The sequence below is a fragment of the Acomys minous genome (assembly GCF_964271855.1).
Source record: "Acomys minous genome assembly, chromosome: 5".
Taxonomy (NCBI): domain Eukaryota; kingdom Metazoa; phylum Chordata; class Mammalia; order Rodentia; family Muridae; genus Acomys; species Acomys minous.
The window spans coordinates 41,481,492-41,553,580 of NC_140494.1; the positions used below are offsets into that span (position 1 = coordinate 41,481,492).

Below are 72,089 nucleotides of genomic sequence, written 5' to 3' on the forward strand. Positions count from 1 at the left end.
TTTGCTGCTTTACTGGTCTGCTGGAATCCTGAGGACAAAGAGTAGAATCTCCCAAGGAACTGAGCTTAAAATGGTCTATTTCTCTTGTCCCTATTAACCTCTCCAATCTAGGTTAGATGGGTTGGAAGGGGGCTGTAGAGATTAAAGAATACCAAATAAAGTAGGATTTAAAGATCTAACTGTACACTTTTATTTTATTCAATTGGTCTACCTGTCTGATTTGTGTTAGCACGAGGCTGACTTTACCACTGGGAGTATGTAGTGAGGTTGGATATTTTAACACCTCCAGCTATCTTCTTATTCCATATTACTCCTTTGGTTATTCATAGCCTTTTGTCATTCCTGATGAATTCTTGGATCACCATTTCTTTCTAAACATGTGAAATGTGACATCAGAATTTTGATTAGTATTGAATTATATCGATATATTAGTTTTGGTACTGCAATCTTTTCTATAATACTAATTCTGTCAGTTTAAGAACATGGAAGGTCCTTATATCTGCTAGTGTCTCTACTGAGTTTCTTTTTCAATGTTGTGATGTTTTTATTGTAAATGTCTTTTTCTTTTTGGTTAGATGCATTCCTAGATGTATATTTATCAGCCTTATTTGTACTTAGAACACTTTATTAGTACATATTAAACCTGTCTTTTATTTTGATTTCAAATAATGTTGCTTTATTGCAAGTATGCATTAGGTATAAAAGTTTCCTAGTAAATTCTTTATGGTCTGTTAAGTTATGCATGTCAATTTAATTTTATATAACCATTGTCATTCTTTAATATATTTGAAAGATAGGCAATACCTTATGTCAGTTTGTTAAGAAATATCTTTATAAGAGAAAACATTCAAATACCAAAACATTATTGGATCTGGTTTTTCTGATAATAACATAGTCATTAAATGTACTTTTCTTAATACTAACCTTTAAAATTGAGCAAATATTTTCATCTAAAAATAAGCACACAGATTAGAAAATAATAAGAAAGCACACAGCAGTATCAAGTGTGTGTTTGGATCTTTGAACTTTGGAGGTTGCTTGGAAATGTCAGCACACAAAAGGTACACCATGCCAAAGGTTCAACTTTTAATTTTGAGCAAAGATGTGACAAATTGCATGAATATCTGTGCCTTAGTCTTCTGGAAGATCATCCATTCTACAACATCAGCAATTTTGACAGTTCGATATTAGCTTTTCTTATGAAATTGGAAATACATTTAAAGTTTTCAAATAAATTTAAGGAAAGTTAGAAAAGGGCTACATCATAAGAAAAATGCTGATTGAAAGATTATGGACCGAAGATGATTATGTTTCACACAAATTATACACGTATGCATACTCTCTAATTAGTAGTTTCAAAATTCTTAATTATCCTAAAGACATACAACTGTAAAATTCAGAGAGTATTATATTTTATTCCATCATTTTAATTGTTTCAATTTGGCATCTATTTGTTTCTCAGTGTAACCAATGATTTGGATGTTCGAATTGTTTCCAAATTTATTTATTTTGTCAGAAATTCCTAAAGAAAAAAATACCAGAAGATTGGAACCTTAAAAAGTTAATATGTTCAGGGTACTGTGCCTTCATAAATGGTTTAGGGCTGTTATCAGAGGAAGAAGTAATTTGTGAAAGGGGGCAAGTGTTGTCCTCCTCTTCCGAAAACACTCCAACACTCATGCAAACAATACACATTACTGGTTTCTCATGTGTAATCGCATGTGTATATTAGACACACTAAGCTTAACTTAAGCAGCGGTACCCTTTTGATCACAACTGTTATTGTGAAAAATGCATTAATTTTCTTCAAAAGGTAGGCTTTACTGTCATATCAGAAAACAATATAAGACAATAAGTTTTCAACACAACAATCTCACTGAGTGGTGAAATACATGAAAGTATTAAGGTACAACTAGATACCAGAAGGTGGAGAGACTTCTTTTGCTCATGGATTGATAGAATTATGTTATATAAATGAGCATCCTACCAAAAACAACCTAAAGATTCAGCACAATCCTGAACATATTCTGCTGGAATTCTCAGAAATAGAAAAAAAAAACCCTAAATTTATATGGAATTACAAAAATCTGCAGAGCTAATGCAGTCTTGATAATAAAAAATAATCCTGACAGACTGCCAGATTTAAAACTATATTATAGATTTATAGTAATAAAACAACATGGCACTAGCACAGGAAACATATATGTAGATCAATGAAACAAAACAGAAGATCTAAACATGAATATGCATAGGCATAATCATCTTGTCTTTGACAAAGGTACAAAACAAAATACACATAGGAGAAAAATTAGCTTCTCTCAGGACTGAAGGCCAACAGTTGACAAATGGGACCTTTTGGAACAAAAAAGCTTCTGTACAGCAAAGGATACCATTGACTGAAAGGGAATTCCACATAATGAGAGAGAATCTTTTCCATATATACACCTGATAAAGAAATAATATTCAGAATATCATAAAGAATTAAAATAACAAAATAATCAAGAAAATAAATGCCCCTCTTAAAGATGGGATACGAATCTGAACAAAGAGCTCTCAAAAGAATAAAAAAAAAATGGCCAGGAAATACTTTCAAACATGTTCAATATCTTCACCAATCAGGGAAACATACATTATGTTGGCAAGGATGGAGGGGAAAGGCATCGCTATTAGTAAGACTGCAAATTGGCCTCGCCCTGTGGAAACAAGGATTATCAAATAAGCAAAAAAGTAGAGCCAATGTATGACCGCCTATGGAAGTCCTTGTCATATGTCCAATGGACTTCATGTCATACTCTGTGTATACCTACTGAGCCATATTCTTCGCTGCTCCATTCACACATGTTAGTAAATGGAAACAGCCCTAATATCTGTGTCCACTGATGCCCTGTGAAATATTATTCAGCTGTGAAGTCTAGTGAGTTTTTCAGGTGAATGGATGAAACTAGAACATATGCTGAGTGTGGAAATCCAGACCCAGAAATACAAATGTCACATATTCCTCACTTATTGTGGATCTAGTTTTAAATCCTTAGATACGAATGTATAATCTGTAATAACCATAGAAACCAAGGAAATAGAAAGGGACACGGCAAGGGGTGAGTTGTGCAGAAGGTGATCTAGAAGGGAATGGCATGACACAGGTATTATGAAGGGAAAATAAAAAGGGGTGGAGTTTTACTGGTGGATAGAGGGATGGAGATACTGAGGTGGAGGGAAAATATACTGAACGATAAATAGCACTAATTATGATTGCAATGCTATTATTTGTATTTAATTAAAATGCAAATATATTATACAAGTGTATATGTGTTATTATATAATTTAAATAGTGTTATGGCTCTAGAGATAGTAATGCCCCCCCCCCAAGATTCATGAGCTGTCTAACAATAACTCCAATGCCAGACAAGAGAAATAACCCATTTAGTCCTTGGTCAGGAGGGTACAAGAGACCCCTGAATAATATTGGTTATTGCTATAGACTTTAGCTGCTTCCCATTACTTAAAGATAAGACTCTGTTGCTGAAGACACCATATACCCTTGACACAGTGAAATTGAACTTGAGAGCTTATTTGGAAGCCTGTTCCTTGAGGACTAGTGCTCATAGTATTAAAATGCTATACAAGTTGCCAAGGAAAAACAGCAATGAAAAATTCCTCCCAGCTACAAAACCTATAAATCACATTAATTACCAGCATGGCAAGATATACACAAAGGTGAAACAGTGGCATTTATGACTTGAGGACAGCAGTCACATAATTGAACTGAAGGTCTCCTCACTAGAGGGGAACTTATTCCTGGTACTGTAAATCTAGTCAACTACCTGTGGCTAGTGAGGGTATGGACCTTAGAGGAGAATCTGACCCCACAATGTCACCAGCCCAGTATAATTCTCAATTGCACTCTAAATACCCATGCTTATATTCACAGGTAAGTGTAGCTGTCAGCCCTCATCAAAGAAGCTTCATTGTTCAGTGAGTGGAGCCCATTCCAGAAATCCAAAGCTGGTGAAAATGCAAAGGACATTGGAGCACGTGATACCTACCTCAGATTATATATACATCTACAGAACAGACACTGCACAGGAAGCTAAGGTGACATCTCTGAAGAGGACCAAGGCATCCCCTGTGATATACTGTCTTTTTATATATGATAAGGAGCGTCACCTATGACTTCTTAAAATACAGTTGTCTAAACAGGACACAAAATGATGGCGTTAGTTTACATGTCAACATGAAAGGGAGGAATGTTAGATGAACCCACAAAGATGAGAAAGGGAAAATCAATTTTATCCAGGGACAAGTACCCTTATAAGTTATCTAACCTCAACTTATGCATATATGAACAACACTAAATGACTCAGCAAACTCTGTGTGTGTGTGTGTGTGTGTGTGTGTGTGTGTGTGTGTGTGTGTGTGTGTTGAAATAATAAGAGGTCTTGAAGTTGAGAGTAGAAAGTGATCTTCAGAAATATACACTCAAACTTTGGGAGGTCATAAATAGAATTTTGAACAGGAGGAGCTCTAAGAGAATTTTACATTTTATTACTTCCCAAATTATCCCTAACATTTAACAATGCACATGATTTTTAAAATTTGTCTTATACACAATTTTATTTTTAAAAACTCTATATTGTAGCAAAATGTGTGATGGCTATTTTTTGTATCATGTTGATATACATGTGAAGAAGGAAATCTCAAGTCAGAAATTGCCATCATCAGATTGGCCTATGAGCATCTCTGTGAGACATTTTATTGGTTGTTGATTGATGTAGGAAGGCCCAGTACACTGCAGGCATAACCATCCTTAGGCAGGAATAAGGAAGTTGACATGAGCATGGGAGAAAGCCCATGAACAACGTTCCTCCATGGTATCTGTTTCACTTCCTGCAGCAAAGCTTCTGCCTTTAATCCTTGCATTGACTGTGTTCAAAGATAGGCAAATTGTCTATAATCCAAACAAACCCTTTTCTACTACGAGTTGATGTTTTTCAGTGTTTCATCACAACAAAAAAGAGGGAAACTAGGGCAGTAGTTATCATATTTGAATAAAATAAGCAAAATAATGACTAGTTTGTTGATATGTGTATAAATTTAGATATATTTCAAGGTCTTAAGACTTTAAAATAAATTTCAAAGATATGCACTAACACTGCATGTTACTGCTTGTGCTTGACTATGTCTAATGAAAATAATAATGACTCCAACCAAAATTGTTGTCTAGAAAATCATAACAAAAGTATATACTGGGAAGAATTATGATTATTAGCATATAATGCAAAGGCATAGCTTCTACTAATACACTCTGTCTTAATCTTCTTTCAAATGGATCTATATTTGTGATTCAAAATAACAGAGGTAGATGACAGTGGAGGAAATGCAGACTCACTACAGTGATAGAAAAGAGATTGATCTCATGACAGCTTTGTCTTCACAAAAGTCTTAAAGTCTACTGAGTATTATGTAGAGTATTTGTGTTCCTCTCAGACCTAACTATTAACACATTAAGCAAGGCAATAGGTAGAAAGATGAACTGTCAAGGTCTTGACAAAGACTTAATTGGCATCTTAAATAAATACAATTTACCAGCACAGTTGGGGATACAAGAATAAATCAGAAATTTAAAACTTGTATATTTGGGTGGAATTTAAAAAAAAAGTCTAGATGGCCACTGAGTTTTATTTTATTAAAGTAGAAGAGTTTGGGGAACTAGTTCTGTGTATATACAGGAATCATTGTACAAGTTAAAGAATAATAAATATTCATGTTAAATGGTTCAAATGGTTGTCTGTTAATAACACATGGACTGCTGCATGTGTTATGATTAGCAGAAGTGAAAAGGGGGAACTTTAAAGTTAAAATTTAAGATTTAGAAAATTCAACATAACCAGTAGCAGTCTTTATATGATAGGAATGAAATAATTTACTGAGATGGTGCTAATATGGGAGAGAGTTATTTTAATGACTATAAAGAGGTATTTAATATGCATAAAATATTGATAAAAGTTGTTTTCCTTTTAGTTAAAAACTTTAATGCCTCAAGATGTAGGAAATGCAGTTTTTAAAAAGCGTTCTTTTACTTTTAAGAATTTTAGACTTCCCATGTATGTGGCATATGAGGGAGACACTACAGCATGGCAAAATGATACATTATGAAAATGAAATCTCACAGAACAAAAGGATAAAAAGTATATGCTGGATAGAGAAAAAATAATAAAATTATTCATAATGATATTCTACTGTACTGATAGGGCGTTGCCTATTCTAATCATCATCAGAGAGGCCTATGCTGGCAGCTGAGGAGAGCAGGTGCAGAGCTCCACAGGCAAATACTAAGCAGAGATAGAGCCTGACTTGTAGATCTCCGTGGCTTCCTTCCCCTTGGAGCTTAGAAAACTCTGCCAAAGAGAGGGAGAAAAGGCTGTGGGAGCCATAGGGTCAGAGATACCAGGAGAACATGGCCACACAATCAACTAGGCAGGGCTCACAGGGGCTCACAAAGACTGAAGTGTCAGTCATGACGCAGCCTGCACAGGTGTACCCTATGCCAGTTGCATGTCTTTCATGGTTGTTTAGCGTGGTGTTCTTTTGGAACCGTACAGAGAATGGGGTGATAGGGGGGTCCCTGATTCTTTTGCCTGCTCTTTCGACTCTTTTCCCCTTACTGGGTTGCCTCATCCATCCCTGATATGAGTGTGTGTGCTGCCTCTTATTTAACCTTGTTAATGCTCCTGTATGCCCAGGATCCTCGGAGGCCTGCTTATTTCTGAAGGGAAACCAAGGAGGGGTGAATCTTGGGAGGGGGGAAGCTAGGAGAAGTAGGGGGAGGGGAAGTTTCTGTCAGAGTGTATTGAAGAGAAGCAAACAGAAAATAAAATAATAAGTTATCATTAGAAACAAGGAAAACAAAACAAACACAACCCACAACAAGCAAACAAAACCCAGGAAAGTTATATTTCCCTTCCACAAGGGTGATGGAGGAAGTGACTTCTGTAGATTCTACTTAGCCTGTAAGATGAGCAGGAGTTTTTAAAGAGGAGAAGGGAAGTGTATTGGTCACATGAATCAGGGACCATAAAAAAATATTTATAGAAACAAAGCCACTCTTTCCACAAGGCTCTCCTCTGGCTTCAAATCAATCCATATCTGCCTTTCTTGCTTCAAATCAAGTTCAGAATGTACAAGATCTCAATTCCCCTGGTGTTGTCAATCGTGCCCTTTCCACAGACTTCACCATTTTTCCCTGTGGCCAACGCTGTGAAGGTTATCTCACATTAGCTGTGGCCAGAGTGTCTGAGCTACATCATGAGGCTCGTTGTATAAGATGGGCAATAAACCAAAACTCATATGTTTAGGAAGTATCAAATATTTCTGAAAATCAAATCATTAAATAGCACTCTATAATTCAGTGTGATTCCATATACATAAATTACCAGATGAAGAAAATATATTTCAATAGAAAGTACATCTGTCATTTCTTTTAAGATTGATTTCTTTTTGCCAGATAAAGAACTGATCACATTTCAAGTTTGAGATCTAGTCCTTAGAATGCCTTGCTTGCCTAAAGTTCTGCAAATAATTATTTAATCTGAATTCTAAATTCTTTCCTTTACTGGAGTCTGAAATTTTTATACAATCGAGGAAGAATATGTGTCTGTGACAAACCCTGCCATGCATCAGGGAGCCTGAGTGCCATGGGTGTGTCACAATTGCTGTTGCAGAAATCAGGCTCATCTTGCGTGACTCCAGTGGTACAAGACCATTAGAAACAAGCAAGTTTCTTCCACACACAGGCAAACGAGTGAAGCTGGGAATAGGAGAGGTGAGAGAGGTGCCTCTTCCCAGCTAAGAGAACACCAATTGCTTGTCCACTGCTAAATGATCAGCCACGAAAGCATATATTCAGGTAATAGTATATAGACTCACAGGCTATATTTAGGAATATGCATGCACATACATTTACATATGTGCATGCAATAACAAGGAAAAAAGAGGCCATGCAGTTTAAGGAGAGCATGGAGGGGTACATGAAAGGGTTTCAAGGAAGAAAGGGAAAGGAGTAATGTTGTATTTAAAATAACAAAGAAGTATAGTTTCTGACTGCATTCCAAATTGTATCTCTCTGTAACTACAGAGAGATGTAGATCTCACCCCTGACTTGCACCATATGGAGACGTCTACAGCAGAATACAACTGTTCAGAATGCAGAGAACAGCTGATTGCAGGGTGCTTAGCTTCACTAGATAAATCAACAACACCATGCCTGTCCATACAGCTCACAACATCTCAGAAGAGGGGCTGAACTATTGTAAGAGCTACAGGAACACAGGACATCTGTGAGATAGCTTCCTCTAGACTGGGAAGATGGAACCATTAAATATCAACAATGTGGCTGCAAAAATATGACCAAAACAGCGGCTACACCACTTGGCATGACAATGTAGGTGAAAAATATCTCCTGAGGTCTCACTCCTAGATGAAGAACTACAGTAAATGATGTCTACTGAGAGAGGGAGAATCAGCCTTCCCCAGGAACAGGCCTTCTGATATGTTATCAGTTCCCAAGTAGTCATCCCTAAACAGCATGTGGTAAATGCTAAGTGAAGCCACTAGTATGTGTGTGTGTGTGTGTGTGTGTGTGTGTGTGTGTGTGTGTGTGTATGTGTATAAAAATAAGAAGATATAATTTGAGAGAAAGTGGAGGGGGTACAAGAATTGTTGAAAGGGGTAGAGAAAAGTAGAAGTGCTGAAAGTATAGTAGTCATGCATAACATTTTCAAAAAATTAAGAAAATAGTTTAAGTTATGCAATGAAGCTATCATGAAAATATTCATCTTACATATTTAAAACAGAGGAGTGAAGTTAACATTAACCTCTTAGAGGAGAAGCAGGACAGTTGAGGTCTACATTTATGCTCAGGATTAAGACTGAGGGGTACAGATGGGATTTGTTAGTGGAGAAAAGTTCATCTCATTGGAATGTAAGGTTTACTGGTATCATCAGAAAAAGATCCTTCTGTGCACAGTTAGAGTTGGTACATCATATGTTATCTACTGTTTAAAGAGAGTTTCATCGAAGAATAAGGGTAATCTTTCATTTTACAACATCACTTGACTCATGTGTTAAGCTTCTTCTCATAAAATCCTGTCCCTCCATATTTGTAATGCCCACTATCTAGTTCATCATTAGCAAAAACCACTAGTGTTTCAGTTAAAAATACCTGCTGGGAAAGTCTAGGGCACAATTTGTATGCAGGATTTAGAATAGAGTCATCTATATGGAAACCAGCTCATCATCTATGGACATTAGAAAGAAGATATACAAACTCAAAGTTGAGGTTATATATCAGACAGAGAGAATAAATCTAAAAGGAAAATAGTCCCTTAGGAAGAACCAGAAGTCCGGCGTGGTGGCGCACGCCTTTAATCCCAGCATTTGGGAGTCAGAGGCAGGCAGATTGCTGTGAGTTCGAGGCCAGCCTGGTCTACAAAGTGAGTCCAGGACAGCCAAGGCTACACAGAGAGACCCTGTCTGGAACCCCCTCCCCTAAAAAAAGGAAGAACCACAAGTCACAAGGGAAGACAGGTTTGATGGTGTCCTGCCAGCTGATGCCTTTAATATGTCATGTCAAAACACCATATTTTTAGTTTCATGAACTTCTGTGATCCCATGATAAAAATTCAATGAAATATTTCAGTTAAGTAAATCATGTACTTTATGAAACCATGCATATCTTGAGCATTTTGAAGCATATATACGTATATATTATTATTACTCGTATTTGTAAAATTCCTAAAAATTTAAACACAGGCAGGTTCTATGGTTTATTATTTACTTGTAACATGAAAGATAAGTTTACACATTTTTTAACCCAGGTGAAAGCTGTAGATTCCCAGGAATTTGCAGTTCAGTGGATTTAATGATCCTGAAGGGAGGAAATGATGTGTAAAATAACCAAAATGTCCCAATTTGGAGCTTACAGAGAACCATGTAATCTATAGTACACAGATATCATGCTTTTCATTCAGCTTCCTAATTCTGTCTGGAAACACGCTGGCATCTGTGTGACACCAGTACTGGCCTCATCTCTGGGGCACAGAAATGCCTGGCACTGAGGAACAAAGCTCTGCCCAGGCTGTGCTCCGCTCTAGCAGTAACTATGCACCAAGAAATGCTTATGGAAGTTAAGCCACCTCAATGATGAGACAAATAATGGATGGTTGTGGTGATAGAATTTTTATATTTATGGCTATTTTACCACCACCTCTAGACAGGCGCAGATTCTCAGCTTTTTAAGCTGACACAGTGACACTTGAAATACACCTCAATATTTGGTCAGAATTGGAGATGCATAAAGAAGCCAGTATGTGTAGGTGGGCAGAGCTCTCTTGTATATTCAATATGGGGACCAGATGGTATTGTCTTCATCACCCACTGAAGGTAGACGTCCTCGAAGAAGTTCATGTACTGGAAAGTTTATAAATCCACAGAACTATAGAAATATTACTTCTTTAATGAGTGGCCCACATAGTTATCAGTCCAGCAGATCTGCCTACAGAGCAGAAGCTCTGTTTGGAATACTTTACATGACGTCAGAGATTATGAATGCACATACTTCTTTTGGGTAAGGAATGATAAGTGTGCTTCTGTGGAAACAAGGTTTTATCAACCCTTTAAACACCAGAAACCTGGGTTGTGGTGTTAATAAATCTATTCATATTCTTTGATCAGATATGGTGACACACTGAACAATCCACAAAGGCATCAGGATAAAACTTGTCAGGAATAAAGAACAAGTAAAGATAATTTTGAATGAATTAAAATTAATGTATTAACACAAGTTGGATGTTTGAACACGTAAAAGGATCAAAGGGGAATTATTCAAGACCCAAAAAGGAAAAAAAGCCTCAGAACAATGAAATAAATTCAGAAACAGCAAGTGATGAGGTTTATATGTGGTTTCCCATTCCATTTCTCTATGAAACATGATACTGCCTAAAGTAAATTGAACAATATCATGGCTTGTTAGTAAGTAAGTAATTAAGGGTATACAAGTAAAGACACATTGTAGCAACATGAGAAGTATAGAAAAAAGTAGTAAGAGAAAAGGACATGCACATTAATTAATAAAGTTTCTGCCATTTGTGTGAAGTAATATAACATCTTTACAAAACTGAGCAGGTTTATCAAGATGTTCAGTTCACTCCTTTAAAGAATGATGCGTTTGAGTTTGTTCTTTTTTCCCAGCAAAATTGATTTAAAAACATTTAATTATTTGAGAATTTACTACAAAGAAACCCTGATGACACTCCTTTCCCATTCCTTCCTTGTGCCCCACTACAAAAACCCCACCAATTCCAAATAGTCATTGGAACATGGGCAAATTCCCATTGGCCAGTCCCTCTAATAAAACTGAGTTTCCTCCCCACCCCTCGCCAAAAGCCATTAACTCTGAAGAGCCACACGTCAGTATATTTATCACAGTTTTTAAGAAGTCTCTTCATTAGCTTCCTGTCTTGACTCTTTTCTTTTGGGGGGAGGCAGTGCTTGTCTCAGAAGACTTCTGTGTTTCTAATTCTCAATTACGGGTCTGGTGTCATGGATACCACTGTAAAAGAAGCTTACTCGCCCATCTCCAGCAGGCTTCCTATCCTTTTGTTGGCTTCTGTGTTAGGCAGTCTTTTTATCTGTTTCTGTATGTTGGAAAAGGTCAATTTAACAATAGCCATCATAAATCTACACACACCAATTGATATGTACCTTGGTAACAATGCTTTCAAAAAACACCAGTGGCAAAACTGATAGGATTAAAGGAGGAAATAAACGATGCATTAGAAGTAAATTGGCATAATATTAGCAAATTGATTCCAGCAATGTGTAAGGAAATTTAATTCAGCACAATCAAGTAAAGAGATTTTTCTCACAGGGTAAGAACTTGATTTAGTATTAGGCACACTACCAACATGACATAATATAATGAAGGGATAAAATAAAACATCATTTTCACAAATGTGTAATAGCATTTGAAAGGCAAACTGATATGTAACTATGATCAAGCTGTCAATAAATTAGGAACAGACAGCGTCTTCAGTCTGACCCAGAATGAATACCTGGGGCTTCCCGGAAGACACAGAAAAGAAAAACTCAGTCAGGCTACACTGTTCCTCCTAATTCTCAGTACCTTCCACTCACCAACTTCAACACATTCTGATGTTTCTCATCCTTGGAAGAAAGCTGAGGCCAATGTTTGGTCTTTAGAATGGAGTGAACCCTGAACTGGAAAGGTAGAACTGAACCCATTCCTACCACCCTGCCTCCCTCACTTGTTTTCATATTTTTACATAGTTGTAAGTAATCAAGGTACAAAGAACTAATTCTGTTTATAGTTCTGCAACATATTTGGCCAAACATTGCCATCATTTAGTACTTTACCAATATTTTAGGTATCTAGGATTTTTTTCATTAAAAATTTCGGGTTATGATTAAAATACTCTTCCTCCTCTTCTTAAATTATTCTGTTCAGTCGAATTCCACCTTTGGGAAAAAAAAACATAGCACAATAAGCAAGGATCACAATATCACTTATAGTTCCCAGAAGAAGTTATGGAAAGCTTATGTGACTTTCTTTCCATGAACAATTGTTACTCCAATTCATTTTTTGTGATATTTTATATAATACCATATATTTTAGTGAATTTTAACATAATATGGAAATTGCAGAAATGCACATACATAATAAATGTGGATATGCATAACAAATATCAAGTTCTATTAATGTCTGTTTCTTGTCATAACCCCACCTCTCAACAATAGTTCAAATCTTTTTATCAATTATGCAAACATACAGCTAACTTCAATTATCCAAGATAGTAATGAGATATGTGAGAACAAATTGAAATTCACAATGAATTCCCTAGCCACATATTGTCCAGTAGATTAGGTCTCTCCACCTCCTAACCTTTAACAGAGGCAGCTCAGGAAGAAGAGTGTTTCTGCTTCCGTGGGTTCCACAATCCTGGAGGAATTAAAAAGTGTGGCATCTCTAAATGGCAGCTAGGAGGAGGAGGAGGAGGTAACAAGAAAGGGCATTACTGATCCACAGACAATCTCCAAATAATTAAATATGCAATTGAATGGAAAATTCAAGTACTAAGCCGGTTTTTAAGTACATTGCAGCCCCAACAGCCTGCTGTGGAGAAGAGGATTCTAACCTTAAGTGTTTTTTTTTTTAATGTGATTTGTTCTTTTCCCACCTGTTAACGTATATGTACTTTGGAAAATTAGTAGGAACATTTTCATTTTTAATAGCATACACGATTTTATTTTATGTGTAAAATTAAGCAAAATACTAAAAAAAAAAGGTAATGTACATTAGATGACTGTCCTTTCATTTCATAAACAAAGAAATATTTGATAAACAGGAATTAACATTTTGTGTTAGTGGATGGTAAAATTCCATTCTCATCTTCTGCTGTTTCCCTCAACAGGAAGTACCCAGTGCTTCAGATAACAATAGAAGCCTGGTGTTGTCGCCCAGGAACAACAGTCTGTAGCACAGGATATCAGGTAACTTGGCTCTTTGGGATTCTCTCGCTGGCACTTTATTAGTATTTCATATGGAAAAAATGAGCTCACCTAATATGAGGAAAGTGTATAAATCTAGTTTAAAATATAGTTGAATAAATAAAACAAATTTATGGATGAAGAAATGACTACTTCTGTCTTTAAAGTGAGCCAGATTTTAAAAACCTACAAAATAAAATGCATTATGAAAAGAATAATAATATTTGGAATAATAAGTGTTGGAATCTTCATTCCAAAGCTTTGCAACATATTTATGTAAAATTACAGAAATGTTAAGTAGGACAAGTAGACATCCATGTCTCCCATTCACAGCTTCCTTCCTGTCTGGTCAACCCACAGCTGTTTGCCTAAGACCATGATTTCTTCCTGGCCCCTCTCTATTGTTTTTATATTATCTATATTATCAGTATTATCAATATGCGTGGCTAGAAATCAATTAAGGCACAGACATTTGTAATATTTTAAAATAGCCTTAGTTAACCTGGGGCAGGGTAGATATCGATCCTCAAAACTATTTTCCATAGTGGGGCAAGTATGTGTTAGCTGTCCCAACCCATGCCATCTGTTTCTAATAACGTCTATCAAGCCACCTCCCATGCATAATCCCAAACGCTTGCTAATGTTCTTCATCTGATCCAGATTTTCCATGCATGCTGGCCATGTGCTTCTTTCCGATCTAACCCATGGCGGCCTTCCTCTCTTCCTTTCAGGTCTCTCTCCTTCCTACTTGTGGTGATAATTCTTTTGATCTTTCTTCTTCCCAGGATTATTCATCCTCTCTCTCTCTCTCTCTCTCTCTCTCTCTCTCTCTCTCTGTCTCTCTCTCTCAGCTCAGGAATCCCTATTTCTCCTGCCCTGCCCAGGTGGGTTGGCCTTTTATTAATCAAAAGGTGGATCACAGAGACAGCAACCAGTAATTAGCATCAAAATACATTAGGCCATCCCCCAACACCTCTCGCTCCCATTAGGACTCATGAGATCACAGATTCCTCCTACTGGGGAAACTATCTTACCAGAATGGCACACAGGCATAGTGATGCTCCTTCAGTTAGCACATGTGAAGCAGAGACCCAGGATACTCTCAAGTATTATCTGAGCATCTATAGCTACCAACGGCAGCTATCCCATTGCTGTATCAAGCCTTGAGATTTAGTGCAAGGCCGCATTCCCAGGGCCAACTGGTTCCAAGCTCCTTCACTGAGCCAAGGGAGGTACCATGTAGCTTACAAGCAGAAGACCTTAGAAAAATGCTATAGCACCCAACGCCAAAAAGAGGAAACAATGTCTCAACCATTAAAATAATTAACCTCCTCCTGAACATTATAAATGTCCTTTCTGGAAGAAAAGTGACTTGAACAAAAAGAAATGAAATAAATACTCAGCCATCAAACTAACTCCAGATGTAAACATTCCTACACACACACACACACACACACACACACACACACACACACACACACACACAAAAAAAAAAAAAGCCAGCAATGATAGCAACAAAACTGTATAAAAAAAACCAAACTAACATGTCTCCTACAAAAAAAATAAAAATAAAAATCCCATAACCTGGAAGAACTAGACAAAGAATTTGAAAGAATTATAACTGAAGTCACTGACCTCAAATAAGAAAAAGAAAGAGATGAAAGAAATAAGGAGTTAATACTAGACATGAAAATAGAGTTTGATTTTTTTTTTTTTTGGAAGCACAGAGTCACATTTATTAGATTTTAAGAGAAAAACTGCAGAGTAGGCAATGCGCAACCTCCAGCTGTTGCTCAAAAGAGGAGAATGAAAGATATGGGGGGGGGGCGGGGTAAATCCAACTAAACAATGCTGGAAACGAGAAACTCGGTAAGGCAGTTTAAAAACCTCAGCAGAAAGGCTGTTTCACAACCAGAATGGATCATATCAAAACTGAGAGGCATGGATGGAAGCCAAAGTAGCTTATATAGCTCAGAGAGCAGATGAGAGGCCCAAATCAAATATAATAGCACATGGAAGAATTTAGGACATTGTGAAAAGACAGAACCTCTGAACTACGGGCATAGGAGGAAGAGACCATCACAGTGCAGCCGTAGAGAACGCCTTGCTTCTTTTCAAAGATGGCATTGTCTGTTGTATACCTGTCCTGATGAAGTCCTCAGGGCTTTTACGTATGTGATCATAAAATCTACAAGTAAGGATACTTTGACTTCCTCCTCTTCGGTTTGCCTCTCCTTTATCTCTTTTACTCTTCTTATTGCTCTGACTGCATTTCAAGAAATGAAGAACCCAATTTTAAAATGGAAGTAGAGCTAAAGGAGATTTGTCAAGAAGAAAAAAAAAAAAAACAAATGGCCGAATAATATTTTTTTAAAAGTGTTCAACGTCCTCAAACAGCAGGGAGATGCAAACTTAAAATGTTTTGCGATTTTATCTTAACCAAGTAAGAATGTCTAAGCCAAAAGGGACAAATTGATGACAAACGCAGGAATAGATGTAGGGAAAGCAGAGCACTTATTACCTGCTGCTGTTCATGCAAATTGCTGTCGTCATCATGAAAGTCAGTGGGTGTTCCCAAAGCATCTAAAACTGGACATGCCACATGATCCATCCAGACCACTCTTTGGGATATACCCAACGGATTCAATATCCTACTACAGAGATAAGTACTCTCTCCATACATCCATTTCCGTTGCTGCTCTATTCACAGTAATCAGTACACCTTCTGTGCCAATCCAATAGGGGCAGGAATATCATGGGAGTAACCCTCCACTTCCTGTATGGATGGAGGCTTCATTTTACAAGACGATTTCAGTACGTGGGGTATGCTGTTATGCTGTTAAAGGGACATTGTACTGAAACAAGTCCTAATGACTTATTGTTACACGTGTGCCTTAGGGCATCTCTCATCCTTCTCAGTGACGTTTCCATTCTCAGTATAAGTAAATAGAGACCGTGGACCTGTCAAGTTGCAGAGAATAAGAAGAGGCTAGGGAATGCTCAGCCTAAAGTGAGACGTCTATTTCACAACTCACCCTCCCAAGGCTCACAGCGCATTGCAGATGAGGGAACAGAAATAATTTCAGAGCCACAGCAAAAAGACAATTGCGAGAAGCCAGTGTTTTCTGGACACAGCAGGGCAGCTGCACATAGGGACCTCGCACAGCATCTTTGACAGTGTGCACAAGACCTGTGCAGTTCAAAGACAGAGACCAAAGCTGCATACGGCAAGGGAAGCCAGGAATGGAGTTGTACCCTTTGCAAAGGAGCTATGGGTTATTGATAACTATTGGCAGACAGAGAGAGAAAGAGGAGAGAGAGAGAGAGAGAGAGACAGAGAGAGACAGAGAGAGAGAGAGAGAGAAAGAGGAGAGAGAGAGAGAGAGAGAGAAAGAGAGAGAGAGAGAGAGAAAGAGAGAGAGAGAGAGAGAGAAAGAGAGAGAGAGAGAGAGAGAGAGAGAGAGAGAGAGAGAGAGAGAGAGAGAGAGAGAGAGAGAGTTAATTAAGAGTGTTGTCTGTCTGTGGTAAGTCCATTATGCTCCAGTGGAAAATCACATAGCCAAGCTCAGCACCAATTGGGCATATATATGCAAAGTCAGATGGATAGAGAAGGGAAGATGGATATGGAAGGATTTCGAAAAACATGAATGTGATGAAAGCTCATGGTACTGAATTTTCAAACAACTAACATAAAAATAAATACTAAATAATATGCATGGCAAGCTTTCATTAATTACAAGAATAATATGACCACTTTCAGAATACACGTTTAAAAATGGAGAACTGTTCTGTTAGTTGAGAGATATGGGCCATCTTTATTTTTAAAATACACACACGCACACGCACATACACACACAACTTGTAGATAATTTGTGTGTCTGTTTACTATCTCCACCCTCTAACCTCACAATACACACCTGTGTGCCTTCCCTCAACTTCATGTGTTTTTGTTTTCGGGTTTTGATACCCCACTAAATCCAATTAATGCTGGTCAATATGTGTATGGGTGCAGGGTCACCCACGGGAGTGTGGGAAACCAGTCTCTCTCTACTGCAAATAGCTGCACAGTAAAGGGTAAGATTGGAAGGATTTCTTCCCTCTCGGTGCTGAGATATTATCTAGCTTGATCACACGCAGGTCTTGTGCAGGTGACAATAGCTGCTGTGACTTCACGATTCCGATAGCCATAATGACCATGAGAGAGCATTTCACTGTTCCCTTCCTGGGCTTCTAGCTCTTACATTTTCTTTTACTGTCTCCTCTTCCTAGATTGTTTTGTCTTGTCGTATGTGGTAGACAGCGACATTCCTGAACACCCACGTTATTACGCTTCTTTTGTTTGTCTTTCTGAATCTCTTTTAGCAATTTTACTTGATTCTCTCATTTATTGTAGTTTATAACATTTGAATACTGTATTGAATAAGCCCCTCTGTGATTATCACCTGGGTAGTACATGTAAATAGAATTGAATTTACTGTTAGGACTTTGAAAATATGGTTTTATTGCTATTAGTTTGTTGGATAATATTGTCCCTAATTGTTCTAACAAAGTGTTCTCAGTAACATAAAAATAGCTGCATCTCCTTGAATATTTTCATTTTTAACTCCAACTTAGAAACCTTGAAAATGCACATTTTTTCCTTTAGTTTACACATTAGCACATATTTTTATAGTATTTCATGGTGATTCATAGAATTTTGGACACAGCCCTATTTAGTTTTGATTTTAGTTTGTTTACCTTTATTTCTTTTGGCTTTTGCCTTTGTAGTAATTATTATTTTATTTAAATATTTGAAATTATTAGAACATACTGAGAGATGATTTATTGTGGACAACCATGTAACATTTTGATGGTGACTATTGGACCTTTTACTTGTAAGTTCAAACATTACAGATGCCATTAGAACTCTTTTATAATTCACTTCTTGAACATTTATGTTGTACGCTCTACTCTCAGAATCCCTTTTTAAATTTTTTTCCACTGAATGAAAGACTAATTTACCCCTTTGAACTTTACTATTAAATGCGTTCCCTTTAAAATGTCTTAATTTTCCATATATTCTCTGCACTAAAGAATTTTCAGAAGTAACAAATGTCATGCCAGCTAGGATAACACCTCAAACCAATTTAAAATTGGTGCATAAAGATGTAGGAGAGCAAAGGGCGTTCTGGGGTTCATGAGGAGTGATGGTTAGGCAGAAAGGATAACTTAAAAACAATTCTAGAGGAGAAGCTGGTTTAGGCAGTGCCTTACACAAGAGCCCCTGGTGTGGCCTGGAAGGCTGGTGGGGAGGAGGAGTGCAAGGACTGAAGTTTCCATAGCAGCTTGGCATCTGTCTTGATAGCAAGTCTGTTCTGATTCTCATTTATCTAGAAAAAGAAGACAAGAAATGTAAAACGGTACACACGAGTGAGGGGTATCCTTGCTGTGTGTCCTGCAATGGTGGCAGGATGGAAGTTTCATAATCTCACTGCATCCTGTCACCACTGTGCTCTCTAACAGGAATTAGTCTGTCTCTGTTAATTCAGGGCATCTAAGTCCAGCTTTTCACAAATAATCTACACATTCCCTTCTCTAGCCTAGTGTCTGGAGAACCCTGCTCCTGAGAGTCTGTGGGAGATCGGCAAACCAGAGGTCCTCCCCCTCCCCTTCCCCCTGTCCCTTGACTTTCTTTTATGCAGACCATGCGCTTGGCTTATCCTTTCCTCTTATTTATTTCTTCTATACATTTCAGTTCTCTGTCAGGAGAAAATGAATAAAATGATTTATTCTCTTTAAACTCTTGCTCCTCCCCCTCCCTGTTCTCCTTCTCTCCCTCTATCGCCACAACCAAACCTTGGACCTTGTACACACCAGGCAAACGTTCTTCCGCTGAGCTACACTCATGGTCTCAATATATTGTTCATTATCTCAAGGGCAATCATACCTCTTTTCTCTTCTATAGACTTCTAGGTCCACGTCTTTATAATTGGGAAATAGATTGAGGTCATGTGGTTTTATGCCTCAATTTTTTAAGCAATTAAGAAGAAGACACATGGCATTGTATATACTAAGGAAAGCGACACATCTCACTAAGTAATTAAGTGATTTTTTGTCTAAACACTTATTATGCAAAAATTGTTTAAAATCAAGAAGCCTTAAACCAGCAGTACTGCAGTAGAGTTGCTCGAGGTTTCCAACATGGGTATTGTACATGCAATTATAGTTAGGAATTGAATTCTCTCAGTGACTTATTCTTGGAGGTAACAGTGAATATAATCAGAGACTAGATGAACTTATTAATGAGTTTTTTCCTAGAAGCAGGTCCCTTGATAGGTAACACTTGCCTAATAAATTTCTAGGCCCAAATGTTCTAAGTTGAGATGTCAAGTCCCAAACTGTAGGGATTTTAATGATGTACTCAATTTGTATGGTCCCAAGAAGGCCATTTATAGTGTTCTTCCACTTGGAAAAGGTGAGGGGAAAACTCCTTGTGTGATCACAGTTGAGTCTTTAATTATTGGTGAATTTCTTGCAGCCTTATTAATCATCCTCATTTGTGTTAGATATTGTCTCTTTTTAAAAGTTTATTTTATTATAGTTAATTCATATTACATCCTGATTGTTATCATCTTGTTTGTACTTCCTGTTCCCACGTTCCCTCCCTCCCTCTTTTGCCCTATTCCCCTCCCCAACCCTCGGAAAGAAGGGGACTTCCTCCCCCTCCATATGACCACAGCCGATCTGGTCTCATCTGGATAGCCTGCTTCCCCTTCCGATGAGTGCACCAAGTGGAAGTCATCAAATGAGGAGGCACCAGAGTTCATGTCAGAGGCAGTCCCCACCTCCCTGACAACCTTGGAGAATGAGCTGTCTATTGGCTAGATCTGAACAGGGGTCTAGGTTTACTGCATGCATTGTCCTTGGTTGGTGCAACAATTCGTGCAGACCCCTTCTGGGTCCAGATCCGCCAGCTTTGATGGTCTCCTTGTGGGGATCCTGAACCCCCTGGGTCCTTCCATCCCCCCATTCTTCCAAAACCACTCTCAGCACTCCACCAGGAGTCCAGCAGTGAGACCCAGCATCTGTCAGGATCCTCCGCTGGGTGGAGTCTGTCAGAGGACATCAGCAACAAAATAATGCTCACAAAAGATCCATTGAGAAACATTTTAACCCAGTACTCCAAATTCTAACACAGCATAATTTTGAAGACAGAGCAGTTTCTCTTGTGCTGTGGCATTTGCACATCATATTTTTTAAACAGTCAAAAAAAAACTTGGTGTTTCTGTGTGACTTGAGAATGTGATTAGAAGACAAAAATTCAGGTTTATATAATCCATACATAAATGCAGATGTTGAACACTTTAAAGATAATTACATATTAATGGAGAATTTGAAGCAGGTCTCTCAAATCACTGAATGGCTTCTTAAAACTGGAATGCAATGCAATGCATTTGTAAGATGCTTTGGCACAAACTGGAGTGTGATGAAAAAGAAAAAAAAAAAAAACCACCACGGTCATCTAGAAAATATAACTGTGGTCCTGTTCCACATAGGTGTGGCATCAATAATGCAGCAAGAGGAAGAGATATGAGCTAATTGGATAAGGAGGGAGATTCAAAGATAGGAAAGATGTAAACAGTCAGAGGGTGAGTCTTAGGGAAACTCCAAAGACGCTAATTTCATCCTGGGGTCCCCTCTCTTCCCTAGCATATCTTTCCCATGTGAAGAAGTAGTTGTCATATGTGACACAATTTTTAAATACACTATTATCAAATGGGACACAAATATTCAGTCCATCTTAGTCATTGTGTGTAAAAGGAGAAATGTATAGCATGCATAGAATGACTTCTAATATTTATCTTCAGTTACTAAAATCAGTAATGCCATCCCTGATGGTATTTCATTGGGAAAACAACACTAGTGGACTCAGACTCATGTAGGTTGGCTTTGTGGTCCCTGTACAATATTTATGTCAGAGTTTTGGCATAAGCAGCATCAGTGATTCATGCCTTCTAGGAACTATCAGAGATGATATGGAAGTAATAAATAGAAACTTGAATGCCGAGCAGACTGTGGACAGTGAAAAAAGAAAAAAGAAAAAAGAAAAAAGGAAGCCAATAATGGAACAGAGAGGAACTCAATATCGTGGGAGGTCTAAAAGCTCAGGAGGAATGTTAATTCTTTCTTAGGTAAAACTTAACACATCAACACCTGACTAAAATCAAATCCCCAGTACCTGAAAGCAAATAACTCTGGTAGACTGGCATATGTGCGTTTGTAAGTGCAATGGATTTTCACAGGATGATTTGACATTTGGGAAGAGCTTGTCTGGCAAACACTGGAAAAGAGGAAAGTATTTTTGCAGAGAGAGAAGCAGCAAACACAGGCAGGAAGTTATAGGGAAACCCTCCTCCAGTGATCAATACTCTGACTGTAGGTTTGCTTGAATATATAACTGAGAAAAAGGAAAAATCAATAAAAAACATACATGCTAATAGAAAAATATCATGCTGATAGAAAAATAGGAATTTCAATTTGGTATTGAATATTAATTAAACAGTAAAGATTTTTGTAGCATAAATTCACATGATTACATAACTTCTGTTGATAATTAATTTAGTTACTATTTCACATATAGGAGCAGAAGCCATTTTTGATCACTATTTTATTTGATTTGATTGCTGTGTTTAAATACCTTGGCAGTGGATTAAAATCTAAATTTACACACAAAAGACTCTTATTTTGGATGATATTATCACATTTACATTCAAATGAGAATTATAAATTGAGTTTCACTCCCGAGAGACTCATTGGTTTAGCACAGTAAATAATATTCTCAAGATCACTGAGGCATCGCAAAAGCAATTTAAGATATTAAGACAACTGATGTTTTCAACACAGAATAAAATACGTTTTAGCTATTTATGCATTGTTTAGCATTGAAATGCATGTCAGTTTCATAAAATTCTTATGCATTATGCTCTAAAATGCAATTCTGTCTGAGTGTATTTTAATAAGTAGCTGACATATTTACGGAAAGAATAATCAGAACTCAGTTGTCACATTCCCATTCTTACAGCACTGAATCAGGGTCTTGATAGCTTGAGATTGTAAGACTCTAAAGGCCCTTTTCATCTGTTGATTACTACTGTAGGTCTGTAGCCAGACTGCCTCAAAAATGTCATTTTATTACAAACTATAGAAAGACAGTCTGTGTGTTTGTGCATTAAATCTAGCATGAATCTGGAACAAAGGGCAAGGAACAACACCTTCTGCAGATTTAGCGGGTAATTTAATCAGCGAATCCTGATTAACCGATATTGACATGCCTGTATTTTTTGTTGCAATAATATTTAATTTTAGATAACACCAAAAAATTGATCTAAAAGTCCTTGGACTCTTTGATTAAGCAGCATTACTGGAGGTCTATAGTCAAACTGCTATTTGCAGTCATATGGGCATGCAAAAGTGTAAAGTAAGGAAGAGAGTTAACAATGATAATTTAAGACAAAAGCCTGGCAAGATACTCTCACGATGACTGTCTTCTACTCTTCAAAATGGCATTAAATTTATTTTACTAGTAAAATAAATTCCTGATGGTTAGCTTTAGTTGTCAACTTGACACTGTCTCGAATCATCTAAGAATAGAATCTCAATAAGAAATTGTCTGGATCAGACTGGTTTGTGATCATGCCTGTGGGAGACTTTTCATTATTAGTGCTAATTGATGTGGGACTATTCAGACTTACGAAGGCTACACTAATCCCTATTTAGGTGGTCCTGGGATATATAATAAATATAATATAATATAATATATGTAGATAAAAGGCTGAGCATGAGTAAGCATGCACACATTTGTTCTTTCTCTGCTGTCCACTTTGAATGTAATGCTTAAGTTTCTTTCTTCCTTCCTTCTTTCCTTCCTTCCTTCCTTCCATCCTTCCTTCCTTCCTCCCCTCCTCTCTCTCTCTCTCTCTCTCTCTCTCTCTCTCTCTCTCTCTCTCTCTTTCTTTCTGTAGTTTTTACACAGCATTTCTTTGTGTAACAGAGCCCTGGCTGTCCTAGACTCACTTTGTAGAGCATGCTGCTCTCAAGCTCAGAGAGATCCTCCTTCCTCTGCCTCCCTAGTAATGGGATTAAAGACGTGCACCGCCACACCTGGATGACTGCTTAAGCTTCATACAACAGTAGAATAAAACAGAATGTTTAGCTAAAGCAAACCCTTTGTCCCTAAGTTGTTTTTGTAAGAGTATTTTATTGCAGCCAAACAAATTAAACTAGGGTACTTTTAACAATTATAATAAAAGATGCAAATTTTCCATTATGCCAACTGTAGGAAGCTATGTCTGATACCATGGCTGTTATTTAAACTTATTCTGGGGGACACTGTGCAAAAAATGAAGTCAAAGTAGAAATGAATAGTAAGTGTTGACATAAAATCAAAAAAATATTTTAAAAAACAAGAGATTTACCAAATGAGCAAAAGAGCTTGTGTGCAAGCTGAAGACTTGAACTTGAGTTTAAGAAACTGTAAACACAGGCATGTGCACACAGACACAAACACCACACATCAATAAAACACACTTGGATGGTCCTGAGGTAGAGCATAAGCTTGTGCTTTACACTGCAGATGCTCATAATGCAGGCTGATAGAGTGACTCAGTACATTATAGCACTTTTCACACACTATTGATGACCTAGAACCAAAAAGAAGATAGGTAAACATGGAGATCAATATCTGTGATCACAGCACCACTACAGTTAAAAGGGGCCTCTGACTTTCACATGCATGCTCTGGCACACACACACACACACACACACACACACACACACACACACACACACACATACATCCAAATGCATATTAGTAGTAAATAAAAACTATAAAGAAAATGCATAATTCCAATTAGAGTTTCAATCAAAGAGGGAAGTACACAACACTTTAAATAATTCTTTACAAATTACATTCTATGGAATACACAAAAGTTTCAGGCAAGTCTCAAGAAAATATTCAGTTAGACTTACAATTGACTTAAAGTGGAAATTGTCAGGAGTACGTGAATATGTGCACAGAGCTGAGGCTGCCACTTCAGAATCTAATGTTGACGTAGAAAAGGTTCAGGCAAATGCACGAATGAGATGGAAATTTTAGAACAAACATTATCTCAATATGTAATTTTCCCAAGGCATATACAATCTGAAAAATCTTGAGATATGTTTCAGAAAAATGCAAGTACCAGGGTAACATTTATATACCGTGAAAACAAATACTTTTTCGTCTGCCATGTCTCTGATGTGAGCACATTGGTTCGAACAGGAAGGTTTGCATCAGAACAACAGGAATCAGATGGTGTTTAAGTTATGAAAAAAATGACCCCAACTTTATCTATAATGTTCCTATTAACAGCCTTAAAATACTGTTCTTAAAAATATAATCAAACAAAACTGAACAGATGTATATTTGGAATCACTGAGACATATCCAGTTATGCTATGCTTTGTGTGTGTTTCACGGTATTTTCAAACAAAGTCTCACGTGGCTGCTAGAAATGGTAGATGGAGGGTGAGATGTGGGTGGATATGAGGGCAGGAAGTTCTTTAAAAATTAACCAATTAACTTTGCACCTCAGACTTAGCTCCCTCCCTCTTCTCCTTCCTCTCTCCAACCCCTCAAAAAAGAAGATTGCCCTCTACCTACCCACCCAGCACATCAAGTGGCAGAACTACTGAACACATCTTCTACCACGGTTGCCTGGCAAGGCAGCCCCACCAGGGGGAAGTGATTGAAAAGCATGCAAAAATGTCCTTGTCGGAGACAGTCCCAGCTCCCCTTACGAGAAAGATCCATATGAAGCCCAAGCTGTCCATTGGGTAAAGTGAGGGGGCCTAGGTCCAGTTCATACACGGTCCTTGGCTGGTGTTTCAGTCTCTGCAATTCCCCCCTGGGCCCAGGTTAATTGGCTTTCTTGTTCTTATGGAAGAGAGCCTCTTCCACAAGGCTCTCAGTGCTCCACCTAATGTTGGGCTGTGAGTCTCAGCATCTGTTTTGATCTGTTGCTGTGGGGAGGGGGGCTCTCAGAGGAGAGTTATGCCAAATGTCTGTAAGCATAGCAGAGTGTAGTTTATAGTGTCAGGGATTGGCTATCTTGCATTGGTTGGCCAGGTGTTAGTTGGACATTTCCTCACTCTCTGCTCTTTCTTCATCCCTGCACATCTCGTAGGCAGGGTAAATTTTGGACCAAAGTTTTTGTGAGTACGTTGATGCTCCCCTCCCTTTACTAGGAGTCCTGTCTGGTTAGAAGGTGGCCTCTTCTGTCTCCATGTCCATCTCTAGTAAGGATCTCAGCTAGAGTCACCCCCATATCCTGTCTGAGGTCTCCAGGCTATCTCAGAGATTTCCCTAGGCCTCGGTTTCTCTTCTTCCTTCAAGCCCTCTGTCCTCCTACTCACCCAGCCTCCCCTACATCTAATCCCCTCCCTCATTTCTCTCAGCACTCTCTCTCTCTTATTCTTATTCTGATCCTTTTCCCTTTCTCAGTCAGAATCATGCATCCTCCCTTGGGATTTCCCTGTTCCTTAGCTTTGTTGGGTCTGTGAATTGTAGTATGGTTATTCTGTACTGTATGACTAATATTTGCTTATAAGTGAATACATACCATGTGTGTCTTTCTTGGTGTGGGTTACCTCACTCAGGATGACATTTTCTTGTTCCATCCATTTCCCGGCAAATTTCATGATTTCCTTGTTTTTAATAGCTCAGTAGTATTCCATTGTGTAAACATTCCAAAGTTCCTTTATCCATTCTTCAGTTGAGGGATATCTAGGTTGTTTCCAGTTTCTTGCTATTATGGATAAAACTTCTACGAATCTAGTTGAGCAAATGTCCTTGTTGTATGCTGGAGTATCTTTTGGGTATATGCCGAGGAGTGGTGTAACTGGGTCTTGAGATAGAGCTATTCCCAGTTTTCTGAGAAAGTGCCAGATTGATTTCCCAAGTGGTTGTACAATTTTGTACTCCTAAAAGCAATGGAGGAGTGTTCTCCTTTTTCCACATCCTCATCAGCATTTGCTGTTGCATGAGTTTTTGATCTCAGCCATTCTGAGGGGAGTAAGATGGAACCTTAGAGTCTGAGATCTGCATTTCCCTGAAGACTAATGACATTTAGTGTATCAGGTTTTATGTTGTGATCTATAATTCATTTGGGCTTGAGTTTCTTGCAGGGTGATAAATATGGATCTATTTGTATTTTTCTACATTTTTACATGTAATCATATAGTTAGAGCAGCAACATTTGTTGAAGATGCATTCTTTTTTTTTTTTTTTTTCATTCTATGGTTTTAGCGTCTTTGTCAAAAGTCAAGTATCAGTAGGTACCGGGATTTATTTCTGGGTCTTTGACTCCATTCCTTTGATCAACCAGTCTGTTTCTATGCCAGCACCATGCAGGTTTTTATTACTGTTGCTTTGAAGTACAACTTGAAATCAGGGATGGAGACACCTCCAGAAGTTCTTCTATTATATAGGATTGTTTTAGGTGTTCTGGGAACCAGAAAGAAACTGGTGTTTAGGGTATGAAATGACCTCAAATTTACCTATTAAAAGCTTTAAAATACTGTTCTTAAAAACATAATCAAACAAAACAGAGCAGATATGAAGTTATGCCATGCTTTGTGTGTTTTTGAGAGTATGTTCAAACAAATTTTCATATGTTTATTAGAAATAATAGATGGAGGGTGAAACGTGGGTGAATGTGAAGGCAGGAAGTTTTGTGTCCTGTCAAAGACATATTCTGCACCACAGAGACCTTAAATGAAATCATTATGTCTGAGATGACAGCAAAATGCAGCAGTATTGATGGTCCAGGCACAGGAGAATGGGCCCACAAGCACATGACAGCACCCTGAGCTTATTTTCTAGGTGCTCTAAACTTTGACATGAAGGGAGGTAGCAGAATTGACCAAAGCTAGATGACCCTTCCCTAAGATGCCGAGATCAAAGCAATAATTAGATTTCCATTTCAGAAAAATGAGGAATAATTATTTGTATTTGCTTTCAAATCATTTTTCTGAAGATGGATGTGTGATAAGGTATAACAGTTATATATGTATATTACACATGTATGTAAATTCTAGATGTATAATATATGTATAAAATTGTTTCAACTTATTTTACTATTTTCTCCTTCACATTTTATTAATGGCTTTGAATAAAATACAGGTTAATGGGCTTAGTTATGACATGTGTACTTGTTCTTCCCTTCTCTGTTCCCTGCTGTTCCATTCTTCTATGCCTCCTCTGCTTCCTTGTCACATATACTTTCTTTTGCCTTCTACAGATTAAGATGATGATTTTTCCCTCTCATGACCCTTACTATTGTCAGGATCTATACTTACAAATGCATATATAGAGCAGTACTTACTTATGTTTACTGTATATGACACCATGTGTTTTTATACATAAAGAATTGTTTGCTTTTTCTCAGGGTAGATATAAAGTGTATGTCTATCCTTGTTCAATCTAACATCTGACTTTTTAGTGAGAAGTACTTAAACCTGCTATGTATAATCAAATTTTAATTGGGTGAGTTGTCATTTTTATCCTTCGAGGTCATACTTACAATAGACATTCTAATTAATACTTATTAACACATATACACAATGTTTCTAAGTACATTGCTGGTAATTAGCTGAATTCCTCATGAAACAACGAGAGGGGCTTAATTTCTGTAAGACTGAGAAACACAGCACTGGGTTCCTTGTGCAGAAAGTTAGATAAATACTTGTCTCAGATTTAATTGTGAAATTCACCATTATTTGATGAGGAATATACTCAAGAATGAATATATATAAAGTCAGCTTACGCTTACTGCGAGGTTACCAACGTCTAAAAATAATACACAGTTTTCTTTTTCACACTATAAGTTTAGTTAATATAGTTGCTGTTGCTTGTTATTAGTATACACATTTTATTTTTGACTAATTTATTTCAGATTTCATTTTGTAAACTGGAAAAATGGAGTTGTTTCCAAGCACATGGTATCATATTGGTGATATTTTCATGATGATTGTTTCGGACAGTAAGAACACTGATCTCCCTTTGCTTCCATATAAATCTACCACTATTGTGCTGTAAATGAAACTGGCTGGCTATCTTCTGTGTGTTAAGGGATGACATTTAACAGCACAGGTTTCAGTAGCATGACTCATCATTGCTTGCTTTCAAATTAAGGTTGTGTCTACAGAATTTGATACATTGGTGTGCAGGATTATTAAAAACATATTTATTATTGACATGACAGACCTGTTGCTTCTACCTTTGAACATATAATTGAAATGTATTTCTGTTGTCAGCATTGATGGGGCCACATTTCATACCAGAAATGGTACAGAAACGATTCACTTGACAATTTTGGATGTAGTGAGCTCCAAAATTAACTCAGCAGAGAGCTAGCATGAGATCACACATCTCTCCCTGTTCTGCAGGGCATTGCATGCCTTACCTAAGCTGAGAACCTTTCTCCTCTGGCCACGTGGCCATGGGAAGCTATTGATGATGGCATCTTCTCATTGATGCTCGGTAATCATCTCCCTGAATTCTAATTCAGTGAATTGAACTGCAATTAAAGCAGGAAGATTTTTTTCCTTTGCTCCCTTCTTGCCTCTTGGGAGCTTGTCTTTTATATTCTACCATTTTCTTCCCTTTATAAGAAGTCAGGAGCCCTGAATTATGTAGGGATGATGGAGGAAGACACCTAATGTTTACCTGTGACCTGTATATACACATGTACACATGGGATTATACACTCACATGAACCAGTGCAGACACTACACATACAACACATCATATACACATGTTATGTTCATTTTTGACATCGTTTATTGATTATTTAAACACTCACTTTGCTTTATAATATAGGGAACATATTTTCTGTTTCATGAACACATATTTTAACTAGTTGACTCTTTAATTTAATAAAAAATGAAGCCAGTCATTATGGCTCACACCTTAATGCCAACATTTGGGAGGCAGAGGCAAGCATTTCTCTTTGTTCAAAGCCAGGATAGTGTATGGCATGATCCAGTGATCCAGGTCAATCAGGGTTATGGGGTAAATCTCTCTCTCTCTCTCTCTCTCTCTCTCTCTCTCTCTGTCTCTCTCTCTCTGTCTCTCTCTCTCTGTCTCTCTCTCTCTCTCTCTCTCTCTCTCTCTCTCTCTCTCTGTCTCTCTCTCTCTGTCTCTCTGTCTCTCTCTCTCTCTCTCTCTCTCTCTCTCTCTCTCTCTCTCTCTCTCTCACACACACACACACACACACACACATACATATTGACTTTTAATTTTCAATCCTTTCATTACACATCTATTTTTGCCAACCTTTAGAGTTTACAGTTTCAATAAGAAAATTGTTAACAGGATAATAATGAGTATTCTAATTAATAGTTTCCAAAGGTCTATGTAAGCTTTCTCTAAATGGAGTTTAAACATCCTTCCCAAAGGCTTTCCTAGAAAGGATTTATAGGCCTATGTTCCAGTGTTTCTGTACAAAAATTGTTTCTAGTGATGATGCAGGTTCAATAAGTTATTGACACAATCCTAAGGAGATTTACTTCAAAATTGTCAATATAGTTTACTAATAGAGACAAACACATGCAAATTCCTATTCCATTAGAGATTATAGGAATTTCTAACTGTATTCTTGCCTATTAGACAATTTGCTGAATTTCTGCTATAAGTCTGAATAATGACTTCATGTTTTCTATGTCCTTTCGGCTGAAATGTGAAACTGTTACCTTCTATTACTCAACAGCCTTTGTAGATGGGATTCTCTTCAAATATTCATATGGACCCTAAATGTAGCTGTATGTCCCCTTAAGAAGAACAAGGCAAAGTGCCTTGCTCTGAGTGGGGAGAAGGCAGTGTGCCCACAGAAACAGAATGAGGTGATACAACCAGAAGCCAAAGGGCATGGGCAGAACACAGAGATCTTCATCCAGTGAAACTTCTGTAGATCTGTGTAACATCGCATCCGTGTTCTTTTGAGCCACTGCATTTGTGGAGATTTGTTTCAGTAGCTATAGGAAGCTAGTACAATGCCCTTTCAGAGATGTCACTGTGGAAGAGGGGATAGAGGGACTGTAGGAATCAAAGGGAGTGATGACTGCAGCAACACTGTTTTCCTGACCTGATGTCGCAGGGGTCGTAACTGTCTGCATTTGTCCTGCACAGGAGCATGCTGAAGTCCACGTATGGTTAGGGAAGGGAATCATGATTGCACTCTAGCAAGATACACCCTAGAAGACAGTACAGTAGAGAAAGGAGCTAGTGCACTTGAAGTTGGTGGCAGCTCAGTTTGTTGAGTTCAGCAGTTTTTACCTGGACAGTTATTGGCAACGGATGGCTGTTGGGGAGGAAGAGTCAGTTTCTGTAAAAGTAAATTTCATTCACCTGATGTAATTGTCGTCTCAGAGGCTTGCTGCTGAATTAGCTTACCCTTTCTAGTTCTTCCAGAAGTCTGGTTGGCTGGTCCAACTAAGCTGTTCTGGCTTAAAACTCCTCTCCAAGCTGACTGATTCAAAATGGGTTCCATCAGCTTCTGACTGAATTGTTCAGTCACTCTGCTCTAAAATTCTGGCTCCTTCTGTTTTCACCTCTCACCTGTCTCTGTAAAACTGTCCAGGTTAAAACTGCCTATGCACTCCAGAAGCTGAACTGCCACCAACTGAGCTGCCACAAACTCAGCTCAACTCCACTGCACTGCCTTTCAACTGACTTCCAACTAACTTCAACTCTACTCTTTTCTCTACTGTACTATACTGTAGTCTCTACTGTCTTCTTTTTAATTTTTTTATTAATTAATTTATTTATTCATTTGACATTCTGGTCATAGCCCCCTCTCTCCTCTCATCTCCTCCCAGTTCCACTCTCCCTTCCTCTCCCACTCTATTCCTCAAAAAAGGGGAGCCCCCCTACTTACCCACCTCAGCTCACACAGTCCCATCAAGACTGAGTCCATCCTCTTCCACTATGGCCTGGCAAGACAGGAGGAATTAATTGATCAAAAAGCAGGCAACAGTGTTCCTATCAGAGACAACCTCTGCTCTACTTACTAGTGGACCCACACGAGCCCCATAGGCTACATCTATGTGGAAGACCTAGGTTCAGTTAATGCAAGTTCCTTGGTTGCTGCTTCAGAATCCACAGGCCCCTCTGGGTCCTGATTAGTTGGCGTTGTTGGACTTCTTGTGGAGCTCTTGTCACCTCTAGGCCCTTTTATCCTTCACCTCACTTTCCCACTAGATTTCCTATATAATTTGCCCAGTGTTTGCTTGTGAGTCTCAGCATCTGTTTGAAACCACTGTTGGGTGAAACCTCTCAAAGAACAACTCTGAGAGGCTCCTGTCTGTAAGCATAGCAGAGTTTTTTTTTTTTAACTTTTTTTTCATTTTTTTTTTGTTGAAAAATAAAATCATTTATATTACATCTCAATTGCTATCCCATTCCGTGCATCCTCCCATTCCTCCCTCCCTCCTGATTTCACTCCCTTCCACTTCCCCTATGACTGTGACTGATGTGGACCTCCTCCCCTTGAATATGATGCTAGGGTATCAAGTTTCATCTTGGTAGCCTGTTATCCTTCCTCCAAGTGCCATGGGGCCTCCCCATCAAGGGGACATGACCAAATAAGGGGCACCAGAGTTCGTGTGAAAGTCAGTCCCCAGTCTCCACTTAACTGTGGAGAATATTCTGTCCCCTGGCTAGGTCTGGGTAGGGGTTTGATGATGACTGCACATATTGTCCTTGGTTGGTAGCAGAGTATTTTTAATAGTGGGTGGGGCATCTCTGTGATAAACTGGAGACCTAGGTCAGAATAGGAGTCTGGGAGGATATGAGGGGAACTATAGCTGGGACTCCTAGTACCAGGGACCATGGAGACTGATGAGGACACCCTTTAACTAGACAAGAATCTTAGTGGAGGGAGGAAAACACCAAACCACCCACAAAAACGTTGATCCAAAGTTTACCCTGTCTATAGAAAGTGCAGGGATAAAGATGGAACAGATAGAGCCACTCTTTTATTTGCATGAACTGTACTGTAAGCAGCCTCTCTTTCCTGTTTGTCCTCCTGAGAGCTGGGCGTATTTTATCTCTGACTCATCAGTCAAATCTTCAATTTTCCCTCAATTAGATGTCACTTTCAAGCACAGGCACTTCCTTCTACAAACTAACTTTACCTTTATTGTCTGGGATTAAAGGTGTATACTAAGGATGTGTCTATATTCTAGCCAGAGGGGATAAAGATGTGTATTCCAGACAGAAGGACTAAAGATGTCTGGTTATTTTTATGCATTCCAGCTAGATCACACAGACCTATGTCTTTGGATGTGACCCTTGCCAGAGCAGCCAAGTTGATGGACTAAAATTTTTCTATAACTTTTCTTCAGGAATAGGGTTCCTGAGGGCCACTCATTTTCCATTGGTAACTTTATGCTAAAATTTACATGTTAGTAAATTTTTTTATGTTTTGCTTTACGTAATGGGCTTGGGGTTCTTTACCTACACTTATTTCAGTTATTATCCACAGAGCAACCACTGTCATTGCACTGTCTGTGTGCAATGTAAGCAAATCCCCTGTGTTTAAAGCATAACTCAACTTCTAACAGACTTTGTACTTTCTGAAAATAAAATAATTTTACTAATATAGTCATAACTAAGATATGTTGTCATACAGCAGTGACACCTCTTCTGCCTGAAAAGAAATGTCCCTGTTTAGAAATATGACATCTCATCATCTAAGTTTTATCAATGTTTGATTAAATCCTGTGATACTGCTTCAACTATATGAAGAACTCTTGTCCACTTCCATCCAGCATCAACTGAGTCCTTTGAAACCCAATAACTCTGAGGAGAAATCAACTGGGTGTAGAAAGAGGGAGCAATCTTATACCAACTATATTCCTGTATCAAACATTTCCGGCACGATTGCAGATGCCGGACTCTCTGCTACCTGTAATTCAGGTAAACTAAGGCACGTGGAAGGGCTGCAGCTGTCCTAGATCCCTGAGGAGGCAGGAGCCAGAGCTGCATCTGAAGCTGGGTACATCTCCTGCAGCCATCTTTGTCTTCTCTTGCTCATTCTGATTGATTGCCTAGATGTGGAAGATGCAGGTTGTAACGTGTGGGTTCCTTTCTCTGAGAGGCTGGGCTGAGAATCCGGTCACAGAGTTTTCTTCAGCCCTCTGGAGGCTGGCTGAAGAAGGCTCTGTCCTGAGAACCGGTCAAGAAGGAGGCCTTCTGGGTAGGCAGGGAGCACAGGGCAGCCAACCTCAGCCACGGTTGAGACAATGGAAATCTGCTTCCCTTCCAGAGGGAGAAGGGAGAAACGGAGCCTTTGGCTTGTGAAAGGCCAAACTGCACTTGATTAAAATAAAGACAGTCAAAAGTCAAAGAGCTAGATTTTAGTTCACTGAGCTTAATGACAAAAAAAGAAAAGAAAAGAAAAAAAAAGATGAAGACAGAGAGCTATGCTCTCCAAACCTTCCAGCTTCTGGGTTTTTAAGCCAATGGTGCTTGAATAGCAGGAGACACTCCCAGGAAACTTCCTGGAGCTTATCTCCAGGGCACCTTCGATATGTTTTTCTTCAAAGAGCCAGCTTTTGACACCTTTTGTGTGGGTTAGGGTCTGCAAGGAACTAGCTTTTTAACACATTTGGGTCTGGTGGGTTGTTACAAGCAGGGGGGTCCGCTCACCTATGTCTGAGCACTAAGCTCGGAGGGAGGTCTCCGCCTGCAGTCAAGGGCCCACAGTAATGTGACACAAGTCTTACAAGAAAGATTGAGAAGCATCAGTTTGCAGAATGGCTGCAAGGGGCTCATTCCAGTTGAAGGATGATGCAGGCTTCCTTACAGGAAGACAGTGCTTCAGAGATGCAAAGGACCAGTCTTACTGGACAGTGAGGTCATCACGGGCACTCATCTGCCCAGCCTCATGAACACAAGAAAGCCATGGGCTTCCATGGAGGGAAAGAAGAAAGCTAGGGGAGGAATCCAGAAACAGAAACATCTTTTTCCAATGCTGCAGACTATGGGCCTGCAGTACTTAGGTTTGTAAGAACGGGTATTATGAAGTTATGGTATTCACTTTGCAGTTAGTTGAAAAGAAAATGAGAATTTAGGCTTTTTGTTTTTGTTGTCTTGAGATGGGGCCATTCTATAATATAGTCCTGGCTGTCCAGGAACTCTCTATGTAGACCAGACTGACCTTGAAGACAGAAAGATCTATCTACCTTAGCCTCTCAGGTACAAAGATTAAAAGCAAGTATCACCATGCCTGGCTTAGCATCTTTGTAGTGGAATGTAATTTAATTTTGTCACATTTGTAATAGAGAATGAACGGCTAGTCATTTCTGCTAGACTGGTTGGCTAGTGAGCTTCTGTGATCCTCCTGTCTCCATCTTCCAATTTGCTGGGGTTCTGTTGTGCAGTGCTAGGGCTATAAGCAGATACCACCATGCCTGGCTTTTATACAAAGGCTGGGGATCTTACTCAGGTCCCTATGCATGCTTTGCAAGCAACTGACCCACTGTGTCATCTCCCCAAGCCTGGGATTTAATCTGCAAAATGACAAATCAGTTTTTCCTGTACTTAGCAAAAAGACTGTTTAAATAAACATAAATGCATACTTGGAAAAGTGTGAATGAATTCAAATGTTTTGTTATAAGGGGAAATATTGAGGAGCATACTCACCTGGAATTATATCCAAACTTGAAGTCTTCCCGGGCCTTGAATTTCCATCTTAGTAAGTGATGGAAGCCCTGAAGAATAGGGCTAAATGTTGTCAGGATGGGTTCTTTGGGGTATTTGCTAACGATCTTTAAATGGCATCTGGGATTCCACTCATGTCACAACCTGAAGGGAATTACAAATAGAAAATGAAGTTAGATTGCATGTACACTGTGGTGATTGTGCTATACCCCCCTTTTCCCATGATACCTCACTCATAAGTGAAGGTGATATCATTTTAAATTGGTTCCTGGAGAACTTCAGTGAGGAGAGAACGTAAATGAGCAGTATCCTCTGGGACTGTGGAATTTATCACTCCCTACCTGACAACTGAATGTGCTTGCTCAGAAATTATCAAAACATAAATTCTAAAGACCTGTTCCACAGAGATTTATATTGATCTCATTTCTGAAGACTTGAAAGGTTTTTGGATATAAATACTCAAGATAAAAATGTTCTCAAAATACAGATCATAAATGAGCTGCAATGACTTTTGAGTAGCTTATAATTTCGCAGATGTTGCGGTTGTACGTCTGGACAAAGGTAGTGCTGAGGTGGCATTCAATCACTGTGAAATGTATCTCCGTCATTTGGCTTCCTCGGTGCTTGTTACTCATCAAGGCTACATACCTCGTGACCCTGATTTAACCTCAGGACCCACATCTCAACATTTATGCATTACCTCTTTGTTGCTTTTATTTGTAACTATAACCCCCAGCTAATTTTATGCTTTGGAGTTCATTATAGGGCTAAATGATTCCGTCATAAATCCTTTTTTCTCTCTAGCCTAACTCCACCATCACCAGCCATATTTCCAAGTAAATGTAGATGTCACGGGGGAAAGGCGAGGGCTAAACAGGAGAGAGATGAGGACGAAGCGAGCCAGACAAGGTAAATAATGAGGAATAATAATGAGAAAGAATGATTTTTCCTTTCAAGCCCTTCTAGGTAAGGTGAAAGTATTTGCTTGTCTGACTGAAGACTGCATTGCTGAGATGTGACTAATTTTCTCTGGCTTTCACCATATTATACCCGACGCAACAACTTCCTAACAATGATAAGCTAATAAGTGTAGTATGCCTGAAAGTTCTTATTTTTGAAAACCCCTTTTGTTTTACCAAGCTAAATCTTAATTACATCAAGATGCATTGACTATATTAAACACCTTGTTATGATCGCAAGAGTGGAAGGCAGGTTAGAAAGCTGAAGTTGAAAAGTAGCCCACTTAGACAGTTGGTGACAGGAAATTTTTATGTTAATTACTTAGTAACTTCCTGGAATAATCTGACAAGTGCAACTTAATGAAGAAGATGTTCGTTATGACTCACAGTCCCTCATGGTGGTGAAAGCATGGAGGTGGGAGCCCCAGGCAGCTAGTCAAATGGCATCCAAGGAGAAGGAAAGAGAGCAAGAAACCATGCTCTGCCAGTGTTCTCTCTATTATGGATTCCCAGATGCTAGCCAAAGGAATGTTGCCACCACCCATTTTTGTGCTTTCTCAGTTAATCTACTTAACACAACCCCTTGAAGGCATGCATGGAGGCTTACTTACTTATGTATTCCTAATCCAATCACGTTGGTAACCAAAGTTAACCACCACAGCTGGCAAGTGAGCATTTATGTATATGTCAAGAGGAGATGGGCTGGTATATGTGATTTCTTCCCATAGCAAATGATGATAATAGTGTCTCCTCTCTGATTGCTTGTAGGAATGACACATGGAGACAGTGCAGCGCTATCATTAGGTCCGCTGTTGGGGAATTCTCCTTGTAACCATTGTTGGCTTTTATAAAATCTTATAGTAGATGGTGTTCATAGATAAGCTGGATAATTAGAATATCTCATTCATTACCACATTTTCATATATTCACATCACTTCTATTTATTCTGACCTTGAGAATGGGAAAACTTAGACCTTATAAGCATTATAACAGCATGGTAAATTGCACAGGTGTAACAACCATTCTTCACAGCCATTCCTGGAGGCTGGGAGCAGTCAATGGAGATGTTTGATGCTCTGAGAGTAGCAACTGCTCTCTGTGTACTATTGGACCCTTGGAGATTGCGCAAAGGTTAAGGCAACTCTTAAATATCTTTTTTTTTTCCTTTTTTAAATTTTTTTTTATTTTTTTATTTTTTTATTTTTTTTCTTTATTAATTTATTCTTGTTACATCTCAATGGTTATCCCATCCCTTGTATCCTCCCATTCTTCCCTCCCTCCCATTTTCCCCTTATTCCCCTCCCCTATGATTGTTCCTGAGGGAGATTACCTCCCCCTGTATATGTTCATAGGGTATCAAGTCTCTTCTTGGTAACCTGCTGTCCTTTCTCTGAGTGCCACCAGGTCTCCCCCTCCAGGGGACATGGTCAAGTGGTGCTGAGGATATTCACGTTTCCTGAACTAACATACGACTATTGGAACTGCTTCTCTATAGAAAATAGTGATGGTTGTGATCTATGAAAAATCATGTTGGCATAGTCTAGTGACCATTTTATTACTTAGTATCTTACTTAACATTAAAATTAAAAACCCAGGGACAGACGTGGTGGTGCATGCCTTTAATCACAGCACTCAGGAGGAAGAGGCAGGCGGATTGCTGTGACTTCAAGGCCAGCCTTGTCTATAACGTGAGTCTATGACAGCCAAGATAACAGAAAACCCGTCTCAAAAAACAAACCACAAATAATAATAATGATAGTAATAGTAATAATAATAATAATAAATAATAACAACAACAACAACAACAATAATAACAATAACAATAATAAACCCCAAAGGAATCTATGGAAAAGGAACAAAATTCAGTAATAGCTGACCTACTCAAAATTATCGTTCCAAATTTTTGGTATGCATTATATAAAGCATACATAGCCCCTTCTACCTTTTCTTATCTTCTGTGATAATCACTGTACACACTATAGATAATAATAGTTTTCAGATAGCATTCTGTAAACTTTTCTTCACCTCATTATATTCAGTACTGATTTTTGTGGTGTAACTTCCTAATTAGCACAGCCCCCACATCTTGTTACAGTCTTTAATTTTCAATACCAATTGTAGTTACTTACACATGTTACTATGCATTAACTGAGTTTGTTGTTCGTTTCTTTTTATTGGCACTATAGTGTATTCTAACTTTGAAATAATCACAGTTTTTGAGTAATTACTGATGAGGAGTCCAGCTTTTTCTCTGCTTGTCCTCATCACTGCAATGGAAGAGCTTGCCGTGCACCCCTAAGCATGAGAAGAGCATTCCCATAGCACTCAGCCTCTCAACACCCCACAGAGTAGCATGTTTGCAGCTCTGACTTTACTAAGTGTGGCTTGATTGTTTCTTGAGAAAGTTTTGTCTGCTTAAAGTTCTTTCAGCCTTTCTCTGCTTCTTGTTTGTTTGTTCTTCCCCTGCTTAGTGTTGTTTTGTCCCTGCTGTCGAGAAGCTAGAATTCTGGTAAGTATGGAGTGCTTTATGATCTATTACTTCATCTTTTGTTATTATAACTGAAAGACAACAGCATTGTGTGTTGACTCAAGTGTCCAGAGATCTTTATTTAAGACATCGATGTCTTCATCCTTTATCTGCACTTAACATAAATTGATAGTCTAGTTTTGATTCTTTATTGAATAGCAGTATTATTTCATTATTACTCATAAATATTTAATATTTTTATTTTATTTTTATTTTTTTTTTTGAGGAACCTGCACAAAATAATTTTATTCTTTTTTTTTTTTTAATTTATTCTTGTTACATCTCAATGGTTATCCCTTCCCTTGTATCCTCCCGTTCTTCCCTCCCTCCCATTTTCCCCTTACTCCCCTCCCCTATGACTGTTCCTGAGGGGGATTACCTCCCCCTCTATATGTTCATAGGGTATCAAGTCTCTTCTTGGTAACCTGCTGTCCTTCCTCTGAGTGCCATCAGGTCTCCCCCTCCAGGGGACATGGTCAAAGGTGAGGCACCAGAGTATGTGAGAAAGTAATATCCCACTCTCCACTCTACTGTGGAGAGTGTTCCGTCCATTGGCTAGATCTGGGTAGGGGTTTAAGGTTTACCGCCTGTATTGTCCTTGGCTGGTGCCTTAGTTTGAGCGGGACCCCTATGCCCAAATCTGCCTATCATAATGTTCTACTTGTAGGCTTCTAGGACCCTCTGGGTCCTTCTACTTTGCCTTTCTCCCATGATTCTCTCATCTAGAATCCCACTAGAATGTCCTCTCCTCTGTCTCAGTTTCCTGGTAAGTGAAGGCTTTCGTGGGACATGCCCCTTGGGCTAATATGCAGATATAAGTGAGTATATACCATTTGAGTCTTTCTGCTTCTGGGTTAACTCACTCATTATGATCATTTCTAGCTCAATCCATTTATCCACAAATTTCGGGAAGTCCTTGTTTTTAATAGCTGAATAGTATTCCATAGTGTATATGTACCACAGTTTCTTTATCCATTCTTCTATTGAGGGACACTTCGGCTGTTTCCATGTTCTGGCTATTATGAATAAGGCTGCTATGAACATTAATATTTTTAATTAAAGAACACCAGCATGCTGTTTCATTCTGTGTACAAGTGTAGAATATTCTTAGCTAGTGTCTCCAGGCCACACATTGCCACATTATATTCTACCATTCAGGCAAACACCAAGCAGAACAGTCTTAGGGGAAATCCTAAATCCCAGGTACGTCTATATTTGATGGTTGACCTAATCAGCAACACACATCTTTTTCACTTACACACATGTTTATATGCACAGAGGCAGGCATTTGCCAGCATACCTAAAATAAGAGTTTGATTTTCTGATGTTAAATTAATTCTCTTGTTCAAAACCCAACTGCATTAGTAAATATTGATAAAATATTAAAATAAAGATCAATGTTTTTGACAGAGTTCTTTAAATAACATGAGTTTCTTTTGATAAACACAGTCACATAATATTTGCAAATATCCCTTTTGATACCCACATGATCTTCCAGTCATTGACTTCCAATAACTTCAATTTTAAGTTGTCTAGCAAACAATTTAAACACAAAGCAAATCCTTAAGTGGTTGCTATAAAACATTGTACTGTTCATCCATTTAATAATTTCTCAAATTTTAGTTTTTCTCAAGTCACTATTATCTAGAGTTACAATGTGCAATTTGTCCATCCTTTCTCACAAGTATAGCAAGTCAATTTTTGGTCAAGTAATATTGTCTTATTATAAATTTCTGATCATGAGACAGTGTCCTTTTTATAGAACTACAAGGTTAGATAGCAAGTTTCAAGTATTTGAATGAGATTATTTAATGAGTTTCTTTAATAAGAAGTTATACTTTTCATATTTTGTGGGTAAACTTTGATGTATTTTAAAATATTTTTAAAAGCCTAAAGTGCTATTCTGCATGTTCAAGTTAGTTTATTGCAGACAATAATTATTTCTGTGTAAAAATAAGGCATCAATGTACATGCAGGTCAAAACTGGGCTGATAGGATGACTCAGTGGGTAAAAGCACTTTTTAAAAAGGCTGATAACCTGAATACAATCCAGAACCCACAAAAAGATGGGAGGAAAAGTGAATCATGACATAAACACAATAATTAAATTTAAAAACTTTATGAAGTGGACTAAGGATATATGTAAACTTCCTAGACTATAAACCAACAAAAAGATCTAGTGAGAAATTTATTTATATTGGAATGGGAAAATTAAGAATAAGAAGTCCAATTCACAGAACCAAAGCAGAGACAACAAATGGAAACACCAGAAAAATAAAACCTTCAACTCAGTGAAGGAAATCCCCAGAAGACTGAAGAGATAATCAGTGGAATTGGAGAAAGTATTTGTAAATTAAACATTTGACCAAAAGTAAAACTCATAATAATAATAATAAATAAAAAAACTCCAAACACTCAGCAGAGTCTAAATAGAATGCTTTACAACCAGACAGTGGGTCTAAATACATAGATCTTAAAAGAAAACTTACATGTGGTCAAAAGTATAACAAAATCTCAACATTACTAGTAATTGTGGAAACAGAGAAAACCACTAATAGTAACTTCTTATTTCAGAAAGAGGAATCATCAAAAAGATAAAAGCATTGGGCTATAGAGATGGACCAGCAGTTAAGTTATTTCTGCCCTTTCAAAAGCCCTGACCTTGTTTTCCAGCACCCACACTGTGATTCAGAAGATCTATAACCTAAATTTCAGAGGATCTGATGTCCTCTGATGCCCTCTACAGGTTTTCCCACTTATATGCACACACACACACACACACACACACACACACACACACATGCCCATGCACATGTACAGGAAGAGTTGAAAAAACAAAATTGTCTCAAAGAAAAGACAAAACACTCAACGCTGAAGGTGATTTCTAGTAAAGGGAGTGCTATTCACAATAGGCAAGAAGTCGAAAACTTAGGTGGGGAAACACTGATGATAGGGTTCTAAGTTGGACATGGTGTCTACCGACTATAACAATACATGTGTCTGTTCTAAAAAGCTAGAAGAAAGGAGACTTAGCTTGTGGTAAGGAAATGACAAATGTTTGGGGAAGTAAATGAATTTAAAATTATTTAAACAGGACATAGTATTTACATACCACAACGTCACTTAAATCTCATAAATATGCATAGCTTTTACATCTAGGTTAAAATTTGCTTAAGCAAAAGATATGAAATAAAAATAATTAATCTAAATACCAAGTTAGCATTGAGGTACTTGGGTGGTCTATTAGTTTCCTGTTCCATGACAACAGAAAGCAAACTGAGAAATTTAAATCAACAAAATTTCTCCCTATCCTAAAGATTAGATGTTTACAGTCATGGTGTGGTTTGGGTTTTTCTCTGCGTTCTAGGTGTGGGCCTGTTCTTGATGCCTCAGGTTCTGAAAACTTCAGGCAACACCTATTCCAAGCCTCATTGTATCTTAGTCTTGGTCTCCTCCCTGTGGGTCTCTGTTATTCTACAAGGAAGTAATCTAACCTGAGCTAATTATAACTGCAGTGAAACCCTTTCTAAAGAAGTTCACATTCTAGGATACTGTTCATTAGGACTTTAGCATAATTCAGGCTCAACAGAGGATTATCAAAACTGCTAAATATTTATTGCTAACTCATATAATATATTATGGGATTAGATATATGGTATATATTTATTATAATTTTTATATAACAATCATGATATCACAACTATATTATATATAACAATATATTTTATTATATATCATAATTTCAATTATAATAAAATCGACTTATTTTGGTTAACAAGAAATTCATAATGTGCAAAACCATTTGTAAATTTTGCAGTTATGCAGTTTGAAAATAAATTCCATTCATCCTATTTATCCACCCTGTGAGAAAAATATACTGAAGCATTAATAGTAGTCAATGCTAATTATTATTACTCAAAGCTAATTATTATTTCTTAGGAATATATTTCTATAATATTCCCTCAGTTGTGTTCAATTATACTTGATGGTGTCCACATGACAATATTATCAGACTTATCATGTGACTATCCTGGAGTTTTAAAAAAGCCTTTGGAGACGGACTATATAGTTGAGACTCCACTTTCCCACACTCACAATAATTCTGACTTGGTCACTTTCCCTGACCTTTCTCTGAATCTACTCCTTTAGCTGAATGAGAACAAGCATAACAGTTACTTAAAGTTTGTTTTATAATAATTTATTAATTTTATGTGTACATGTATATGTCTGAGTATGTGTGTATGTGTCACACATGCACACAGGGTGCTGTAGGAGCTGAGAAGAGGTGGTTGGATTTCCTGGAGCTGGAGTTATAGGCAGCTGTGAGCAGATTGAGATGAATGGTATGAACCAAAATCTGCATTCTCTTCGAAAACAGTAAGAGCTCTTAATGACTGATACCCCTGGTCCCTCAACGTTGTTATTAACAAAATAAAAATTTCTAAACAAGTTAGAAAATAATCTGACAAGCAGACATGTCTAATACACACTTTGTCTTCTATTCTACTTGGTGATCTCAGCTTCAGAAAGTATTAAAGCCTGTGAATGTTATACAGCTCCTCAAATGTAAAGAGTGGATGTCCTCAGAGGACTGACTCTAGCTAACCAAAGGGCATGAGTAGCAGTGTTCATTTTATAGTATCCCAGAGGACTTGAGTGTATCTAAGACTTCTTCATCAGAGCCATTGACTCACCCAAATGGTGCTATGGGCTCTTGGCTTGTTTCATGGAGAGAGGAAGTTATTTGACAAGCTGTGGTAAGTGGAAGGTGGACCCTAAACCATTACAATATCCATTTGTAAAAAAGTGTGGGATCTCAACTCACCAACTGTTCCAAGTTTTTATTTTATTTTATTTTTACTAGAAGGAGAATTAGTATAGTTAAGACCTACTAAAGGGCTTAGTGTCAACTTGAGTGGATACTTGTCACGACTGACACATCCTCAGAAGGACCATTTGCAAGCTTTAGACTTCAGCAGAAACTTTACAGCTAAAGCAAATATAATACTCGAGCTATCTGACTGCAGAGTCAGTTGCTTCACTGGGGAGTGTTGTTTCCTACAATGGAATAGTGGTGAATTTTAGATCTGTTCATTCCTACCACTTTGCAAATTACATTTTCAGAGGAACATTGGAATTTCCAGAAATTGACTCTATTATAATTTTGTTGCATATAGTAGATTTAGTATCATAAAACTTAATTATGTAGACTTAAATAAAAATATGTGACACGTCAAAACATATTTTTAATCTACTTTAAATCCAGATTGTATGTCTAAATGACTAGACTATTCTAGACCAGAAACACATATTATGCATTTCTCTTTTTGAATTCCATAAAATTTCAAAATGGAATGAAGGAAAAGGTTTCATTCTTCTTAAAACCAAGAGTGTAATGATACAATTGGATTTAATTTTCTTTCAAATACATTTCCTTCTCATAATGTAAGCTATGGAGTTCTATGTCATAAAATATGTTCTGTAAAATGTCTTGATATCTGATAGCACAGAGTGTGAATAGAGAATATATGCAATTTAATGCAAATTTCTATTTTCTTTTTAATCAATTTAGTTGTAAAATACTTACAACTAGGGCCTTTTATATGATTGAACTGGAGAATTTAGAAGAATATCCTTCTTTTTATTTATTTATTTTTATTTTTAATTTATTTTTATCAAGTTATTCAGATTACATTTTAATTGTTATCTCCTCACTTTTATCTTCCCGTTCCTCCCTCCCTCCCTCCCTCTTTCTCCCTTTTCCCCTCCCCTAGGTCTGTGACAGAAGGGGGACTTTTTCCCCACTATATGGTCACAGCCTATCAAGTCTCATCCTGGTAGTCTGATTATCCTTTCTCTGAGTACCACCAGGCCTACCCACCAAGGAGAGGTGCTCAAATATGGGGCACCAGAGTTCATGTCAGAGTCAGTCCCTGCTCTCCTACAACTGTAGAGAATGTCTTGTCCACTGGCTAGATCTGCATAGGGGTTCAGTGTTTACCACATGTATTGTCCTTCATTGGTGCAGTAGGTTGAGCAGACCTCCCTGGGTATCCTTCTCTACTCCCATTCACACCACATGGTTGCTCAGGTAACAGTGGATGTGAATACAAGATGGTGTTCTTGGAGTAGAGATCTCAGATGGATACTTGTATATTACTGCCATTCCTAGGTTGGAATCGTGTTTATCAATCATGTGATGTGTCATGCTGTTATTGTCTTTGAAAACACTAGCATATCATTCTCCCTGATTAATTCCATTAGAGGGAGTCACTATGAAGGAACAAATAGCCCTTCTCACTTCTTTCTTTTCTGTGTAAAAGCTTGAAAGTGTATCAACACACGTTTCCACCATTGTTATGCCATCTGCCTTGAGGCCCTCAGCAGAGCTGAGCGGAAGTCATTGCCATGTCTTCAGCTATCAGATCCATGAGCTAAATAAACCTCTTTCCCTTACCCAGAGCAATTCATTTATTAAGTAATAAAACTCTTTCTTAAAATGTATGGTACCTAGTGAAGAGCAGATAATTAAATATTGAATAGTGTCTGTTCTTAAGTGTGTTACAATCCAGCAAAAGAAAGAGTGTATTTGTTCAGAGTTTCATGACTCTTGACTGGCCAGTATAATTTTAGGTTTGAGAGACTCTGGTAGGAAAAAATGAATTCCATGAATTGCAGAAAGCACTCTACATGTTGCAGAAATGGCTGGTGGGGTATAAGATTGGGATGACTAAGGACGAGCTTCTCATGAAGGGTGAGTTTTGTATGAAATGTGCATGGCAATTATTGGATATAATAGTGCTTGGTGTGTTATCCAAGGTTCTCTCTCTCTCTCTCTCTCTCTCTCTCTCTCTCTCTCTCTGTGTGTGTGTGTGTGTGTGTGTTTGTGTTAATTATAGTATTTTCCCACTTTTATATAGCTTGGTAATGTCCACTACCAGAAAATTGAATATTGGTAGAGTAACAGATGCCCTTCCAACATAAATCCTAAAATCTAAAGTCCCAAGAGTTCTCAGGTTTGAGGGGAAAGAAACATGAACCTTTTCAAGAAGATGGCAAGCATCCTCTTCTTCTGCCCCTGGGCAGGGCCAATGTGCTTTACTTAGCCTGATGATTTCAGCCCTCAATTCTTGCTGAAATGCCCTAAGTATATACAGTCAAGAAAGCTGAGCATGCATTAGCACAATCAAATTGATGCCTGAAGTCATTCCTTACAGGAGGCAATCAGAGGCTTCTGCTACAGCACAGTTCACCCAATGTGCATTAACACATGGAGGAAGAAATTTCTCAAGCAGGAAAAACTGAGAAACTTCATTTAGATACTCATTATAGAATAGGACAGTAGTATCTTTAAATGTAGACTTAGCCTCCTCATACAATCGATCAAGCATTTTACCCACACTGTTGGCAGTAAGACTTCAGTTCACGTTAGGAATCAGGGAAACTTTTCTTGAAATTTATCCAAAGGCAAGCTCCTCATTCCAGGACACATCTGGCAACATCTGGAGGCCTTCTGGTTGTTACAATAGAATGAGCAAGCACTGGGCAGAGGGTAAGGCAGATACGGTTTTCTTAAGTTAACAAAGCCTCGGCCAGGCAAGGCTTTGAAGGTGGCAAAGTCTTCGTTCCCTTTAATGGAACTGGTCTTTAGGTCCTTGTATTTGCAATAACCTTTCTGGATTTGTGATCATTACACAAAGGGCCCCTTAACATTTGCATAAGATCTTTTACAGTTGCTTCACGGTGACTGCAGCCGTACTTACGCTTTTGACTTTGATTTGTTTCCTGATCAATGGTTTTTACTTGATTCAAGTACCAACACTTCCATGAGTTTGATGCTAATTGATGGCACTGAGCCAGTCTTTGAAAGATGTGTATATCAGTGATCTCCTGTACCCATTGAGTATTTCGGGAAACTCATAGGAAATCCACATATGGGGAGATTATTCATACTTTTAAGTCTGATGGTCTCACTCATAAGCATTAAATAATTTAATTCAAGAAGGCACACAGGATCTAAATGCTGATCACAAGAATATAGAGGAAACTTTGGTCTGTAAATAATGAGTAAAACTCACTGAAAATATTGTAGGAGTTATTTTGGATAAAGAATAAATCCATGACATGTAAAAAATCCTGGACACAAAGGTTAAGATTTTTATACTCACATAAACAGAATTTTATAGAATATGATCTGTAGATCTTATAATAGTTCTACCATTTTTGGAGGCTGTGTGAGTCAACTTTATAGTATTGCAGTTACTACCCGAGAATGTCAGCTTATGAAGGGAAACTTTATTTTGGATTATAGTTTTGGAAGCTTTGGTCCATTGCTGTCTAATATTCTTTCTTATGTGGTGTGTAAGACCGCTCACTGCAAGGGAAATACATATCAAATCAAACTAACAAGCAACTAGGAAGAAAAGGAACCAGGTACTGATATTCTCTTCAGAAGGATGCTGTGTGGCAAGGAGGCTTTCAACACAATTTCAGTTTTTACAGATTCCATGGCCTCTCAATAGTGCCAGGATAAGAACTGTGCCTCCAACTGATGGAGGATGCGCATGCAAACTATAATGAAGGCCTAATTAATTACTTGACTATTCTGACACTAAATTTTAGCAGAACTTTGTTTTAATTCAAATGATAGACTGTGTCTTCATGAAAAATATATACTATATTATATAAACTAGAAAGAATATCCTGGAAAAAACTCACATCAGTCTAGGTGTTGCCCTGAAGAAGCAAAATTGATGGGAGAAATAGTCATTCAAAATTAATACCCAGCCTACCTCAAAGAGGATGATGAGCATCAAAGAACCTCCCTATGGAGATGGCTTCAAATATGGCAAAGTAGCCACTTGGCAAAAGGTCCTCATTTCTACCATAGACAGAATTCTGCCTAAAAAAAAAAAAAAAAAAAAAGAGCAAGCTTGGATGCAGGCAGAGTCAACAGCTGAACGCTGCCAAGACAGGGTAAGCAAGTTCTCAGTAGTTCCTGCCTCACAAATGTCTTTCAGATATATTGGACCAGAAGGCTGAAAAAGATGCTCCAATGTTATAGAGAGTTTTGGGTGATTATTCAGGTAGAAACTGTCTCTATCATCTTTTCATTTGGAAAGCTACTAACTTGCACTCACAGCATACTCAGATAATCATGTTTATTCCTTCTCAAGTCTCTGAGAGAGTTGAAGACCATGTAGCTTAGTTGTAAAATCGTTTAGGGGTTAAGACGTTTTTAGGTCTAGATAGGTATTCTAAGTTGATAATGAGAATATGAGATGGAGATTGATTTACATTCAGAAATGTAGATGCACCAAGATAGGAAAGTTGTCTTCTTCAAGGCTGTCAAATACAAATAGGCAAAACACTAATAATGTAACATTTATATAATTCCTGATTGTGTCATGGTTCTTCTTGCTATAGGTAATCTATTATATATATGTGTGTAATAATAAAAGCGTATAATAAAAACTAAAATTAAGTAAAATTTAAAAAATTAAATCTTTAAGAAAATCTGTGTGTATATGCTCTGTGCTGGAGATGATGGGCACCAAACAAGATACTTTTGGTTAGTACAATGAAATTAATTCTTAGAGAATAATTTTGTAGAGGAAATTCTAGGCATTGTCATGAAGTTTGTAACAAATTTAGTAGGTGCAAGAGACAGTGAATCATCAGGAGCTACAAATTTAGAAGGAAGAACTTTTAGGCTTAGACATTATATAATATATAATGGTGTGCTTAATGCACAGAAGCCAGTTTTGTGATATTGGAACTATAATTTCTTGTAGGAAAAAAGCCTAGTATTGAACTGTAGGGGAGATAAACCTTTTTTGTTTTGATCCCAAGTGTGGGATGGGGAAGAGAGCAGGATGTTTACCACTTAGATGTAAGAGAGCAGGATGTTTTTCCACTTGGAACTTGAACTATTTCATGGGTGAGCTTGGTGAAAAATATCCTTGAACAGACTGAGAGGATGTGTGTGTGTGTGTGTGTGTGTGTGTGTGTGTGTGTGTGTGTGTGTGTGTGTCCAAAACAAGAGGCTGGGGGCTTTTGGTTGGGACTTGGTTTTTGGGTGTTCATCCTTGCACTTCAAGATGCTCCTAAAAAGAACTGCTGCAAGGAAGGCTTCAAGACTTTGGGCTCCATCTGAGGCTTCAGGTTCCATTTGCTCCAGTTTCCAGCAGCAACTTTGGTGGAATTGATGGTCTGCTGAAACCCTGCTGACTACACCAGGAGAATCATTCCTAGGAACTGATACCCAGAAGGTTTCGTTCTTGTTTTCTTTAATCTCCTTTCCTCTTATTTAGGCTAGTTGGGTTGTAAGGGAGGTACACTCGGTTAACAAGTTTATAATAAAATATAATTACTAAGAAAATTGAGCCTACATTAAATTTTCATGCAGAAAATGTCGGATCGCTGTAATTGAAATGTGAGGTCACTTTTTGTCCTGTGCTTCTAAGTCTTGATGTTTTACTCAAAACAGGGTCAGTAGAACCATAGTGTTCTCTTAGAAGCAATCCTCAGTTTTACAAGCCATTCACTGTAAAAAAGGGTTTGTAGGAGAGTGGCTTAAAGATTTAAAGCCTGCTAACACAAGCATATAGACAGAAGCCAGGTTACTAGCACATTCCAACTGACATAGCAGTCTCAAACACTGTAACAGCTTCTTATCTGTTCCCTGGATATTTCAGATATTTTTATGGTCAAAGGACCCAACAAAGAAGAAATTTTCAAAGGGAAGGTAAGACCACAGAATGACAGAACAGCATATATGAAAGGTGGAGTACTGATATATATATATATATATGTCAACTTGAAGCTCTAAACTCATTATAATATTATTCAAAAGGTGTTTTCAGAAAAATAAATTTGAAAGGAAATTCTTTATGAACTGAACATTTGAGAACTGCATCTTCTTTTTTTTTTAACACTTTTAAAAATATTTATATTTTGTTTTTTTAAATTTTTTCTTATTTTTTTAATTAATTTATTCTTGTTATATCTCAATGTTTATCCCATCCCTTGTATCCTCCCAGTCTTCCTTCCCTCCCATTTTCCCCTCATTCCCCTCTCCTATGACTGTTCCTGAGGGGGATTACCTCCCCTTGTAAATGCTTATAGGATATCAAGTCTCTTCTTGGTAACCTGCCTTCCTCTGAGTGCCACCAGGTCTCCCCGTCCAGGGGACATGGTCAAATGTGAGGTACCAGAGTATGTGAGAAAGTCATATCCCACTCTCCACTCAAGTGTGGAGACTGTTCTGTCCATTGGCTAGATCTGGGTAGGGGTTTGAAGTTTACCGCCTGTATTGTCCTTGGCTGGACCCCTGGGCCCAAATCTGCCTATCATAATTTTCTTCCTGTAGGTTTCTAGGACCCTCTGGATCCTTCTACTTTGCCATTCTCCCATGCTTCTTTCATCTAGAGTCTCATTAGGATGTCCTCTCCTCTGTCCCAGTTTCCTGGTAAGTGAAGGCTTTCGTGGGACATGCCCCTTGGGCTAGTATGCAGATATAAGTGAGTATATACCATTTGAGTCTTTCTGCTTCTGGCTTAACTCACTCATGATGATTTCTAGCTCAATCCATTTATCCACAAATTTCGGGAATTCCTTGTTTTTAATAGCTGAGTAGTATTCCATAGTGTGTATGTACCACAGTTTCTTTATCCATTCTTCTTTTTAAGAGAAAAAGACTAGATTATTTATTGAAAGTATCAAGACACAAATTTTAAAGAAGAGAATTGGAAATGATAAATAAAATCAATAAATATGGAACACCATTGTTCGTAAAGTCATGGGCACCTTGACTTCAGAGGAAGGTTAAAATATAGAATGAAATGGCACAACAAGCATGGGATATAAGCTGCAGCAGACAAATCCAGATGTTTGAAAGTCCTTGCCTGTTGTGGCAATCAGAAAACATTTTACACTGTGGTAAGTTAGGAGCATGTGCTATGACTAGTGAGTAACCATTGAAAGGTAAGGTGTAAGAACGTTCTAATGAATCTATTAAGCTAACAGGAAAGTGAAAGAGCATAATCTAATATAATATGTCAGTTAAATAATATAACAACAAACCCTCCAATCAAAGAGTAACCTTGTTAGACTGGATACAGACATTGAGACATAGAGAATAAGAAATCTGAAAACATTAATAATCATTTTCTGTACTTTAACATATGATTGTATAAAAAATACCGTCATGCCTGATACACATATCATTTATGCTCACAATGACTCTCAGGTGTGGCTGCCTTTGCTGACTTTGCTGTGCTCACCGCCCCATGAATACTGCAGGCACATATTTGCTATCCTTCTAATGGCAAATGAAAGATGCTTCTTGGGAATCTGCTGACCTTGTGCTTTTGCTGGCCTCATTAAATTATAAGTCTGTGAGTTGTGTAGAACCCAAACAGAAACATGTGTGATATGTGCCAAGGTAATGATGCAGATGGAATAAAATTAGAATATCATAGTGAACTTTCAAATAATAAATAAAAGGGCTTTTTTTTGTGTGTGCACCATAAAACCTCCATGCACTGCGGCCACATGAAGATCCGATGTCTAATAATAATACACAAGGAGCTAAAATGTGAAAGAAGTCCTTCATTGATTGGCCCTTTGTTGAGTATACAATATGAAGGTTAATTCTTTCTCTCCCTCTAGTCCTTCTCCCTGTTCTCCACCTTGTTTCCTTTCTCTTTTTGTACATAACACAAGAATACAAACGTCCATGTACACACACACACTCACACACACACACACACACACACACACACACACACAAACACACAGAGGGGGGCGTGGGATAAAGAATGTAGATGAAGCAAATATAGCATTATGGTGAGCATCATTAGAACAGAAAATATATTAAAATAGAAAGGATATAGATTAAGGAACAAAAGGAAGATGTAGAGAAAACTTAAATACAAACCTTTCCTTCCCCTTTACCCTTCCTGTTTTTCTCTCTTGTTTCTCTATACCCTGATCTTTTTGCTGTTATTAGATTTGCTAATGCCAACTATACTGAGTTACTTGGCTCCAAGAACTAGACAAATTTTTAACTTTAAAGAAACAATTATGCTATAGTAATATATTATATATTTTAATGGCCAAATTTGATCTTATTAATATAAAATTAATCCATTCATTGATGTTAGCAGAGAAATTGCCAAGTGTGCAAATTATAATTATATCTAAAATTATTATCACTGTAGTTATTGGAATAACATATTTTATGTAACTGATAGGAAAAATATTGAATATATAAAAATGATACTCTATTGCAAATCCATAGAGAAGTAAACTTTCCTCCTTTCATCCTCTTAAACTTTGTTGTTTAAAACATGGCTTCCTTTTCTGTCTTAGCCAGGCAGCATGTCAGAGTTTGATGAATTGTTTAAGTTCTCCCTGTGGTTGTAAGGTGAGCAGGAGGAATCATGGAGCACACTGCAAAAGTGAATGTTTCCATAGAATATAAAGTAAGCCAAGCTGAAGTTGTGTTTCCGGCAGACATAGAAAGAGAAGATAATGAAACGTTTGCTTTCAATAAAAAGCTATTACCTGAAAAGCCAGGCACACAGGAGTCTGTTCAAAATAAGTGCTTCATATTCAGTAGTCAGGGCCCCACCCCAGATGATGTATTCAGCCAACCAAAGTCTCCTAAAACAGTTCACAGAAAAGCAGACACATTGGTGGAGTAAAATTGAAACAAGATTCCATATAGTATATGTACAGGCAGAAGGCTAATCTTTCATCTCTGGAATTCATTGTGAGTTTAACTACTAGACAGTAAGTATAACATGTATGCTGGGGATCATAACTGTACTCTTTGCTACACTCTGCTTTTTATAACAAAAATGGAAATTATTTGGTACTTTCAAATAGAATCTCTTAAAGTTCCTACTCATTTTTCCATAAAAAGAATATAATAATGTATTTAGGAATATTTGTAAATACTAAGACATATATAGTTACTGTTATTATCAATACTTTTCAAAGTTTGTGATATGAGATTTCTACTATCCAAGAAAATATTGGAATTACATAAAACATATAAGAGAAAAATCCAGTGATATGCTTTCTATTCTCATGAAAAACTTTATTTTAGGGGGACAAATCATCATTATTTAATGTTTTCTGACTTAAGTATGTTTAATTAATAATTCAAGTCAGAAGCCTTACAAGGAGACCAGCACTCGCATGAATGTATCTATCAGGTGCTTAAAATTTTTATTAAGTTCCACAGGAGAAACTCATCCCCTGTGAGGTTTCTGGGGAACATTTTTGTCTGAGAAAGTCATATTGTTCAGGATCTGTAGCTTTTATAATTAATGTGAATATATCAATCCATGATCTTGAAATATTCATACAGTTTCCTTTAAAGTATTGCCTTGCAGCCCATGTCTGCTTCTCCTTTTAAAGCAACTATAACTTTGTACCTTCAGAGTGACAGGGAAGGCACTGGATAACAGAATATGGAGCCTATTATTATCTTTTATTATCTGCAGTCACTAAAGAATCCTGATGCGAGAGGAAGAAGATTTAGGGGACAACTTCCTGGGGTTAGTATATTTTCTTAGAATTTTCATGCTGCTAAATTGGGGGGAAATTATTCTCAGTTAGTAGGGTAACGTTCAAGTAGACAAGGTTAGGAGTATCAACAGATGCTGAGTTCTGCCAACAAACTCCCCCACACTCCCTTCCAGCAAGGATATAAAGGTCAAGGTAATCGGAGAAGAGCAGCTAAATATGTTAACATGTTCAGCCAATGAAAGGCAAAAGGAACAGTGCATTCCCCTCCCTCTCTGAAGCACGGCTTCAATGATGTGGAAATACCACAATGACTTACAAGACCCATAAGCATATATGATGTCAAGCAGTCTGTGATTTAGAAGTTTCCAAGAGATAAGAAAAGGTCTTGTGATTCAAGACCACACTCTATTTGCTTCAGGATTTTGCATATTGCTTTGCCATGGATGTTTTCTTTTTTTTTACTGCTTCTATGTTTCCGCATTTGCATCATTTTCTCCATTTGTATTCAACATTTCTCAGAAACTAGGTTAGCCTGACACAGTGCCGTATCAATTTCTATATTGGTTAGAACATTCCCTTTAGGGTACTCCGAGGTAAGTTCCCTATTTTGACTATACAATAAGAAAGATCTTTAGGTTTCGGAAGTCCATGGCATTTCTGCAGAGGTAAAAATCATAGGCTGTACAGTGAACAGGCACATACAGGAAAACTTTAACTCTCAAGCAGCTGTTAGGGACTGTGTGTACATTGTACCTCTTATTTGTTGGTTATCCATGGGTGTATTAATGATCAATATAAACATAGATGGTATATGCTTTCTAGCATGGGTAGAAGGAACTCACATAAGCTAAAGGCAACAAGTGTTAGGGGAAAGTGGTGTGTGTGCACATGTAAGTGCATGCATGCACACGAGTGTGTGTGTTGGTGTACACATGTGTGTGCCTGTCACTGTACCCTTCCTTGAATAAAGGCCAGAGGGATGGAGCGCTCACTGATCCTAGATCCAGCAAGCCTTATCCATTCTCCTGTATTCACTACAGTGCTGTGATTGCAGGTTTGTGTTCAGCCACACCCATTTTTGTATGGGTGCTGGGAATTTAAACTCAGACACATATGGTTATGGTGCAAGTGTTTTACCTGCCCAAGCTGTCTCCGCCCTCCATTCTCCCTAATAAACACTGAAAACAAGACTAGGCCAAGCACCTGGGAGTTTTAATTTATAAAAAGGAAGTATGTTGTGATTGTCATTAATAGGAAGTGTTTGAGTTTCCTCTAGTATCTTTGATCTTTTTTATTTCTATGGAGTCCGCAATAGTTAGAAGAGGACATGCAATGGTAAATACTAACCATCTATTCTTGATACCTGAAGAAATGGCCTCTACTCAATAAATATACCACAGAGTTGAAACACAACAGAATGCCTAGCACTACATGTATTTTATCTGTAACCATCCAAACTTAGTGGTTCTAGACATTGTAACATTTTTTTTTAGCTTCCCAGACAGGAGGGCTTAAGCAGGGATCTGAGAGAGCAGTAGACAGAGGATAGTGTTTGTGCGTTAAACCTCTCATGGGAGGATACATGTTTAACATGGCTGGCGTTTTGTAGCCTGAGAAATCTCAGCAGGTCTCAGGTGACAATGAAGAATGCTATTTCAGCTTTTAATGACAGGCAGGTGGGAAGCTGCAGTTATTTATTTATACTACAAGATGCTTTAAGCTTTGGTCCAAAATGGGACATGGAGGGAGGTGCTGGTACTAATTTCTGGTCCTAATCCTCTTACAAATGTCTACAAACTTGGTGACAGAACAAAAGAAATGTCTTATATTACTGTTCTGGAAGTCAAAAGTAAAAAATTATTATGCTGACCTTAGAGGCCCCTGTTTAATCAAACAAAATCCCTGTCCCGGATATGGGTACCTCTATATGTTTGTGAGGGGTGCGTTGTGAACTCCTAAACAGCACAGATTGTAGCCATTCATCTCGATTGCTTATGAAAGTTAGATGAGAAGACCCACTGCTGAATACCCCACACATCTGGCTTCAAGATACTGAGAGATGAAGCAAGAACTAAGCTAAAGGCTTTCTCCTCATGGTAGAATTTCACTGTGCCAGGAGGTTCTAGACAGGCTGTTGGAGAGATAAAGACTCAGCAGTCTTCCTAACTTGTGAACTCTATAAACTACAGTGCCATATTGCTAGGCATGACTAGCAAGGAGGTAACGAATTGTTCTCTGACTGGATTTGAGAGCCACCCTACAGGACAGAAGACATGCTTAACGTGGCAAACTTTAAGAACACATGGCTACTGGGGGTGGTGGTGATAGGGACTGGAGTGTGTGTGCGTGTGTGTGTGTGTGTGTGTGTGTGTGTGTGTGTGTGTGTGTGTGTGTGTCAGGGTGGACAGGCTCACTATTGTTTAGGTACTGATATGGTACTGAACTTTATTCTAAAAAAAAAAATCTATGTTTATACCCTCAGGCAAATGGTCATCCTCCAGTAGATCAGATTTTCTTTTCAGCAAATGGCTGTGAACGCACCGATTCATGGCTGCTTGATATGGTTAGAATAACTGTCTGTTACAGGCTCATCCATAATCAAGGGTATCTGTAGCTCACACTGTAAAACCAAAAAACACATAGAAAAGGGAAAAGAAGGAAAACTATCTCCAGAACTTTACCCACACGTTGCAATCCAGAATCTCATCTGCTGTAGTTGCCTGTACTGGGACTGCACAAGACTCCCCAGTCAATGAAGTGTCAGGGAGATTGTGCACTGCTGAACTATTGGCTACTAAAAGGAACCTGAAGCAAGGCAGATCATTTTCATTGGTTGTATACTCTATGATGAGTCTACCAGGTTCCAGTGGATAGTTCAAAACTGGTGACCACACGGAAGGACCAGGTTAAAATCAGTGGGCCACAAAACAAAAGGAAAGGACTTTCATGAGGAAAGAGTCAGGTAGGGAGGAAGGAAGGGGGAAGGGCAGGGGCGGGAGCTAGATAAGCAAGAGGGCAAGGAAAACAAACAGAAAAACACTACCCATACACACCAACTGGTCCAATAATAAATTTAATCAGTTCAAAAAGCAAAGGAATCCCAATAGGATGTCCTCCCCTCTGCCCCAGTTCTTGGTAAGTGAAGACCTTTATGGGACATGCCCTTTGGGCTAGTATGCAGATATAAGTGAGTATATACCATTTGACTCTTTCTGCTTCTGGGTTAACTCACTCATTATGATCATTTCTAGTTCAATCCATTTGTCCACAAATTTCGAGAATTCCTTGTTTTTAATAGCTGAGAGAAGCGTGGGAGAATGGCAAAGTAGAAGGATCCAGAGGGTCCTAGAAACCTACAAGAAGAACATTATGATAGGCAGATTTGGGCCCAGGGATCCAGCTCAAACTATGGCACCAGCCAAGGACAATACAGGCCGTAAACTTCAAACCCCTACCCAGATCTAGCCAATGGACAGGACACTCTCCACAGTTGAGTGGAGAGTGGGGACTGACTTTCTCACGTACTCTGGTGCCTCATATTTGACCATGTCCCCTGTATGGGGAGACCTGGTGGCACTCAGAGGAAGGATAGCAGGCTATCAAGAAGAGACTTGACACCCTATGAGCATATAAAGGGGGAGGAGGTCCTCCTCAGTCACAGTCATAGGGGAGGGGAGTAAGGGGAAAATGGGGGAGGAGAGGGAGGAATGGGAGGATACAAGGGATGGGATAACCACTGAGATGTAACAAGAATAAATTAATAATAAAAATTTTTTTTAAATTAATAAAAAAGTGAACAAAAAACAAAAAACAAAAAGCAAAGGAAATATTATTTGACATAAACAACAGCCACAAGTGAATGGGAAATATTAATTGAGGAATTACAATTAGATTGGCCTGTGGGGACAATATGAGGTGTGTTTCTGACACTGGAACTGTGCTTTGTGTTACCATTGGTGAATATTAGTGCTGACCCATGCCAAAGATGTAAACTGAAAACACTCCCTTTGCCACTTCAGCAACCATCAACTGCCTATAGCTCCCCAGTAAGTTGGGATAAGACTTCATGAGCCCGTCTCCCACCCTTGCCAGATCTGTGAGTTGCTTGATTTTATGCCTATCTTGTGGATGCAGCCATAGCAACTGTGAACTCATGTGTGCAGAGACCCTATTATCTCCAAAATACATTATTTGCAACAGAGAGTCTATTTTCCCTGGAGGCAGTCCATGATAGGCTATCCACTTTCAGTGGGTAGGGCCTAACACCATGTGCTTAATGGTAAAACTAAGTAGACTCAGCAGATTTAAAGAATACATGAAGGTAGGGGGGGAAATGGTGAGGTGCTACAGGGAGAGTTAGGGTGGAAGATGTAAAAGTGGGTTTGATAAGATACATTACGTTTATACACGAAATTTGATAATTTTTACAAAAACACATAAAATACCTAAAGTTAAAGTTTATAGAAGTTCCAGACATTGCACTAAGGGTCTCTAATTTGTAATCCCGATCCCATAACCACTGGAGAATTTTAGTAGAAAGGACGTGCCTGCTGTTTCTTATAATTAGCCAGGAATCTGCACTTGTATCAAAAGAAAACCTTTAGAGGAAAGAATGCTTGCATTTTCTTTGGTGATAGCTCTAAATTCATGCACATAATCCAAATTAAATTTCTTGAGCAGGTTAATAGCCAAGTTAATAACACCAATATCTGTGAGACCACCACACTGACATTACACGCTCATATGCAAAAGCCTACTTGGCTTTCAAATTAAAGCTGTATCTTATTCCCATGTGCTTTGAAAACTTTAGAAGCCAGCAGAAATAATTTTATATTCTATTATGGATTAAGTAGCAAGAGTATTCTCATTTACAGCGTCCAATAGTTACTCAGAAAGAAACAACCTTAAACTTTCAAATCTGTGTTGTGTACATCTATTACAAAAGAGGCTTTGTAGGAGAATGCTTGGTGTGTATGTATATATTTGTGGGTTTTTTTGCCTACTTTTTAAGGACAAGAGGAAGAATTCATAATGGAAATTATGCTTGATGATTTATGTTAGGGAAAAGAAAATATGTCACTGGGGAGATCAGTTAGCTACTTGTTTCCTGTGCAGATAATGTTTTTGTATCACAAAAACTATGTTTTCCCTCTTAAATTAATTAATTAAATGACCAAAAGTTTTCATGTACAATGACTTATATTTTTAAGGGCTCATTTTACTCAGAACCTTTGGAAACAACCAGGGACCGCTTTAAAAGCTGGGGTCCTGAAAGCAAACTATGACTTTTTTTCTTTGCATCATTAGTTTGAGACAAGGCCCATATTATTTTTCTTCCCTCTACACCCACAGTGCATGCCGAATCTAAAGTCGGCATTTGTCTCCATCACTCTCAAGTGCTGTGTTTCTCTGCTTTAGTTACCCTTGGCCTGTACTTTGGCCTTCTGCTGCCTGTCTCAATAAATTCACAATGCAGGCATTTACCTGCAGCAACTATGAGTGGTTCCTCTAGAAATATAGCATTCTATAAAAACCAAAGCCATAGGAAATAGAGAGGTGAGGTCAGGTATAATGTTCTCATCACCGCCTCACTCACTTTTCCCTTTTAGGCTCAATACTATGTTGACCTCTGTCTGTTTTTATGGCTAGATTAATTCTGCTATTTCAGTGAGTCTGTATTTTGAGAACAACGTGGCCAGGATGACCTTTAAAAGTACTGACCTCTAAAAGGATAGTATGAAAGAAAATGATTGAAGCCTAGGGGAAAAAAAAGTGGGACTTTCAGAACTGGAAGATGCCTGAGAAATGATCTTATCAACTTCCAATTTTTATGAAGAGGTAAATGAAGAAAGGACAGTGGTCAGTCTTGCATCTCTCAGATCCTGGGTGTTGAGTCCTCAAGCCTTGATTCAATAGGCCTGAAGACTAGAAGTCTATTCTATGCCAAGACATGAAAATAGCAAGAACCCCAAGCTAAGAGCTGAGCTATGCAAATTGCAACCAGATGAATATTGAAGTTAGCCTTACATCATGTCCCTGTTTTATGCCTTCCAATCGCTGATAACTGGGTAAAATTTCCCTTGTTTATTGGTTAATGCATGGTTTTACCTGTGCTCACATCTCATGTGACAGTGATCTGAGTGGAGTCTTTGAGAACACTTTTTACAAAAACAACCATTATGGAAACCTGTGATTTTTGTAAGATAGAATAAAATAGAAATACAATGTTTTATAAAGTATCTGTGGATCTATATGGGGGAACGACTCTACCTCACAGTGTGGCTTTTCCTACAAATTAAGGAGATGGCATAAGCATTTTACACTCTGTCGACATTTACTTTTAAAATGGTGGTAGCGCACGCCTTTAATCCTAGCACTCGGGAGGCAGAGGCGGGCGGATCGCTGTGAGTTCGAGGCCAGCCTGGTCTACGAAGTGAGTCCAGGACGGCCAAGGCTAACACAGAGAAACCCTGTCTCGAAAAACCAAAAAAAAAAAAAAAAAGGAAGAAAGAAAGAAAAAAAAAACCAAACATTTTCCATGGTTTTAAGGTTTTAATGCCTGTCTAAAGGGTGCCTCCTAGGTAGGATGGTCTGTCATATTAGTAATAAGTGCTTCCTGAGTCATGTACAGACTCAACCTCAGCATCCTCTTTGGGGTATTGCATGAGAGAAGCATGAGGCAAAGAAAGTCAGCATGGAAAATGTCAAGTTAAAGGTAAAGAGAGATGAAGTGGTGGCAAAAATAAGAGCTATGTCCTTTCCTGGCCTCATTAATTCGCTCTGCCACTCCTCTTTGCCAAGGGAGCTTCAGACACATTCAGTTCACAAAATTACTCTGTGTAAGCACAGTAACTATAATAGCATTATTTGTGATTGTTACCATTTGTCTTTTAAAGATATCAAACCACTGTTAGCTTTGTATAAGACACATAAAAGGTACTTCATATAAATACCCTTCCTGAGTTTTATAGACTAGGAATGAAAAATTAAAAATGTCTTATTGTCTTGCAAGGATCATGCAAATATAAGACATAGAACCATGTTATCCTGAAGAGAACAAATTACAGACTATAAAAAGTAACATTTTGAAATATAATTATTTTTGCTGTATAAATTATAAAATATATTATTTAGCTGGTTACCAGTTACCTTTGTTTTACTATAACTTTCATTTTCAATTCTTAGCATTTAAAGAAGAATCAAGAAAGAAACAGTGCTGATGAGGAACACCAACTGAAGCACTTGGTGTTGGAACATGAAGGAAGCAGGATGTGAGTGTCCAGCATGCTGAGAGGAGTGAATTCTGTCAGGTCTGATACAATGTCAGCATCCAGTTCTTTTGTCCTGAAAAATTTACTTTCTCACAAGCATTATTCAGTTCTAAAATTATACATGCATGAGGTGTGTGCGATGCACAGAAAAATTAAGGCTGGCTTTCTGCTCTTTGTATGAGCAGAAAAAAAGATGTCTGTAAGTCTTCATTCATGCCATACGAAGAGTGGCATCTCTTAATAATTCATAGGGATTCTGTAGCCAACAAGAAGCATTGTCTATGCCTAGACATTCATGTCTCGGCCAGTCTCAGAGCTATTCCCATAGAGTGGAATTAGCAATATAAGTCATCTGCTTGTTCTACAGCTTAGATTCTTCACATCCCAATTGTATCACCTCACTCATTCCCTCCCTTCCTCATCCCCCTCTCCCTCCCTTCCCTAGTGCTCAGAAATGGGAGCTCTCCTCCCTTAACCTTTGACCTCATCCTATTAAGTCTCATCTGTACTATCTGTGACCTCTTCCTCTGTGGCTGGGCAAGGCTACCCTTCCAGAGGGAAGTGATTAAAGCTCAATGGCCAGAGTCCAAGTCCAAAGTAGTCCCTGCTTTCCATTTTGTGTGTGTACACCTTCAAAGAAAGCTTTCAATCCCAATTGGTCCCGCATTTCAGACTGTCCCATACAGGACTCTTAATTAAGCTTGGAACTTCTCAGCATTTAGAAACTGGACCACAAATGCTATTCCTAGCTTGTTTGACCATTTCCCCAATTTTATTTGGGATCCTACAAAGGTATTATTCATTCCAAATCAAGCAGAAGAAACCTTAAGAGAACAATGCCCCATTTTCTTTAAGGGGTGTCAGGTAGGTTTTTGGTTGCTTTCTTAGGCTATAGAGGGTTATTTTCAATGTTATTTGGTTGTAAGTTATTATTGGTCTTATTTAGAGATGAAACAAGGTTAGACTTAGGGATGTCTTTTTTTTTTCTTTATCTTCCATTCTTAGTGTTGGAGATAGGTGTTGAAAAAAATGAAGGGGAAATATAGAAATACATAGGGAAGATAGAACAAAAAGTAGATTAGTGAATCTACTCCTCAACTTAATGCATTAATTGTACTCACAAGGTTATTTTTAATTCACTGGTATAGAATTTTGTATATAGATGAGAAAAAGTTTAATTTTATATACAGTGGTATAGAATAGAAATATAAGAGTATTCTTCACACACACACACACTATATATATATATATATATGTATATATATATATATTTCTACTCTAATATCTGGTATTATACCCATATAACTCAATTATAATAGAAAGTTTCTTTCAGTGCTTTGAAAGTGCTATTGCAGGCTGTTTAGGATAAGTAATTTATACAAGGTAATTTTTAGTTGGTCATATCATGGTAATATCAATTACTAGTCTATTTTTATCATAAGAATATACATCTTAGGTGAAACAGATAGATATGATTCTATAGAAAGATAAGGTAAAATAGATGAGGTCTTCAAAAACCTCATAGACATACAGAATATGGTATTTTAAAATGTTTTTATTATTTTAAAGATTCATTGACAATGAGACAGGTTAACTCCTACCAACACCCAGCCTACCTCAAAGAAGATGATGAGCATCAAAGAACCTCCTTATGGAGATGGCTTCAAACGTGACAAATGAGCAACTGGGAAAAATGACCGTGTTTCTACCACAGACAGAATTCTGCCTAAAAAAAGGGCAAGCTTGGATTCAGGCAGAGTCGACAGCCAAACTCTGCCAAGATAAGGTAAGCAAGTCCTTAAAAGTGCCTGCCTCACAAATATGTCTGTGAGATATATTGGGTTGAAGGTGATGCTCCAATGTTATAGAGAGTTCTGGGTGACTGTTCAGGTAGCAAACTGTCTCTCTCATCTTCTCATTTGGAAAGGTGCTAATCTGCACCCCCTTTATACTAAGGTAATGAATTTTATTCCTTCTCAAAGTCTCTTATGGGGTTGTAGACCAGATAATTTAGTTTTACAATTAAGCTCAGTTGTTTAAGGGTTAAGATGTTTTTAGGCCTAGATAGATGTTTTAAGTTGATAATGTGCATCTACGATAGATATTGATTTACATTCATAATTTTAGATCACCAAGACAGGAAAGAAGTTCTCTTCAAGGCTGCGAAATACAAATAACCAAAACACTAAGAATGTAACACTTATATAATTTCTCGTTGTCATGGTTCTTCTTGCTATAGGTAGCTTATTATACATATGTGTAGTAATATAAACATATATGTAAAAAATTTTAAATTTAATAAAAAAAGAAATAGTGATATGTTTTGTAAAAAAGTAAGATTTTTTTATTTCAAAATATCATTGGACAGATGTATTCATATTATCACAGAACATCCTTATATGAAACAAAATATATGATACATGAACAAAATCTCTGTAAAATCCTTGAATTTTTTATCTTGAGTCTATAGGGAGAATAATTAATTATACATTATGATTCACTTTAAAAACTAAATGCCTCCTGCTGGGATCTTAAGAGATACTGTAGGCAGCCTCTGGTACAAAATATTTCTGTACTCCGTAGGCTGAGAAGCCTGATAGGGTGGAAATATGTTGGATTTATGGTTATATTTATATATAAAACAAACAATAGTGACACAGACAGCACACTTTATAAAGCATTGATTATCCAAGAACATCCTAACACTATAGATAATGGCATAGCATGGATAATATATTGATCTGAATAAGCAACTCATAGAATAAAAAGACAAATTGGAATTTAGTAACAGAAAACCTAATGTTTTAAAATTGTTGTTAGTTGTAGGAAAGCCAGGAAATCTAGTGGGAAAATACTTCTGGTCACTTTGGTGAGTCTACATTTTACATAAACATTTCACTTACTAAATATCTTGCATATCAGATATTTACATTATGATCCATAACAATAGCAAAAGTCCAGTTATGAAGTAGGAATAAAATTTTCTGATTGGGTTCATAACATAACATAGACAGTAGGCATTAGAATAGTTGAAAACCAGTGAGTTAGATGATGCCATTATAAAACTAAAATATGTATAGAAAACTTCATCTTTTTCTTATAAGTTTTTTATAAATGTACTTAATATGTCACGCAAATATAAGATGCCAATATAAAAACTATGACTTGGATAATGTTAGACTTTTTAATAAAATAATTTTATAAAAAATACTATCATTAAAATAGTATACAGTTATTTCATTTTTCATTAACTTAATTTTTATTGATTTTAACCTGATTTTATTGATTTTTGAACTCATTTTTGTCTAATATTTATAATTTTAAGCTATCCTGTACTTTCTAGTATCTAAGGCAAATGAATGTTTTTGTTCTTATTTAAAAATATTGTCCTAAAACTATGTAACATCAGACATCAAAATGTTTTTGTTTTATCATGTCTATATTAATTTAGTGGTTTTACTGACTGGGCTAAAATGGGAAAATTGTTTGAGGTGGTTTGACTTAGCTCATGGTCTCACCTGCACCAGAACATGCCCTGGGCTTGCTGTTCATTATCACTAAGGGTCCAGGAAGAAGGAGAAGGTAGCAAGCTAAGAACCATGGACAATCACAGCATTCCAGGAAGCAAAGGGAACATATATAAGGCTATAACAAACAACCCAATCCTAAAATGACACCAGGCTGTTTGGAGGACAGCAATGCTCCTTTCCATTGGTCAAATTTATATTATGTATTATTTTTAAAATCAATTATAAATATTTCATAGCTGAAAATGGATTATTTGAAAGACAGTAGCCATTGCTATTGTAGAAGACATTTTTAAATATTTTCTTTTTTCCCTCTTTATTGAGAATATATTATTTTCTCATTCAATTATATCATGATTATAGTTTCCCCCTTTTGTATCTACTCCTCCAAATTTCTCCCCATATCTACCCTACAGATTCATTTTCTTTCTATCTCTCACTAGAAAAGAAATAAATAACAGCTAAACAGGACACAATACAATATCATAAGATGAAGTGAAGGACATCATATCAAAGTTGGACATGGTGACTCAACAGGAGGAAAAGTATCCAAAAAGTAGGCACAAGAGTCAGATACCCACTCATTCTCATGGTGAGGAGTTCCAGAAAAACACTAAGCTATTGTTATAACATATACCCCGAGGACATGGAGGAGATTCTCATGGGCCCTGTGCTTCCTGTTTCATTTTTCACGATTAGTTCTCATTTACAGTTAAACATTAGAAAACACAATATGTATTTACACTTCTTTCATTCATAAATTGCTATCATATTTAATTTGAGACACTATGAAATTACAGACTTTACAAGAATAAAGGTGAAGTACCATCCACTTCTGAGTGAGTTTAGCTTTCTGAAAGATACATTAGAGTTTATGGAAACCATGGTTGAGGGAACACCAAGCGCCTTCTATGGGTTGGAGAACTTTTCATTTAGATTGATGATCTGATCTTGAAGAGATGAGTAGGTTCCCATCAATGTAGAAGGGAAGCCCAGGTTCTGCAAAGCAGAATATGGGGAACATAACAATATCTACGATGGTAAGCAAGAAGGCAGAATCACCAGTGTCAAGAAGCACTGCGGCTGAGAAGAATGGAGGAAGCTAGTGGTGATTACATGTAAAGATCCTTATTAACCTATAATTTGGACTGATAAGAATTGACAAATTCTGTGAAAACATATGCTCAAGGTCAGAACATTTTGTGAGTCAACAGACTCCAGGAGGCAACAAGAAAATATTTTCTAACACCAGTGGGTTTATCTGCCATGAGTCTTTTCTTATTTGTCTTTAAACTCTACCAGAATATACAATTTCTCATTTTTATTTCTCTTCCTTTAATGAACAACACAGGTTGAATATCCTATACTAAGAATTGAAAAGTTGAAATGTCTTAAGTCCCAAGTTCTTTTGAGAAGAGAGATGATGCTACAAGTATGAAAGTGACAAATTGTCTCCAATTTTAAATTCATTCATAAGTAAAGCTTAGATTTGTATAAAAGAAGACTGTTGGCAGATTCCAGTGCACCATGAACTACATGGTGATATCTCCTTCAGCACTGCTTCTCAGTATACATCTTAGACTGAGTTTAGAGGTAGAATATATCTTATCACTAGATTATGATGCTACTCATAATGATCTTATTATCATTATTGCTGCCTTCATCATCATCATCATCATCATCATTATCATCACCAACCTATTCCTAGACCTATTACACATTTTATATTTAGTGTATTTTTTTGTGATTTGCTATTATATGAAGTTAGTTCCATCTTTGTAGCAGAAAGAAAAAGCTAAACATGATCTTACATACTTGCAGTCCAAGCACTTGTGAGGATGAGGCAAGATGTCTATCAGCCTGGGCTACACAGTCAAGTTTCAGACCAATCTGAACTACATAGCAAGATCCTATCTTTGAAAAAAGAAAAAGAATTATTTTTCCATATCAAGGTTAAAATATTACCACATAATGCCACTTCTTGATTTATGTTTGAAATAATCTTTTCCTTAAATTTCTCCTCAAATTAATAATTTGATGCTGTGTTAATTATGTTTATTTATGTAATTTATATGCCAATTCCCCCAAAGCTTTAGGCAATTCTCTTATAACAAAAGTATTTAGCATAACTATCCATGAATATTTACAATTAAAAAATTCAAATTTCAGATCAACATCAATCCTCTATTTAAAAGGACAATACATTTATTCAGTTAGCTCAAGTGACAGCCTAGTAAGTTATTTTGACCCTATTCCTACTTGACAAATCTTATCAGACTGCATCCAATCAAGTCTACATCGTAAGTTTTCTACTTTTATACTCAAGACAGGAAAGGATTATAATGTGATACAAATATAATCTGATATAATCTGTCTTGTGTGATGCATCTGATAGTATAGGGATTCGCACCATAAACCTCAAAGTCTAGTTTAGAATCAGGTAGATATGAAACTGGAGTAGTCAATGGGCTATGAAGCCACAATGTACATTGGGACATGGTAATACTGTTCTTCAGTAGAAGAAAGATGGAGAAAAAGAGAAGAGGACATTGAAATGTGAAGTGAGAGTCAGGAATGAAATGGAGAGGTGGATTAAATTTCTAATTTTCCAATTCTACACACACATGCTTTGGAAATGCTGTGCCAACAAAGCTTGACAAATATTCATAAGATCACCTAAATAACCCTACAATAGCAATTCATATACATGCGGATATGATTCTTCTCTTATAATTAAAACATAAGACATACCTCTCTTAAGCCCTAATATTTGACACTTGAAAATCCTTTCCTGAGATATTGTGGAAACCATCTGTGAGCTTTGCTGGTTAGGATTAATACTCTGAAGGTGAATTTCTTCTAAGTATTCTCTTTCCTGGACTCTAACCTGACCTTTTATTACAAAGGGCACCTGTTCCATTAGACTGAAATATTGATAAGGGGCACTGTCTTCGTGAACACCAAGCATTTCTAGGGCAGTGTCTGCACACAGACTGCTGGCTCAAGTTTTCATTCTGCAAATGTGCTTTGGCTTTAAAGGTCAAGAATGGCACCACAGGGACTTGTGATTGCATTATTCTGATTTTTCAGCTATGAATCACTTTCATTCCAAATCTGGATAGCCAGGGAAATTTAGTCATTGCATCATGAGATATTACCTTCACTTCTATGGAAGTCAGGCAAAATTCTTCATATCGGCTGGCACTGGAAAAGGCCTTTTCAATTATTCCATGCAAGAAAATAAAATTAAAATAACACAACTAAGCTATGTGATTCCCATTTATATTTTTATTGTTTGCCAATGCCTGATTTTGAAATACAGTTTATATCTGATTCATAATGTATATTTTAAAAATATATCCAAGTATAAATCAGCCTATGTATTTATTTATCAGGAAATGTAAAATAGCCTAAAATGTCTTAACTTCATTAGTCCAAATTATCTCTGCTTATATATTTATTAGGAGAAATACATCAATCTATAATGCATGTCTATGAATCACAGTGTTTGTATGTTTATAATATAAACATAACAATTGGCTTGTTAGCATTATATAACTTGTCTCTAGAGACAAGAGAAACACATATAATCATAATAAAACCACAATATTTGTTTTATTTACTTCATCTGAAAAACTTATCACAAACTATCCTAGATTTAATAAAGCTAAGAGCATAAAACTTTTCCTGTAATAAAACTACATCATCAAAAAGCAACTTGGACAAAAGGGTTTATTTCATCTTACAACAATAAGATCATACTTTATCACTGAGGTAAATCAGCAAAGGAACTCAAGGAAGGAACATGAAGGCAGGAACTTAAGGCCCATGTACAAATGTTGTATGCTTTTCTCTTCTCCAGGCTCATATTAAGCTAACTTATACATTTAGAACCATCTACTAAAACATGGCATCATTCTTGATGTAATGGGCCCTCCAATATCAGTGATTAATGAAGAAAAAGCCCCTACAGACTTGTCTGGAAACCAATTTGATGCAGGCATCTTCTATACTGTGGTTCCATTTTCCCAGTTAGCCCTACCTTGTGACAAACTGTCAAAAATTAGTAAGAACAATTGACTCTTTGTCCACCTGACATATTACACTTCACTATTAAACCATAATCTTCTCTTTCTCATTTGTCCTCCAGTTTCCCATTAATATTTACATTGTAGTACAAGCATAGTCCATCCTTTTTACAACCAAAATTATTTTTTAAAATTCCACCAACTAACGGCAACCTAGTTCCGACATTGAAAGCTTTATTTGGTGGCAAGTGATAGCTAGGTGAGGCTGTTTCCCCCTTGACCAAGAGTCTTCATTAAGATGACCTTCATAGATTTCAAGTTTCCGTGCATTAGGCTTCCACTCAAATGCCCCTCCAATTCCAGGCCCTCCATTCATGTTCCTGCAAAACGTGTCATTATTTTAATAGCCAACTAATATTTCATTGTGTAAATGTACCACATTTTCTTTATATATACTTCTGTTGAGGGATATCTTGTTTGTTTCTATACTGAAATCCCCAAACAACCCAAGCTGTTGCTAAGACAAACGGTTGTTCTCCACAACTGGCAGCAGGGCTCCATTGCTGAGGTCAACACCCACACAACTCTTTGAATATGGAGATGTTGAGTTGAGTTGGTGCCTACATGGGGTCCTCACTTTCAAGTTCTAGTCTCTTTGGTCCATGAAGGGACTGAGGAAAAAAAAATGTGGACACCAATAGAAACAAAAACTTTTGACTTACAATCTGTTCTGCCTGAAAAAATATACTAGGAAAATGGTGACAGAAGATTTATTGGAGCAGTCAACCAATGTCTGATTTGACATAAGACCCGCTCCAGAAGGAACCCACACCAAACACTGCTTGGGTAACCAAGAACAAGAGACTAGGTAGCCCACAGACCTAGGGTAAAGAAAAAAAAACTACTGGGTCTAAAAAAATAAATAAAATAATTCCTAATGATATTCTGCTATACTCATAGATGAGTGCCTTATCCAGTTAAAATTAACAAAAAAATCAGTAGATGGGGACAGATATAGAAACCTATAGCCAGACACGCGGAGAGAGTCTAAACCGGAGGGGGGTCTTTATCAAATCTTTCTCCTCAGGGCTCAGGGAATCCTGTGGAAGAGGAGGCAGAAACAGTTTAAGAGCCAGATGGTTTGGTGGACACCAGAAGAACAGGGTCCTGTGCATCAATGAAGCAAGGTGCATGTGAATCCACAGAGACTGATGTAGCAAGCACAGGGCCTACAATGGATCTGTAACAGATCCTCTGTGTTTATATTACAGCTATTAGCTTAATATTTTTATGGGATGTCTGACTATGAGAAAGAATGGTCTCTGTCTCTTGTGCCTGATTTTGATTTTTTTTTCCCTCCTGTTGGGTTACTGTGTCCAACTTCGTTATTATTGTTTTGCTTCATTATATTATATTTTATTTTATAGTGCTTGGTTATTATCTCTTGGGAACCTATTCTTTTCTCACGAGAGACAGATATAGAGTGGATCCAGAGGGGGTGGGAAGGAATTGTGAGAAGTAAAGGGAGGTGGAACTGTAACCAGGATACAATATGTGAGAAAAAAAAACTATCTTCAATAAAAGAAGAAAAAGATTTCTCTAACAAGAGAATGGCTGTTCCCTGAAAGATGAAGTGTAAAGAGACTTAGAAGACATGAACTCTGCAGTACTGGAAACAATAAATTTGATGTTATAAATTTAAGAAACATATGGTGTTGCATGCATATTTATACCAAGATCCTGAGTCCAAAACCAAACCAAGTAAAACAAGAAATGTGTTAATCATACAAATAAAGAAAACAGTAAAGCTCCAAAATATTCCCAGAAAATTAGTCTAAAGAATTTTTTCAGCATACATAAGAGAATTTGATATGTTAGGCATTTATCCTCAAACATGAAAAAAATTAAAGTGAATAGATTCCAATGTTAAAGAGCCATTCAAAGATGCAAATCTTTTATGAAGTGCTCTTGATGGTTAATTTAGGTTGTCTACTCATTGTGTTGGAAGACCAGTGGAGCACACCTTTGGTTGTGCCTATGGGGAGGTCTCTAAAGAGAGTGCACTCAATGGGAAGATCTACAGTTAAGTTTGTGTAGCGACAATGGTTATGCCAGGATTTTTTTCAGCAGCTTCAGTAATTAGTTAGGCACTAGAGACTGAAGAAGTTGCAGAGAGATGCTGAGGTTTGATAACAAGTGTCAGGGTCTGAGTCTCCTTAGAGAGGCTAGGAGACCATTGGTGAAGGAGAAGGCATATTGGAGGTGCCAAGACCCTGGAACAACCACTAAAACCAGAAGCATGTGTGGAATGGAGAAGATTGAGCCTAAGAGTGAGGATTCAGAGAGTCCAGCTGCCCAGGCTCCTTGAAGCTGAGAAAACTACCGAGTCGGTTTCAGACATGAGACACTGAGTTATTTACATTGTTTGAGTTTAGTTTTGTTTTGATTCAGTTGTATTTTTTTTTTCTGGCTCTTCCTTCTTGAAATAAGAAAACATTTATTTTTTAAAATTTTGTAAAGCCCACCGCTAAGAGACTATATTTTTTTTAAAAGAGAAGATCAGTCTACATTGGGAATCTTGCATTTTTACAACAGTGGCACTAGTTGGAACAAACAATAACAGTCAGAATTTTCTTAGGCGGTGAATGTCGTTATCTGATTAAGAACTGGATTGTTCAAATAAGAAGATACAATTTACATTTGCCTGTATTATTTAAAGGTGAGTGAAAAGTCAAATGTCAAACTTTATTACATAATGCTTTAAATTGGGTGTTTTGCAATTCTATTTCACCAATAATGTCAGACGTCTATATACAGATAATTAACTTGAAACAGTCTAAATGGACAATGGTTACAGACACTGCTAGATGTAAATATAGATATCAGAATTAGGGAGGTTTTCTCATTAACAAAGTTCAAGAAAAACCTTCAAATTCAAATTCAAATTACAGTAAGGTGACAAGAGTATGATTCAGCCAAAAACAAACAAACAAAAAAAAAACAAAACAAAACAAAAAACAAAAAAATTTACCTTTTTAGACATGTAAGGATTCCAGATTATGAAGTCCTTTGACATATAGTGTCCTGTAAGTATATTCAGACATTCAAACAATGTTGGGAAAAATCAGAAATGACAAGAGGAAAAAGTGCATGCACAGAGTGTAATGGAAAATTCTCACATAATTACTAAGTTTACATTTATTTAAATATAATTATTAAACTTCAACTATAAAAGGATATAAGTAGCGTACTTTATGAGTTTAAGAAATAATTTGGAAACAAATACATTAGTCTGAAGACATTATCTCATGTGTAACTCTGATGCACACAGACTTGGACATGTTACTGTGAATTTTGAAGATTTGTGTAATTCTTGGATATGTCCATAGATGGATCAGAATGATCTAGAGCAGGTGTTTCCAACACACAATCTCTGTGCACTGAGTGTGTGTATCAAGATTGCTATGAATGTGACCACATTAATGAGATTTTCACATATTTATATCATTGTGTTTTGCTCACATTTATTTCTACTAAACTTTTATGTTTCTCCCATGTCTTTACATCTTCTTACTCCCAAATAATCCCCCTCTGATCTGATATAAAAATGTGCATATGTATGTTTTATGACACACATATTACACATATAATAGATTGCATATACTCTATATATAATCTAGATTTTACAGGAGAGAAAATATTTCTGTTGTTTTTTTCCTATTTGAAGTCTTTTGTTAGCCTTTCAGTCATACTCTTTTCTCCTCTTACATAATTCTCTTTATGTTACCATAATATATCATTTTTATACATAATACGATACAATTATATACTGATCCTGGGTCTATAACCCAAGGAATCTAAGTACTACCACAAATATACTTGCATATATATGCTTATTTCTACAATATTCACAGTAGACAAGATGCCACATTAAA

At 37.4% G+C, this 72,089-nt stretch overlaps 1 long non-coding RNA gene across 1 annotated transcript; it reads right to left on the reverse strand.

Annotated features, from left to right (window-relative positions):
- Positions 1 to 18,486: 18,486 nt before the first annotated feature.
- LOC311597762 lies at positions 18,487 to 55,851 on the reverse strand. The gene is made up of 4 exons (XR_014779341.1): positions 55,805 to 55,851; positions 52,357 to 52,455; positions 35,284 to 35,445; positions 18,487 to 18,929 (listed from the first exon to the last, which is right to left on the reverse strand). It is a non-coding gene; the product is annotated as an uncharacterized lncRNA (long non-coding RNA).
- Between the last annotated feature and the right edge of the window lie 16,238 nt (positions 55,852 to 72,089).